A 72,089-nucleotide genomic window follows, 5' to 3' on the forward strand; every position below is an offset into this window, starting at 1 on the left:
GGAGCTGCTAGATGACCAACGGTCCCAGTGTATCTGGGGCCAGGAGGCTTTTCCAGACGCAGAACTTCCAGTGCTATAACTAGAACCATACTGGGCAGGCTGGTCTGGTTGGTCACCCTAGTGGGCTGGTGGGCTTTTTGGGATAGCAGCAAACACCGCATGGAGCCAGTTTGTGGTAACCCAAAGAAAGCGCCTTTCCTGCACCACCTCTCCTGTGCTGGGTTTGTTGAATTCCCTTTATAGAAGATGCATATTACTTCTCTGGTTTTTGAAGTCCTACTGGTTCTTCCAGGTCTGGCTAAAACATCACCTCCTTTGTGAAACCTCCGTCAATTCAATTCTCCAATTCAAATAGACTAGTTCTGTACTGCTGGAACAGGCCCATGGTTCCTGCTGTACTTATGAAATCCAAAAAGCTCCGACAATGAAAAGCTCTTATGTAAGTTTCTTGGCTGTAGAATCTTACCTTACTGACCTGGGGTTTTGATAGCCTTTATTTGTCTCACTGATATGAATATTCATACATTTTTGCTGCATAAATATATTAATGTGTTTGATAACAGAGGGACACTCCAGGCTCTGATGTGGGTGTTAGCTAATATATGATACATACAGTACATTATCACTCCAGAGTCTGAAAAAGCCCTTCGTTCATGTGGTCCCAACGTTTCAGATAAAGGACAGTGGACCTGTACCTTTACAAGGGCACTGTTTCACTTGGCCTGTTTATAATTAATTATTGCATATCTCTGCGCCTCAACTTCCTCATCTATAAAATGAGACAATAACATCTGTTCTGACATATAAAATGAAAAGTGTTGCAAACAAGTAAAAGGCATTATTACTGTTACTTCTCTCGTCACCCTTTTCCTAACGTGCTTTCTATTCTATTTATTTTTGAGTCTTTGCCAAGAACCATCTTTTTCATAGCTGGTGCTCAATAAACATTGTGAGACTTGGGTGTAGACACGTGCGCAAAATGGCAAGTCAGGAGTGATTTTCTCAGTGTCACGTCTGGTAAGCCAAATTTCACATCAAACTGATCTACAACTTGGAGTAGGGGTGGGTTGGGAAAAAAATTGATCTACACTGAATTTCCAGAAAGTAGCCAGAATGTAGTCATTAAAATGTTGCCTCTGCCCTGTTGACTACACGCAGAACCTAGGTCATAATATATGGAAGCAGCTTCTCACGGGGGCATTCTTAAACTTGAGTAAAGGAGAATTTAATAGCCCCTTTAGAACACAGCGCAGTAATGTATAACATATCTGAGGCCAGTGACACCACAGAAGGTGAGCCTGTTTGGCATTCAGCGTTTAGAAATGAGGTGACTCATTCAGAGCAAAGCAGCGTTCTCTGTAATTCAAATGCAATCTACTGCAGTCTAAATCATGGGACACTTTCTGACTGGTTCAACACAAACGCCAAGATGAAAGAAACTTGGAACAAAAATCTCTGTTTTCCAATATTGAGATACCTGATATCAGGAAGGCATCGTTCTTACTCCTGAGCAACCTAAAAAAATAATTGTCACCCTTTTAAAGCCTGGTTTTTCATATATGATCAGCAAACACCAGTAGTGTCTTTTTTCAACTATAAAGGCGTAGTATAGTAATTAGAGCTCAAACGGGCCATGGAAGCTCCTAACTCATGCAGAAATTCCTTCCTTAGGGTCCTTCCCAAAGGGTCAGCCACCTTCTACTTGGCTTTGTTTGGGATGAAGGATCATTGACTCCAGGGGCAATCTTGTTTTCCAGCAATTCTAGTTGTTAGAAAATGAGTTCTGACACTGATCCAAAATCTTCCTTGTAATTTCCACTCTGTAGTTTCAGTTTTGCCTTCTAGAATGTCTGAAGACCAAATGTGTTTTTCCTCTCATAATGACAGGATCAGCTTGGAGTGTTTAGCTACAGTGAACAGAATACCTAACTCCCGTGGTTAAACAAATACAAGCTTGTCTTCCTCACAAAGCAAAATGTCTGGAGATTGACAGTCCAGCTGGTAGAGCTTTTAAGGATACAGGTGCTGTCCATCTTCTTAGCCCTTCGTAGTGCGTTTTCTACTATATCCTCCGGTGGGAAGAAAGAAAGAACTAGGCAGTGACAGGCATGCCAGTTGACTCTTTTCTTCTGAAAAGGTAAGCAGAAACTTTCCTGAAAGCCTGATTCATTGGACTTCTCCTTAGCCAGAATGGGTTCACGGTCACCCCTAGGCTGGCTGTGGGAGATGATATTACCATGGCTGGTTTAGACCCACCGTGTTTCTACTTCCAGGAGCTGGGTGGCGCCTCTTCTCTGTGAGATCAAGACGGTAACCTAAACAGATCCGTTTGGTTAGCGGGGTAGAAGGAGGTAGGGTGGAGAGAATGGATGGTGCAAGGGCCGTGAGAACAGAACCTGCCAGAATCACACTTCAAATATTCAAAGATTGCTTTTACATCTCTCTGTAGTTTTCTCTCTTTGAGGTTAAAACGCATTGGTCCCCCCCTACCCCAGCAACTCCTCCATTTTCCTACCTATTTTTGTTGGCCTCCTGTGTATGGCGCTAGTGTGGCCTGGAGCTCAGCCCAGTCTTCCTGATGTGCCTGGCACCAGTGCACAGTGCGGTAGGACTATCACTCGTGGTCCGACTCTGCACTTTCCATCCACATTGTTGGCTTTTGTGGCAGTCATTTCGTGGGCTGGCTCTTACAGTTTGCTGTCAATTCTTCAGTTTCATAGGAACTGCCAGCAAGTCAGATCATATCCAGTATCCGTGTAATTGATTAAAAAAAAATACCTAAATGAGGCATACAAAGTGCTGATTTGGGGAACCAATGTATTAAAATACAGCAAGGATTTATTTTGGTTAACCTTAAACAGCTGTTCACTAATAAAATATGTTCAGAAGACTAAGACATGAATTTTATAGAGCTTTTTAAAATTTTCTAAAAAATCCATAGGTAGCATTGATATATTTATTACTGCATATGGATTTAAAAGAAAAGCTGTCACCTCTTTAGGTTTCTTTTTGCTTTCCCTAAAACACTTTCTTCTGGGACATTATTGTGTGCAACGACCAGGCCACACCAAATCAATTTGATTTATGCTGTAACAGACTGGAAAATAGAAAGTAAGGCACAATGACTTTAGTATGTTCAATAATAAGTATGTAATAGAGAACTAATACTTTTGGAAATATTTTATTTCATGAAATTTTAGGAAATATGGAATTCTCATTCTAGCTGCTTTTTGGTCTAAAGCATTTTTATCCAATATAGGATTAGTATGTCTTGAAAAGCAGGAGTGTTAACAGTTATACTGTAACCATCGTATTTGGTTTTGTGATACTCAGCATGTATCCAGCCATCTCTAGGTTTGTCATAAAATAGTGATTATCAATGTCAATGATTTCAATTCACTTTAATTATATATAGATGAATAGATACAGATAAATCTACTAAATAGATGACATGTAGAATTTGTGTGTAGATTGGGGATGTTATGAAAGTCTTTATCCAGAATAGAGTACCAAACATCCAAACCATTATAAATCACAGTTACATATTGTAATGTGGCTTTATAACTATTGCAATTACTCACTACCATAATAAGTGTGGGTCTTAAGGCCTGTCAAGAATCTGTTCTGAACACTAGAATTTCATCACAATCTGTAAGAGATTATTCTTACTGAATCTATAAGAGGCCACAGAGACAGTGACAAGAATATTTATTTCACAAAGCTTATGCAAGCTTTCTAAGCAACCTGGAAAGAACAAAGTTGGCTTCCAAACCCACATACAAAATTGAAAGAATCATGTGTTTGCAGACTTTTAAAAGTACACTGTTGTTGGAGTAATATGAACATGATGGTATTCTGTGAGTTATGCCAATGTGTTGAAATGAATATATAAAATAACATGCTAAAAAATGCAGAATTCAACACAATGTGTACATACTACTTACAATCGTGTAAAATAGATGTATAACATTAAAAAAGTTAGGGAACGTATAGAGATATAATTAACAGCTTAATGTTTAATAGGTTCTTTCTATATTTTTCAAAACTAAGTTACTCGCTCACTCTGGCTATGGCTGAGTGAGGAGAGTGGCAAATTTTGTCCCTGAAAAACAATTATGAACATGGACAAAGTGAGAAAACAAACAAACAAGAACCTATGCAGCACGCTAGAAACCAATTAATGGTTATAATAATCTGAGAAGCATTTATTCTTGAAACACTGCTACACGTTGGTTAAGGAATGTGGTAATCTGTGGCTGTCTGGCCTACAGAGGCTCCCGTTTCTCTCTCACTGCAGTACCCACAAATCCAGTCCACACAGGGGTTCTGCCAAGGCCAGGTTTTGCCAGGTGAGTACTGGCAGCTTCTCTACCACAGTCAAAAGGGGCTCACTTGATTTGGTGGTGTTGATCTAGAGATTTGGTGGTGTTAGATCTGAGATCTAACGACCTCAGAGGCAGGTGAATGATCCTGCCAGTGGCTTCGGTCTGAGCTAGCAGTAGTGGCTGGGACAAACATATTCCTGCCCTAGGCTGCCTAAATATGTGGCAAGACAGGAAAGAGCTCAAGTCAGCCAGAGTCCTGACCAACCCTGAGCCAATGCACATACACAGAGGAGACGCAAAAAGGCACAGTGGAAAGTAATAACTAGGAAGACTCAAAAATGATTTGATCTTTGAATTTTCTGCTCTACCCACATTCAGATCCATTGATGTAGGACAGAAGGCTTACTGGCTTGAGGTGGTTGAGTATGATCTCTCTGTGGTCATTGGATGACCATTATGCTGTGCAAACATAGGAAGTCAGGCTTAAAAATAATAAAGAAAATCAATGATTTTCTAAGAAAATCTCTTTTCTTTGAAAAGAGAAAAATAAAAAAAGACAAAGACAAACTTTTAGTTACACTGACCAGAAAAACAGAAAGAAGACACAAATTTCCAAAATCACGAATGAAAGAGGGGACGTCGCTACTAACCCTATAGAAATTTTAAAAATTATAAGAAAATATTATGAACAAGTTTATGGCAACAAATTAAAAATCTTAGATGAGTGAGCTTTGGAAGTTTGTGTCTTTCAAGGAATTGGTTCCCTTAACCAAACATTTAAGGAAGAAACAATACCATTTATATGCACTGTCTTCCAGAAAATACAAGAGAAGGATCATGTTATAAGACCAGCATTACCCTGATATCAAAACTAGACAAAATAAAGAAGCAACTCACACAAAATTTTTGTGTATCGGGTAGGCTCTACTAAAGATTTTCAGCATATCGGGAGGGGGGAAGAGTTTACATTGTAGCAACACAAATAAAACAGAATATTAGATAGTCCTCTAATACACTGGTTCTCAATTAAAAAGTGAATTTTCCCCCCAGGGAATATTTGACAATGAGTAGAGATCTTTTTGGTTGTCCCCACATTTTTGGTTGTCACAAGCACTTCTAACAACTAAGTGAGTAAAGACCAGGGATGTTGATAAACATAATGTTCAGGATGGCCCTCCCCCTCAGAGTGAAATATCCAGCCCCAGATTTCAATAGTGTCTTTGTTGAGAAATACTGCTTTAAGATATCTGAGAGTACTTGGACCATATTCAATGGTGCTTGACAATTTCCTTTGATTCCTTTTTACTGTTCCGTCTTCCTTGTTCTCTATTATCCCAAATTCGTATTTATTTCTAATGTATAACCCTTCAGCTATTCCCTTTTTTTCTCTTCCACAGTGGATTATGTTTTCAGGCTCATACCTCCATCTCAAGAGATTTAATAAGGTATCTTTCTAAGCAAATACAATATATTCTCTTAGAAGAATTTTATTGCCGTTGTTAAGATAACAATCATTTTCAACTTGTTGTACACCCACACCCACAGAGTTTTATACTTGGGATACTACAGTGGATGTGTTTTTGTCATACACTTTTTTCACTTAATAGAGTATCATGAATATTTTCCCATCGCTTACCTAAAAGGATGCTGTTTGCCAAATGTTCCTGGTTCTCCCTTCTTTAAGGATATAATAGGATCCCACCTCCTGGCACTTTGCAATGGATGGGGTGATGTGTCTAGCTTTGTTAAATGAGTTGAGAATGGAATTGACACAATTTCCAGGCCAGAGCATTAAATTTGCTTATTTGATAACTTTCAGAGATCTTTATTTCCTTATGGTAAGTTGACTAGCAATGTTTGAGGTCACAGTTTTTCCATCAGCCTGGATATCTGAGGGATGATGATGAAAAGAGTCCTTCACTGATGTGAAGTACACGTGGCATGAGAAAGAAATAGACTTCTGTTATGCAAATTTTTTAATGTTTATTTATTTTTGAGACCGAGAGATAAAGCATGAGTAGGGGAGGGACAGAGAGAGAGGTAACACAGGATCCAAAGCAAGCTCCAGGCTCTGAGCTGTCAGCACGGAGCCCAACTCAGGGCTTGAATCCATGGACTGTGAGATCATGACCTGAGCCAAAGTTGGACACTTAACCGACTGAGCCACCCAGGTGCCCGGACTTCTGTTATTTTAAATCATTGGGACTTTTGTGATGTTTATTTCTGTAGTATGACCTAGCCTATCCTGATTGATACATCTGATACCCATTCATCATTCTGGTTAGAGGCTTACTTCTCACCATCAGATCTGTATCCAAGACCAAGAGGGTTCGTCTTCTTTGGTCTACCCGAATAATTGCCATCCTATTCTTCTTTCCAGTGGTTAGTTTAGGGGTAGGCTTATGACTTTCCAGTGGTTAGTTTAGGGGTAGGCATAATGGGAGGTCTGCTGGGGATTCCTAAGAGAAGTTTCCCTGATTCTAGATGTGGGACTATGAAGAGATAGTCCTTTGGGTTTCTGGACATTGCTGTATTTGGATGTGGTGTCTGGGACCTTGTAGCCATCTTTAAATAGTGAAGGAGAATCCCCTAAAGCAAATCTGACCCACTAAGGATGGCAGAGCAGAGTGATGGAAAGAACGTGGTTCTTGATAACATTATTGAGGTCAGGGATCAATCAACCTGAAACTTGTCCTACCTCTGGGCTTCCTGATAGGTGCCATAATAAAAGTACTTATTTTAAAGTCAGTTTCATCCAGTTTTATGTTACTTGAAGCTGAAAACATCGTAAGTGATATATCATGAAGTTGACTTCTGTAATGTTAATTTAATTGTCTGTAAAGCATGTCTAGACTGTAGTATATTTAATTAACTTCCTGTGACTTAACGTTTAGGTAGTTTTACATTTTTCGCCACTATAATAAAAAGAGGGTCCCTTTCTGCAAATAGTGCCAAATAAAAGTTACCAGCATTTTTCTGCTTCCTAGGAGTGGGAGGCTTGCCTCCCTTTGAACCAGACCTTCATTCATTTACTCACTCACTTATATTTATGTTTATATTTACATTTACCACTGCTGGAGTCTTGAGATAGAACAGTAATTTAGAACTAACAAGATCCAGGTCCTCTTTGCAGTTCATAAGAGCTTGTGTTCTTTTGATTTGGTGAAACCAACCCATGGTGCTTTAGTGATGTCAATGTGAAACTAATTCCCACCCTTTGATTCTTGGAGAAAAGATGGCAGCCTAGACTGAGAGATGAAGTATTTTGATTAGAGATATAAAGTAAACATATATTTTAGCATAAAAAGTTTTGGCTCCAGACCTTGTAACTTCTTAAGGAAATCCACAGTTGCCCATGTAGGAATTTAAATTACCTATTCCTTCAAATTATTCCTTTGTTTTTAAAACCACTTAACTGAGGCACAATTGACTTACAGACACACAACTTGATGTGTTTGGAGATAAGTATACATCTATGAAACCATCATTACAATCAGTGCCATAAACTAATGCACGACCTCTAAAAGTTTCTTCCCACCCCTAGAAAACAAAACACAATGAATTATCACCATACACCTGTTAGGATGGATTATGCATATATATGTATATATAAAAGGGTTTCCTCATACACGTAACAAGTATTGGCAAGGATATAGAGGAAAGGGAATCCTTTAACCCTGTTGGTGGGAATACAAAAGGGTGCAGCCACTATGGAAAACAATATGGAGGTTCTTCAAAAATTAAAAAAAAAAAATTACTATTTGATCAAGCAATCCCACTTCTGGGTATATTTCCAAAGGAATTGAAATCTGGATCTTGAAGAGATATCTGCACTCTCGTGCTCATTGCAACATTATTTGTAATAGCCAAGACATGGAAACAACCTAAATGCCCATCAACAGATGAATGGATAAAGAAAATGTGAGACCAATATATATAATAGAAAATTATTCGGCCTTGCAGAAGAAGGAAATCCTGCCATTTGCAAGACACGGATGGACCTGGAGGACCTTATGTTAAATGAAAAATGCCAGAGGGAAAAAACCCAAATGTTGTGTACTCTCATTTATCTGTGGAATATACAATAGTCAAACTTGTGGAAGCAGAAACTAAAATGATGGCGGGGGAAGGGGAAAACAGGGACATACTGGTCAAAGGGTACAAAGTTTTGGTCATGCAGGATGAATAAGTTCTTTTTTATTTTTATTATTTTATTTTTTTATTCTCGCGTCAGACAACATACAATGTAGTCTTAGAGTAGAATCCAGTGATTCACACTTACGTACAACACCCAGTGCTCATCCCAACAACTGCCCTCCTTGATGCCCATCACCCACTTTCCCCACCCCCATCAACCCTCAGTTTGTTCTCTGTATTTAAGAGTCTCTTATGGTTTGCCTCCCTTTCTATTTGTATCTTATTTTTCCTTCCCCTCCCCTGTGATCATCTGTTAAGTTTCTCAAATTCCACATGTGAGTGAAATCATATGATACCTGTCTTTCTCTGACTGACTTATTTCACTTAGCATGATACGCTCCAGTTTCATCCACATTGCTCCAAATGGCAAGATTTCATTCTTTTTTTTTTTTTTTTTTTTTAATCACAGAGTAGTATTCCTTGTATATATGGACCACATCTTCTTAATCCATAGGATGAATAAGTTCTGGAGAACTACGACCGTTTGATGTAAGGCCTGTGATTAATAGTGCTGTATTGTACACCTAAAAATTTGATAACGGAGTAGATTTTATGTTAAGTACTCTTGCCACAGAAGGAAAAAAACAAAATAAAGCATAACAAAAAAAAAAAGATAGGTTGTCATTTTTTTAAATATTGTATGTTCTTAATGCATATCATCTAGGAAAAGTTGAGGGCTAGACCAGTAGACACAGTACATGTGGCCTGAGTATATAGGTATAGAGGGAGAATACTATGAAAATAAGAATTGATTCCTCAAAAGATTGAGATTAAAAAAAAAAAGCTGTCTCCACAAACTTTTCCCCCCTCATTCTATAAAGATTTATCATTTCCAAATACAGTGAAAGGAACTTCAGTAATTTACCCATTTTGTTTTCTATTATGTGCCTTAGAGATGCCTCACTAAAAACTGGGATCTGACACAACGGAATATCATTCGCAGCACTAAGGTTGATTGTTACAGACATATTAAACTCTTCGAGTATTAAATGGTTACATCCTATTTATTTATCTCATTCGATGTTCTGAGATAAAAGGGTTAACCATTGGGGTGCCCAGGTGGCTCAGTCGGTTAAGTGTCTGAATCCTGATTTTGGCTCAGGTCATGATCTCACCGTTTGTGAGTTGGAGCCCCGCAATGAGTTCTGAGCCGACAGCATGGAGCCTGCTTGGGATTCTCTCTTCCTCTCTCTCTCTCTCTGCCCTTCCCCTGCTTGCTCTCTCTCTCTCTCTCTCTCTCGGTGATAAATAAACTTAAAAAAAAAAGGGTTAACCATTAATTGCATTATTTTCTGCAGATAAGTCCTTTTTCTCACACTGAAATCTGACGGTAATTAAATTCTGATGTTTCTCCAAGCTACTGTATGAAGAGGAGGCTGAAGGCCAGAACTATATGGCACACTGCGGCATAAGGACCCTGTCTTCCGTTCACCAATTCTGGCACATTTCTAAAAGGTACCCAACAATCCAGTTTTATTTCTGTCCAGGGGCCTGGGTGCCAAGGATCAGATATAAGCACAGGTTCATTTAAGCAGCAAGATTAGTCAACAGACTCTGAACATTGAAAATGGCAGACTAGCGAGGCCAGTGAAGCCCCAGCCCCACCCCTTCTGGGTCCAGGACCGAGCAGGCATCTCCACAAACTTAACGATGGATTAGTCTCAGCTGCCAGGTCACAGAAATTACAGAACACGTGGTACCTGGATATCCAGGAATGGTTCGCAGTTCTGCTTCCTGCTTGCTGTGCAACGTTGGACAAGACAATATACCACTCTGCATCCCAAGTGTAGAGATAAAAATGAAAGCGTTTACTTCATTGGGTTATTTTGAAACAAACAAACAAACAAACAAACAAAAAAACCCACAAAAAACCATCATAATGTATGTGAACAAGCATTATTAACTGGCAGAGATATTGCTTTTAGTTATTGTTTGTTTTGGGGGGCCAGTTAAACGAAAAATACTTTGAAGGTTGAATTTGCAGACACTTGCTGCAAAAAAATATGTTTCTAATTTTTATTATACAATAATACACAATGATCATTGGAAAATAAAAACGCCAAACATATGCATGCCCTCACCCTTCCAACGTCAGAGTGTCTGTCTGATGTCTCACTGACAGTGTCCTCCCCCCTGGCTTCCAGGCAAAGGAAAGCAGTGACACAGTGACACTGCACATCCCTTCTTGATGTGGAGCATAATCTGTCAGCATTGCCCTTCCGCCTTCTTTCCTTGCAATCCTTCTTAGGAAGCCCTTCGCTCAGGTTGTATCTGTATTTTATTCTAGAAGTCTGAGCATTTCTTTTACAAATATTTAAATTATTAGTCCATCTGGAATTAATCTGACATAGGGTGGGAGAGATGTGTCATATTTTTGCAAATGCTAAGCCATTTACAAAATAGATATTTTTGCAAATGGCACTCAGCACCATTTATTGAATGACCCAGCCTTTCGTCACTGATAGGAGTTGCAAACTTTTCCATATACTAAGTTACTAAATATATACGAGAAGGTTTCTGGATGAAACATTCCACTGAATTGTTCTTGGCCCCGTCACTACCACATATTTTAATTAACTTTATAGAAGCTTTCCTGTCTAATGAGTGAAGACTTCGACCTTGCTTTTCCAACATCCATTGGCTTTCCGGCATGCTTATTCTTTCGGAAGGTCTTTAGAATTTTTTTATTTTCACATTCTACACATCCAGGAAAATACAGGAAAATCTCCAAACTCTCAACAATATGATAATTAAGGTGACAGACAATATAATACCAGAAGCAGGATTAAGATTTCTGAATCACAAGGAAGATGGAGCTGTATTTAGAAAACCTCCCAGCCACTTGGAAGATCCCGTAGCTTTGCTGCTCTGAATATACACACCTCTATTACTGCAGTTAGTTTGCATTTTATTTTTTAAACGTTGGCTTCCCCATCGGAGTCTGAGCTCATTTAGGGCAGGGGCTATCTCTTAAATATCTTTTGTACCATTGCACAGTGATAGGGACATAGTAGATGCTCGAAAAACATTTAGTGAATTAATTCACAGTACACAAAATTTCCATTCGGCAGTTCCACGGCTGTATTTTCCCTCTGTCTTTGCTGGAGGGCAGGGTCCCGGAGTACCTGAGTCTCGCCCCGCTGGAAGATGCTTTCCTCCCCAACCTGGCACACAGTAGGTACTCAGAAAATGTTGCCTTCTTCCATTTCCATAGCCTCTGTTTAGCTCTCCTCTCCCAGGGGCAGGGGAGGAAAAACAAGGCCTCACGTGTAGTCCACTAACATTTTCAAAAGAAAATCCGGATGTCTGCTGGAAGGACATGACAAGTTAAAAGGAAAACATGGTTCCCAACTGCGGCAGCTTCCACGCCCGGGGGGAGACTGACACCCTGAAATGCCCTCCTGGAGGCCAGTGTACCCAGCCTTACTTTTGTTAAAGAGTGAAGAAACGGGACCCTTCGGTTTGACTTTGAAGTTTGAAGTCTCTGGAGGACATGGGGAAGAAGGAGGTGCTAGCTGATGTCCGTGGGTGAGGACGCCGGGAACAGCACATTATTCTTTTGAAGTCGCTCTCCCTGGGGTTCGCTTTAAAATGTCCCGGGCAGCTTTCCTTTTACAGCTTCTGGGTACCCTGCGTATGTTAAATAAAGAACCAAGGTTTTCTCTTGCACCACAGGATTAACTGGTCACGGACGCCTTTCTGATCGCGGACAGCTGCGGGGATGCACTGGTGGAAAATAACGTACCAGCCCATGCTGATGCCCACTTCCCCTTTGTGGCCGGTTGAAACTTTGGGAATGCCTCATTTAAAGGAGGAAAGAAAACAAAATTGAGTGACTGAGCTCTCTCTTTACTGTCCTTTCTCATGTGTTCATAGCAGTTTTGGGGGGCTTAGAGTTGATCAGAAGAGAGTTTCCTAAAACCCACCAGAAGTCAACCTGAGGCTCGAGACAGTTTGGGGGGCTTCTCATGCTTCCGCCAAGGATATCTTCCTTGGTCTAGAGGCAGCCAAAAGCTCTCCTGGGGATCTCTAGGACAGAACTCACATGTCCTGGGCACGGGAATTCCCACCCTTCCTTCAGGTTTTCCTCCCCAAAGTGCTTCCAAACATTCCCCGTTCCACCTTAGATGAAGAGGCCATACCCAGACCCAGCGGGACCGTCACCTGCCCAGAGTGACCAGGAGCCTGGGCCCAATCCAGCTTCCTGCTTTGCTAGTTTGCTTGATGTTTGCAAAGGAAGCCTTGATTGTTCAGCTCGTGGGAGAGAATATTCTCTCAGGCTCTTCTGGCCTGTTTCTTCTGTTGAACAAGGACAGGCTCAGTACAATGCTTCCTTCTCTAGCATAGAAAGCAAGGTTTGAGGGACTTCTTTTGGATTAGGGGCAGGTACAGAGAGCTCATGGGCCTGGGGGCAGCAAGAGGAGTGACTGTGCTGCCCTCTATTTAGGTGTTGAGCTCGGACCTTGGGTCTTAGGAGGGTGTGCCTTATGGTTTGAAGAAGGGCCCTTCCTCAGTGTGGGCAGGTCAGCTTTTTTTTTTTTTTTTTTTTTTTAATTTAATGTTTATTTATTTTTGAGAGAGAGAGAGGGAGACACAGAATCCGGAGCAGGCTCCACGCTCTGAGCTGTCAGCCTAGATCCCATCGCGAAGCTCAAACCCACGAAGTGTAAGATCATGACCTGAGCTGAAGTCAGATGCTTAAAGTCAGGTGCTCCTAAGGGGCAGGTCAGCTTTGCCTAAACCGGCAGCCTGTGCTGGTTATGCCAAATGAATTCTGACAACCAATGCGGTGATGTGTTGTGGCTCTAGGTCTCTCTCTCCCACACAAAAACAGACAACAGTTGAACATTATATGAACGACTGTGGCTGCCTCTTGTGGCCCTGGAGCTGAGTTGGCAACAAATGTCTGAGAACTTTGCGCGATTCCCTCTTTGGGTCCCACTCTGCTCCTGTTCTCCCCAGTGGAAAATGACGGACACTCACGCAGTGCCCACGTGCTCTTGGTCTCAGATATTACCTCGTGTCAATCTTACAAACCCTGCTGTCTTGCAGAACTTACAACATTGTAACCTGGGTAGCACCAGCACTCATTTTCCTTTTCCTTTTTGTTATATTTTCCACTGAAGAAACTGAGGTTCAGAGAGGCCAGTGACTTGTCCCATGGTCACAGAGAACTTGAATCACGTCACAGGCTTAGAAGGAGGTCTGTAAATGCTTGCGGGTGGTGAAATTTAATTTAAACAAAAGTAAAAGGCAAGTGATTTTGTGGTTTCTTTTCGTCCATCATTTATTTGTTACTACCTCTCGGGAGCAGAGCATTAAGTTTTAGCCTCGCGCTAATTCACCATTCCTTGTAAGAGCTGTGTCTGTTTTCGTTTTTGGTTTCTCTCCTTCATCTCCCATCCCCATTTCTTTCTCCCCTAGAGGTACCACACTACTCTGTTTGGTACGTATCCTTGGGTATGTGTCCTTGAAAATATATGTGTAGCATTATTTTATATAGAAATGTGTGCTAGATTGTATATGTGGCATTGCACTCTCTGTTTTATTCTATTTCTTATTTTTTACTTAAAGATTTTGAGTTCTCTATATGTCGCTTTATGTCCATTTAGCTCATTGCTTCTGAGTGCTATGTTCTATTCCATAGGATACACCTACATTCCCCCGATGCTGGGTACCCTGGACACTTCCACCTCTAGCTCTCTGCTGCACACATATTGGTGTAGAGCATCCTTGAACGCGTGAGAGCTTCTCGGGGGCAAGTATCAAGTCTCTGTACTTTCTGTGGCGGGTCAAAGCCTGAAAGGAGAGCTGGACAGCTGGAGATGGTGGAATATTTATTTTAAATGCAACCAATAGGAACCAGAGGGCATCCCCCATTAAAGGGACCGCTCTGCTCTACAAAGAGAACCATTAAAATGAATGTAAATCACAGTAGCCTCAGGGACTGTTTAATAACAATCTGACTTTTTATTGGGTGAGCAGGAGATGTGCCAGCTTTCTCCTTACAGAGTCTTCTGGATCTTTTACAGAGAGAGAGAGAGAGAGATCCTATCTGAACTGCTATGGAGATTATCGAGGGCAGAGGGCTGCTCAGGGAGTAATGGCCGTAAATCCAATTAGTAACTCACTTTCTCTTTTGCCACAGGCTCCATTTCCCCCAAATACATGGAAGATAATTCTACACTCTGGAACCGGTCTATCCCGAGGGCTCCATGATACCATGCCACCAAGACACAAAAGTTTCTTGCATGGGAAAAGGACTGGGATGATCCACACTAAACCAGTGACAGCAGAAACCACGATTGTTCCGGAGTGGCATGGGAGCCTTGCCACACTCATGTATCACTTCCAGCAAAAAACATGTTCCTGTCTCATTTGTGAAATAAGGAAATGGAAGAAAAACTTCAGGGATTTTCCAGAGAAATTTAAGCAAAACTTGAGATCACAGGAACCCCACTTATTTCTGGGTGGGGAAACTAAGGCAGCAGGAGCACCAAGTCGGTTAAGGGATCCTGCTCCCAATGAGGAGGGCAGACACAGGGGCCGGGGCTTCTATGTCTCCTGACTCTCCCACTCCAGTCCTGGGTCAGCCGGTGAGATCAGTCCGCAGAACCACCAGGGGCCCGAGTGCTGAGCCAAAGAAGGGTCTGGGATCCCAGGCCACTACTTGTTTGGGAACTTGCATACTTAAAAGACCAGATTCTTTAATGACAAATCTTTATGATCCAAAACAAAGAATCGAGATGCCTGGGGTAAAAATAAAATAGGTACCAGCTTAATTTTGTTGTTTAAAAAAAAATACTGCATGACTGCTTCACTTCTTTTTCCTCTGAGATTAAAAACAAAACAGAAAAACCAAAGCAACAACAACAACAAAAAAACACGTTGAGAACAGCTCATCTAGAGGATGCACACAGGCATACCAGGTTCTTTCTTTCTCTTGTTGCACATACACTTGTTACAAACATGCTTCTTTGGGGTTTGTAGTTTTGTCAAAATTATGATTGAAATCAATATATGACGGACACATTAGCATGAGTTGATAGAAAAAACATAAAGAATTTGAAAAAATTAATTTTTTACTTATTTTTGAGAGAGAGAGAGAGAACACAGTGAGGGAGGGGCAGAGAGAGAGGGAGACATAGAATCTGAAGCAGGATCCAGGCTCCGAGCTGTCAGCACAGAGCCCAACGCAGGGCTCGAACCCACGAACTATGAGATCATGGCCCAAGCTGAAGTCAGCTTAAAGAACTGAGCCACCCAGGTGTCCCAACAAAGGATTCGGATTTGAATCCCTGACTTGTCATTTACTAGTAACCTTTAATAAGTGATCTAACCCTCTTAAGCTTTAGTTTATTACCATAAAAATAATATGAATAATATGTAATTCATAAGATTCTTGTGAGGATTAAATAAGATACTGTAAGGAGAGCTTTCAGTACAATGGCTGGCACATAGTAAGCTCTCAATAATGATACCTATAGTATTTAACAGGATCATATTTATTACTGTTACTTTCCCTTGTATGATTCCAGGGATCAATGAGGTGTTTGTTAGGTAAACTAATATCTTGAATTCTTCAAAAGCAGAGCCTGAGACAATGATTTGTGTGCAGGATGTTTATTCAGAAGGTGATCTCAGAAGTAGAGTGAGGAAGTGAGCCGAGAAAGAGAAGAAAGCCTGTAAACGTACCTCTGTAGGCAACTGGACTCAATCCTCTAGACCTCCTGTGGGACTGTGTGAAATATACTTTAAACAGCATAGGATGGGCACCAATAGTGCCTCCTGCAACTATATAAATTAAGTCTCCAATTAGGTTTTGAGTATGTATCACCTTTGTGTTTAAAATTTTTGTTGTTGTTGGGGCACCTGGGTGGCTCTGTTGGTTAAGGGTTCGACAGCTCAGATCATGATGTCACGGTCTGTGAGTTCGAGCCCCGCACGGGGCTCTGTTCTAATAGCTCGGAGCCTGGAGCTTGCTTTAGATTGTCTCCCTCTCTGTCTGCCCCTCCCTCGCTCGCACTCTGTCTCTCTCTCTCTAAAGAATAAACATTAAAAATAATTTTAAGGGGCGCCTGGGTGGCTCAGTCAGTTGAGTGTCTGACTTCGGCTCAGGTCATGATCTCACAGTTTGTGAGTTCAAGCCCCGCATCAGGCTCTGTGCTGACCAGTCAGAGCCTGGAGCCTGCTTCAGATTCTGTGTCTCCCTCTCTCTCTGCCCCTCCCCCACTCATGCTCTGTCTCAGAAATAAAACATTAAAAAAAATAATAATTAAAAAAAATAAATTTGTGTGTGTGTGTGTGTGTGTGGTTGTAAATCAGACAATTGTCTCCATTAGCTGACTTTCTCCTTGTTTGGACGAAGCCGCTCTACTACTGTAATCTGTTTGCTAACTCCTTCTCCACCAGGTGATATAAGGCCTGGTTTATGTTGCAAAATGTTTCAGCATGGTAAATACATCTGTCACACTAAGCTTAAATTCACATGTTTACCATTCCATTTAAAGTTGAGGTAGCTTATCTCTTAGACCCTAGTTCTCAAAACTTAGGTGAAGGAGGAGCTTCTGGAAATCACGGAGCTCTTTATAGAGAGCACCACACTAATGGCAGAATACCACATAATTCTGATATATTTAAAATTTTTTTTTTTAACGTTTATTTATTTTGGGGACAGAGAGAGACAGAACATGAATGGGGGAGGGGCAGAGAGAGAGGGAGACACAGAATTGGAAACAGGCTCCAGGCTCTGAGCCATCAGGCCAGAGCCTGACGCGGGGCTCGAACTCACGGACCGCGAGATCGTGACCTGGCTGAAGTCGGACGCTTAACCGACTGCGCCACCCAGGCGCCCCTTAATTCTGATATATTTAATTCCAAAATGTAAGTAGAAAAAATGATTGTAAGAAATATGTCCATATTACAAAATTTTAACATGGACATGCAGACACAGATATCAGTTCAGTGTAAATGGTTCTTTGAGTTTACACTAATACTTGTTTGATAACTAATCATTAACTTGTTATCCTCTGGAATTTGCTAGCAGATAAGCAATAGTAGGCACTGTAGGTATCAGAAAAACATGTAAAGAGAAACATTAAACATGGACAAAATTTTACCCACTTTTACATTAATCTGAGACAGAATCCATGACCGTCCAATTTATAAAACACTGGCATTTGAGAACCCACTTAAAAGGCCAATTAAATCACTGAACTGCCAGTTTGGGACAATGTTCACCAATCAAAATGAGGGATGTACCATGATTCCAGGCTACTTGGAAGTTTCCAAAGGAGGAAGAGCACATAGAAGCTATGTCATAGCCACTGTGGAAGCAAAAGGTGAACTTCTGACCAATACATAATATGTTGCTCTTTTGGGGAAGTTTTTTTTATTTTAATATTTTGCTCTAAATTAAGCAACAGACGACTGAATATAATGGAAATAGCTGCCTCCTTTGCTTACACTATTCCTTACTTCTAGACACTCATTTCCCAAAACTGGAATGCCCTCTACCATCTTTACTTAAGGCTTACCTCGAATCTCTTGTCCCGACAAAACCGAATCTCAGCCACCTGCAATCAGGCCCTCTCTGGAATTCTTATGATAGTTTCTGTCCTGCTCACTCCATACTCAGTGCCACCCTATACTGGTGGTGATCTCTCTCTCTCTCTCTCTCTCTCACACACACACACACATCCCATACACTCTTCCTAGCTTCCCTAACTAGACATAGCTTACATTCTATCACTGTTCGTGCCCAGCAAGTGCCCTGTACACAGTGGGCACATGCCAATATATTAGAATCATACAATCAGGCATTACCCCAACATTATTTACACTACACTCTAACAAACATCAGTGTTTCTCAGGATCAAATCCCATAGAGATCCCATAAAGAAAAAGAAATTTGCACACCTTTAGTGTTGGCTTAAAACTTTTAAGTATTAAATGTACTCAAGTATAAAATAAAGTATGAACTCCATGTGCTTTTATCTCTAATACAACCCTGAAACTAAAACAGTTTACAGCTAAATGCAAATAAACCCAGTACATTCAAATGAACATTAATACGACAGATGATGCTGTTTAGCTGAAACTAAATTGCTGTTCAGGATGTAAATTCGATGTTGACTGCTGTAACGCAGGCTCTTTACAACTCAGCGTGCCTGTTCTGAGGTTTGCTCTGTCACCACTCCATTTTCCCACCCCGGACCACTTTGAAACCACCATTTGTACAATAAAACATCATGTCATTTGCGCTTTCCTTGGCACGAATGCATCCGTTTTGTATTAATTCCAACCTCTCTTCCTTTCTTATTTACTTGTGGCAATGCACGTGCTTCTTGGCATCAACGTGGCCTTAAATGCAGATACTGCAAAATTGTGTGGTGATACTTCGTTGTACGGTGATCGTCCAAATGACAATGATGATAATAATATTAATAGCTGATATTTACAGATGACTTACTACATGTCAAGCACCTTTCTCTATCTAGACTATCCCACTGAATGCCTTTATTTACTGCTTGAGAAAGATGCTATTGTGATCACGATTTTATAGATGAGCAAACTGGGGCTCAGAGAACTTCAATAGCATTTTCAAATCCATGCCATGTATATAGAATTTAAGCCCATAAAGTCTGACTCCAGATCCTGAACACAATACTTCTATTAATTTGTTTCATTTATCGTTAAAATGAACACAAAATTAGAACAAATGTTGTACAGAATAACACATTCCAATGTTCGATATTTCTATACACTTACAATTCATCACAGGCTCAGTAATCATGCCGGTCAATTTGTTTTGAACCACTAGGTGCATGTGTCCTTAGAGCTGACCAAAACATGAAAGAACTCAGCTTCACGTCCACAATCAATAAAGTGCTTTACTGATAAAAATACATAACTTAATTGTAGTTCTCAATAAATGTAATATATTCAAAAGAGCAGAACATTATGCGTTTCATGCTCATCTATTATACTTGTCAGACAATGTCTTCATTCAGAAGTCCATTGATGTCCCCAGTGATCAGCTTGGTGCGAGCTGTCAAGGACAGCAGAGAGCAGAAGACCCACAAGGCAGAAGAATCTATGAATCCATAGTTTAACACGCAGAAGCCAAGTTCTTCTGAAATTGGAGTTTGAACTTTTCTTTCAGCTTATTGATTCAAGCTCTCCAGAAGTCAGTGTGTCCTCACCCAACGTGGGAAATATACAGACTGCTTTATTCCTTCTAATTGCCAAAATAAACAAAATAAACTCTTAAAATATGACTTATTACCAGAGTCCTTCCTTGTTCAATTGACTGGTTCAGTCAGAAAAACATTTGGACAAGCAAAGGATGTACCCTTGGTTGCACTCTTCCCCTAGCCCCACCCCAGATTCAGCAACACAGTACTGTACATGTTTGGTCAAATCTCTTGCCATTCTTTAAAAAAATAATAATAGTGTGATTAATTTATTGGCTTCCCAAGTAAATAGGCAGCTTAGGAATGAGGAAAGAGCTTGTGCATTTTACACCTGCAAGGAACAATGATCAATTTCCTCCCAATACTGCAAAAGATGTTGATTTTCTCTGATTTGTCATCTGTTGCATGCGCAGTACCTTGCACTCACCAAGGGGAGACCCAATGAAGTACAAGCTAAGTTCTCTAAGCTTACGAACATTACCAGCTTATTGTTATATTTGGAGTCATGCACATAGCTACATTCAGAATTGGACTACCATTCCTTCCATCTTAAAAACAACTTGGTTAGGTAAACTTTGAGTTATTGTGCTCATGTAGACAAGGCTATTAGGGCACAGGAGGTGAAATCTAAGGTCATACAACTAATTAGTGACTGGGCCAAATTCCGAAGTTAGGTTTCTTTGCCTTCAGTTTCTCCCACTAGATCAAATTGCTTCTTCAGAGCAATGCAGAAACAGCATTCGAGAAGGCATTTAGATTTATTTCTAAAGTTGATCTGGCTCCATCATGAATATTAAAAAAAAAAAAACAAAACAACCCACCTGATTTGTAATTGGAGCCTGGAGAATCACCCATGGCCTGAGTTGATGATTTGGTTACCAGCTGCTGGAACACTTCAATGGGAAGATGTGAAATTCCTGCAGGAAATGACTCCAGGCAGCTCTGAATTAGTAAGGAAATTAAATGACTAACTTCAATATTTCCTGGCTTTTGTCTATCTTAATTAACAATTTATTTTGGTAAAGGAAAAATTGAACAACTTTCTAATAGTCAACACGTAAAACTTAATATTTGTTTATAGTAAAAACACGATTCCCATGTCTGTTTTTATTTAAAGAAAGGAAAAACATTTTTGAACAATTTGCAGTAACCATACTTATTAAATCATTCTTAAAAAAAAAAGAATCCAACAATTACAGCATATGTGTGTGGGAAATATCAATTTCCTTTTCATAGTTCCCAAAGGTGCACTTGAGAAAAATGTGTTGATTATTAACAGGGCTAATATTTTTGTGGTAATGTTATTACTGAACATCTACAATAACTGGAGTTTGGGATTGACAGAGGTATTTTAGCCAGCATTTATTATTGATTTCCATGTCACATTGAATATAGCATGGACCTAGATGTATGTCATTATGACTTTTGATACATATTTTGATATGACTCTTATTTTGCCTTCATTCATTTATTCAACAATATTTACTGAATGCGTGCTATGTGCCAGTCATTCTTCTAGGTGCTGAAAATACACGATAAATTAAAGCTCTTGCTCCCATGGACTTCACGTTCTAGTTGAAGGGAGGTGGATGATGCCAAAAGGCAGGGAAATACATCAGGTAAATGGTAATGAGATGAGAATGCGGTGGGGGGGCGGGTGCTTCCTTAGATGGGGTGGAATCAGGGAAACAGAAATGTCCTGCGTCAGACTCTTTGAAGAAACTTGATGATGTTAACGCTTAATTCATCATGGACAAGTATCATGTCACCTGTCCTGTCCTGGACTCCACAAATGTTTAGGATAAACTTCTGAATTCAAGGATAATGGAAAGCAATTTCAAGAAAGCTGCTTTTTTTTTTTTTTATAACTGTGTGAATTTTCTTTCTTTCTAGCTTTCTTTACTATATAACATCTCTTAGGAATGAGGAGAATGAGGCAAAATTAAGATTGCCATCACAGAGCTAGTCAGCTATATTGCCAAACAAACTTGTATGTGAACTTCTATTACTAGTTAGATTTGGAGATACCAACTTTATTTTCACTAAAATTGAATAAAGGCAAATTCTATTTTATGTCTTCAGCATGCCTATGAACAGCAACAACAGGTGGTACCTTTCATTGAACGATATAATATGCCAAGTACAGAACTTCTCATACATTTTTTTTCTTATTCTCACAAGAGCTCTGCATATAGTATGATTGTTCCCATCTTATAGGTAAGGAAATTGGGACTCAGGTATGTTACATATGTTCCCTGAGGTTCCAGAACTAATAAGGCCACACATAATTGGAGTGCTATGTCACTTCTGCTGGACCCCACATCGCTGGGAGGAATGAAGGAGGTTGTCGGATTTAACATCATTTTACATACAGGCAAATGGAGACAGCCCTTGTGACCTGCCCAAAGTCACAGAGTCAGTGAGTTGGTGGCAGAGTTGGGATTAGCTCCAGCTGACACAGGCTGCCTCCCCATGAAAGCTGTGAAAGCCAGACCCTGTAACTCACTGCCTTTCCAACAAATGTCCAGGGCAGTGGATACTCATTTGGGACAAGGGTGAATCTTGACCCCTCTCCCATAACATACTTAAAAAAAAATCAATTCCAGGTGGATCAGTGATCTAAACATGAGAGATAAACAACAAAGTTTTTAAAAGAAAAAATAGGGGAATACCTTCATGACCTCAGGGTAGGCAAAGAAGTGCTGACAAACATGATGGTTAAAAATAAGTACATTGAATTACATTAAAATTGAGGATTTCTGTTCATCAAAGGGTACTATTAAAAAATTAAAAATGTGAAAAGGGGGGTGCCTGGGTGTCTCAGTCTGTTAAGTGTCTGACTTTGGCTCAGGTCATGATCTCATGGTTCATGAGTTCTAGCCCCACGTCGGGCTCTGTGCTGACAGCTCAGAGCCTGGAGCCTGCTTTGGATTCTGGGTCTCCCTCTGTCTCTGTCCCTCCCCCGCTCACACTCACTCTCTCTCTCTCAAAAATAATTAAACATTAAAAAAATTAAAAACAAAAACAAAAAACAAAAACAAAACAAAAAATGTGAAAGGGAAAATCACAAAATAAGACCAAGATATATATGGGGCGCTTGCATAGTTCAGTCAGTTAAGCATCTGACTCTTGACTTTGGCTCAAGTCATGTTCTCATGGTTATGAGATAGAGCCCTGTGTCAGGCTCTGCTCTGACAGCATGGAGCCTGCTTGGGATTCTCTCTCTCCCTCTGCCCCCAATCCCCTCTTGCACACATGCTCTGTCTCTCAAAATAAATAAATAAACATGAAAAAAAAAAGACAAGATATCTGCAATACACATATCTAGCAAAGGGGTCATATCAGTGTGTGCATGTGTGTGCACTCATTTCTACTAATAATGGCGAAAGGTGGTTAATCCAATAGAAAAATGGACAAAAATCTTGAACAGGTATTTCACAAAAGAGGATATACCACCAGCATGCTAACAGACGAAAGGGTGTTTGATATACTTAGTTATTAGGAAAATTCAAATTCAACCTACGATTTGATACTGTTACACACTCCCAAGAATGATTAAAACAAAAAAAAAAATCAAATATTCAGTTGGACCATATGAAATTGCAATTTTTTGCAGGTCAGAAATAAGCACGTATCAACACTTTCATATAGTTTAATCTATACCAAGTATTGAGGAAGGTGTGGGGACCCCAGAGCTTCAGACACTATTAAAGTGTGAGCTGGCACCATGCTTTGCAAATCATAACTGAGAATATGGCAGTTAGCTATTGCTCTGTAACCAACTACACTAAAGCTTAGTGACTTAAAAAACAAACAAACAAACATGTATTAATTTATGCAAGTTCTATCAGCCAGGTGGGCAGCTCTGCTGGTCTGGGTTAGGTTCAGTTAATCTCACCTGGGCTTGTTCATGCATCTGTGGTCAGCTGGCAGGATGGCTGGGGGCTGGCTAGTAGGATGGTCTTGTCCAGGATTACTATGCCCCTCTCCTCATGGCTCCCACATCTTGGACTTGTCATCACAGGGAAGCAAGGAGAGAGCAAAAACACAGAAGTGCTTTTATGAGCTTTACTTATATCAACTTTTCTACTGTCCCATTGGCCAAAACAAGTCACTGACCAAGCTCAGAGTTGGCATGGGAGGGCAATATGGTGGCATGAATGAAGAGATGCATGAAAAATTGGGCTAGGATTTATTCAAACTGGATAAATATGTGTATACCCTATGACCCAGCAATTTCCCTCGTAAGTATGTACTCAACAGAAAGGACTACATGTGCTTACGAAGAGACATGTACAAGAATATTCACAGAAGCACTATTTATAACAGCTTCAAGCTTAAAACAACTCAAATATCCATCCATGTAGAGTGGATAAGCAAGCATGCTGTGCTATATTCATGCAGTGGAACAGTACACAGCAATGAGAATGAATGGGCTACAATAACATGTAGATACATAAGTAGGTAGGTAGATGATAGATGATAGATTTTACATATATATATATTATACATATGGATGTATATATGTACATATATACATCCATATGTATAATATATATATTATAATATATATTATAATATATATTATATATTATATTATACATATATATGTATATATATACAATAATATATATATTATACATATGGATGTATATATGTACATATATACATCCATATGTATAATATGGATGTATATATGTGTATATATATCCATATGTATAATATATATATAATATATATATATGTATATATTCCTGGGATTTTAAATATCTTAACTATTTTCTTGTCCACCTGTCCCCTTTGTGATTATTCAGTCACACAAAGCATTCTTAGCAACTCCATCTACCTTTGTTGTTTGTGTTAACTGCTAGTTTCCCTCTAACGTCATCACATCTCTTTTGTTATTAGTTGTCTACATAAAAAATTCAGAGCATACTGGGTAATCTCACAAGACCTATACAATGACTGTCAATTCCCTCTATTTCTATGACATGGAACACCTTCATAAGCATCTTGTTAGAGTTTTGGCGGCTTGCCTTCTCAAGATCTGTCATGGATTCTTACAGTGCACTGTTTGCTGTCACTTCAGGGGTTTGTAGGTGTACGTGAGAGGGTGTTTATCACTCCCTAATGTCAACTCATCTACCAAATATTAGTATTTCAGATAATAGCTGCCATCCTTTTTCTGGCTCGCTCCTTTCATGGACCATACTTCATTTGTCATGTGGATGTTTAGAGGAGGGTTTTGTTGATGTCAGAGAGACCAGTAAGTGAGGTGTCATCTGAAAAAGCCATCAGCTTACAGTGATACCTTCTTCAGACTCATCAGCACAGTTATTTCATTAATAGCAGTAACAAGGCACATGACATTTTTCCAAAGCTTGATGAAAAGGAAAATAATTCTTTACATTTAGTTTTCCACTCAGGTTTCTCTCCATGTGACAAGGATATTTATTTTTCTTTTCTTCTTTCTTTCTTTCTTTCTTTCTTTCTTTCTTTCTTTCTTTCTTTCTTTCTTTCTTTTATTTTATTGTGGGAAGAACACTTACCATGAGGTCTATACTGTTAGATTTATAAGTGTGGAATACAGTCTTGTTATCTCCAGGCACAATGTTGTACAACAGATCTCTAGAACTTAGTCATCTTGAATAACTGAGATTTTACAGCCATTGATTAGCAATTCCCCATTTCCCTTGTCAGTCACTGGAGACCTATTTCTTTGTTTCTATAAGTTTGGCTATTTTAGGTACCTCATAGAAGTAGACCCATATACTATTTTGTCCTTTTGTGACTTGCTTATTTAGCACAGTGTTCTCAAAGTTCATCCATGTTGTCATACATTATAGGAATTCATTATTTTTAAAGGCTAAATAATATAATAATACAGATGTATGTATTACTTTTTTTTTTATCTATCTGTCAGATATTTCCATTGTTTCCACATCTTGACTACTGTGAATAGTGTTGCACTGAATATGGGAGGGCTAATAACTTGTTGATATCTTGATTTTTCAATTCTTTGGATAAATGCTCAGAAGTGGGATTGTTGAATCATATGGTACTTCTATTTTAATTTTTTGAGGACTTCAATATTTGTTTCCATAGCAGGTGCACCATTTTACAATCCCACCAACACTGTTAGTGTGACCACTCACCTGAGCCCTGGACTCCATTTTCCCCAGGTCCTCAAGCATCCCCTCTGTATCTTGCATGTTCCGTCTCCCTTGCCTGCAAAAACCTCTGCTCTGCTCACAAACATGCAACTAAGGGATGTTACCGTGGATATAAACCGTGCTATTTTCTTAGGCTCCTTGAAAACATGAGTGTCTTCCTCAGTGATGAGTCCTTCATCATGAAATCACTTCCCATCTGCCTCCTTCCCCATTCCCAAATCAGTGTTTGTGCATAAGTATCAAATAAGGGGGGGGGGGGGGAGGCCAGAAGCTGCCAGTCTCTCACCTTTTCTTTATCCCTCAGCCCATGGCCCCTGTTTCCCTATCTTTCCTTCTGGCCTCTCCTGAACTCTGGCTCTCAGGTGGGGTTGCTCTCCTTGAGGGTGCCATCCCTACGCGGGCCTCAAAAGGTATCGTGCCCTCTCCAACACCCCAGTCTGGATGAGGTCAGAAAACACCTTTAGTGATTCCCTGAAGAACAACTAAGACCATCCAGAAACATTTCAACAAGACAGGACTGAAGATTTGGGGTGAATAAGGGAATAACCCGAAGCCAAATTATCTGCCCAGCAAAGTAGGCTAGGCTTCCTCATAGACCTTCAGCCCGAGGATGCCTCCCTGCTAGTTCCCTGTGGCAAGGAGCATCTTTCTTCTATCTAGGAGCTTCTTCAAGTCCTTCTCAAACTCCTCTTGAAGTCCAGACTTAAGAAAGTGAGACCCAGAGATAGCTAACGATCCTCTCTCCTGCTTGCTTTCAAGTTTCATTGTCCTTGCTGAATTACCACCTTTCCTGATGCCCAAATGTCTACCCTGCTCATGGTACGTGGGTCAAGCCTTGGCCTGTGGCCTGAATAGGCCAAACCCTTCCAGATACAACATAATAAATGCAACCTCTATAGGAGACACAGGCATGGCCAGGCAAGTATAATTTTGTTATAGAATCACCATTTAAGACTATCATTGACCCCTCAATTACTAAATTCACTGGCCTCCTCTTGGTTTTCCTTCTCTTCTCTTCTCACTGAGGCACTGGACCCCACTGCTCCCATTTGATACTCTTTCCTGTCTTGGCTTCTGTGACACTGTTTTATTCTGGTTTTCTCTAAACTCTTTCTCTCTGTTTTCACTGTGTATACTTCCTCCTCTTACACATTGGCATTGCCCAAAATTGGGTTCTTGGCTGTCTTCTCTTTCTCTTTCTCCTTCCAATCACTCAACTGAATAGGTGTTTGTTCCAGAACACCCTAAATGGTGTTGGAACATTGGAATGACTCTTCTCTGTACAGACACAGCTCCTTTCTCCCCAACACATCTTCCTCTTTATCCCTAGGACATCTGAAACACCACCCTGAAAAAAAATTCTATTCTTTCCTTATCCACCTTCGCCTGCTCTAATGTCACTTCTTCCTTTGAATGCATGATGCATTTAAACATTTTATTATGTGAAAGGCACCTTTCCAAGGTGTTACATCCTCACAACACCTATTGACTGGATATTATTATCTCTACTTTTGAATGGAGACCAGGCTTTGCTGAGGCCCAGCAACCTGCCTAGTGTCACCACCTAATGTCACACGATTAGTAAGTGGTGGACCTGGGACTCTGAATATAAAATAGCCATACAGCCTTATTTGTGCCCTCTTGGGGCACCTCTCTTACTCTGCCTTCTTCTTTTTTTTTTTTTTTTTTCAATGTTTTATTTTTGAGAGAGAGAGGAAGAGATGAGTGGAGGACAGAGAGAGAGGGGACAGAAGGTCCTAAGTGGGCTCTGTGCTGACAGCAGTGAGCCCGATGTGGGGCTCGAACTCACCAACCATGAGATCATGACCTGAGCTGAGGTCAGATGCTCAACAGACTGAGCCACCCAGGCATCCTTCTTACTCTGGATTCTATACTTATTTTTGTAATTATTTAATTCCTTTGCATGCAAACTCTTGAGGACTTTCTTATTTTTCTTTTCAGCTCCTGGCATCAAGTTTATAATTTAGAATTTTGGAAGACAGTCTCAATTTCAAATATTTTATCTCACCATACAAATAAGTAGTTTTGACCCAATTTGGGGCTTGAAACTGTGGTCAGTGTATACAAATGCCTGGAGCATTGCAGGAAATCAATAAATATCTATAAAATTGAATTGAATAATTTGGGCAAACAAGCTGGGCTTATTTCAGATTTGAGTGAGAGAGATAAAAAGAGAGAGAGTAAATGATCCCAATCCAAATATAATGCTTTATTAAAACAACAAGCATAAATTTGAAGTGGTCACTGATTACTAGCACCTGTGTATGCTTTGCAAGACTGATGCAATACAGAGTAAGAAAGAACAGCTTTCTGCATCATTTCACTTCTAACATCAGAACAGAAGCGGGGGGAGAAGTCTGACCATGGTCTAATTCCTCCGTGACTGGTCTGCGACTATCTGTTCTAACCATAAAATTCTTGTTCTTGTCCAATTTCTCCTCTGTTTAATTATTCTTTAATCTCAGGGTGATTACATCCACCAATTTGTTTAAAAAAATGCTAGTATTTTCTATGTCAACACTCAAGTATAGTCTTCTCAATCCACTCCTTATGGGAAGTAGGCCTTTTTCTAGACATTTCTAGAAATTTAAAATTAGAGGTATGAACTTATTTCCTCGCTCAATTAGCACCAATTCCCTGAGATTGTACAGAGAGGCCTCCTGTTCTCATCTATACCATTTCCCAAATCAATGGCTTGGATGGCCAAGGGTTAATCTTCTTGGTACAATGTGAATTCTTACTAATTGGAGACAGACCAGGGTGTACTATCTTTATCATGACCTTTTCTCCTAGACCTTGGGCCTATTTCACTTCAGGGTTCAGAGTTCAGCTTCTGCTCTTAAATCTTAACACGGAGTTATTTTCTTCAAACGCCAAACTACAAGTGACTGTTGCCCTGGAAGGATATCTGCCATGTATTTGTAAATAATTGTAGGGTTTTCTTCTTACCCTCTACTCTACCCGCCTCTTACCTTCCTATCATTCTATATCCCTCCCCCGCCTTTGAAGTAAGATCAGTTTTTGTCTTAATAGATGAACCCGAGAACAGTTCTCAGAAGGTCTGACAACACAGCAATGGATAAAATAAATCGCACTACATGTTGTCATTCAGCAAAGCCGTTTACAGACAGAGCTATTTTGAAGCCATTAAAAAATGCTATTCATCTCGAACTTGCCATCTGCCTTCTGTTTCTGGACTCGTCTATTGCGTTAGCTAAGAGATTAGTCTCAGCGGCCAACTTCCCTCTAGCTCTCCCGTGACACTCGGGGAGACTCTTATGGGAAGAAGGCAATTTATTTTCACCGAACGAACACATGGCTAACTATACACGGCAATTATACAAAGCAAATGTATCAACTTCTGCCACTGGAGGCAGGGGTTCCCTTTCTGGTCATTAATAATGAATGCTCTTCAGTAAGTAGGGAAACATTTACCAAATAAAATGGCCTGTTATAGATGATCCCCCAGGCAGCTGAGAAACCGCATGACCATTGAGGAAAGAGGGAAACCGACAAGACTGAGCTGCCTCACGACCGCGCTTGGTTGTCCTGGAAGCATCTCCAAACCGGCAGAAGATGTGACTCATTGGCTCTTTGTGCAGAAAATGTCTAGTCCGAAAAGAAGTGGCCTGGTCTTTCTATATTGCTATTCCATTGCTTCCTTTCCTGGCAGCTGCGTAATTGGGAATGCCGTGAAATCAAAACGAGGAGCAAGTAAATTAGAGCCGGGAAGTGTCAAGTTGATCTACTGTGGCTTTGTGGGGCAGGAGTGCCTGGCAAATTCAGATTTCTCTCCGAGCCCCCTCTCACCACTTCACCCACCACTTAAAATGCTTATTCCTTGTGCTCCTGGATCTCTCTGGAGCCTCCCGTTTGCTCTAATGCTTAGGCTATGACTTGGTCCACAGTCACTCATTCAGTGTACTCCTTTGCAGGCATTTTAATGAACAAAATCCCTGAAAAGGTGCTGACATTTTAATGCCTCCTACTGATACTTTATATTGAGGCAACAAGCTTTGTACTGCCTTCAAAGCCCTTGCAAATCCAAATGCTCTGGGGTCTTAGCTACCTTGCTCACACAGGGGGTGTAATTAAAAGAGACATGGAACATATGCACTTACACCCCGTTTTCATATTGAAGACAGCTGACCATTGCCTAATTAATTTTCAACACCCTTACGAGGTGGGTGTATATTGCCCTTCCTTTACAGATGGAGGACTTCAGGCAGCGGAATGGTAAAATCCAAAGCCTCAGGACAGAAACTGCGCCTTTGATGAATTCTGCAAAGGGCCTAACGGTGATTGGTTAAAAACAACACCAACAACATTAATAATAGTGTGATGAAACCTGTGGCTTCTCAGCTGGCCCAAAATGTGAACTAGCTCTAGGGGTTTTTAAACTCCATGAAAATTTTGGTCTACTTGATCATAGTTTTGTCAACTGAAGGCATATATGCATCTCTTCTGATAAGCCACAAAGGATGGATGGGATGATGAGAACCAACCTGGCAAGTCTACACTGGCCTTGAATTTCAAGGCACTTTAAAAACTTTTGAAATGTTACTAAATTCTTAAAAAATTAGTCATGAGACACATATTCACAGAGGAGCAATTATGTGCAAAGCACTGAGCGAGGTGTTTAGTCTCTTTCTTATTGGATGTACTGTCCGATGGGAGATAAGACATAGGTGATCGCTCTGCAAAGTAATTGCACATAAGGGCAAACCCAGCCTGTTTTGGGAGTGGACTCCTATGAGGAACACCTAATCGAGGCTTGGGGAGTAGGAAAGGTTTCCCAGAGAAAACCATATCAAACCATATCTGATAGCTTACGGACTGGTAGAAGTCAACCAGGGAAAGGAATGGGACTTTGGTAGCGGCATATTGGGCCCGCGGGCAGTCATTTTAAAACTGCAGAGGAGACAATGAAAATGCAACATTAGTAAAGGCTGCTCAGTTGGGTTAGGCTAAGTGTATCCTGTTAAAAAACAACCCTCTTGCCTTTAGAAGTGAGGTCTCCTTCTAAAGGAGATGGTCCAAGCAACTGATTTCAGAAATACAACTGATGAGGGGCGCCTAGGTGACTCAGTCAGTTAAGCATCCAAACTTCAGCTCATGATCTCACAGTTTGTGAGTTTGAGCCCCGCGTCGGGCTCTGTGCTGATAGCTCAGAGCCTGGAGCCTGCTTTCGATTCTGTGTCTCCCTCTCTCTCTGCCCCTCCCCCACTTGCACTCTGTCTCTCTGTCTCTCAAAAATAAATAAAACATTAAAAAAGAAAAAAGAAATACAACTGATGAGAACATGGGGCTTCTCTATATGCTCTCAGGAAAGAAGAAGTATAAAAGGCAATTAGTGTTAAAATTGTGTGAAGAAATAAGTTCATACCTGCAATTTTAAATTTCTAGAAATGTCTGGAAAAAGATATACCTCCCACCAGAAGCAGTTTTAGAGGAACATACCAGAGAGATGCAGATTTCCCTTGGAAGCTAATGGGAAACTTAAATGATCATAAAGAGAGGAGGGAAAAAGAAAGAAAAGAAGGAAAGAAAATACAGGATTGGCAACCCAGTTCATATGTAATGTGAGTAATCAATGTGGTAAGAGAATTTGAGAAAAACCTTCTGAAAGAAGCAAATAAAAGTTGACCCTTAAAATGGATTTCATACTGGTTCATTATTCATTATTTCAACTATTTTCTCAGCTTATGAGAGCATAATTCATAGAAAAAAAACTTAGTAGTAGTCATTCAACAGAACCAAGCATTTCTTTCTCTTTGTTACAGACAAGCAATGTCAGACACAAGGAATTAAAAGGGCATTTTAAATTTCATTCAGGAGACTTCTGGGGAAAGTTGGAAAAATAGATACAAGATTATAATACCTCTCGGAGCGCCTGGGTGGCTCAGTCGTTTGAGCTTCCAACTTCGGCTCAGGTCATGATCTCACGGTCTGTGAGTTCGAGCCCTGCATTGGGGTCTGTGCTGACAGCTCAGAGCCTGGAGCCTGCTTCAGATTCTGTGTCTCCCTCTCTCTCTGACCCTCCCCCTTTCATGCTCTGTCTCTCTCTGTCTCAAAACTAAATAAACATTGAAAAAAAATAATACCTCTCTCATCCCAAACTTAATGAAATGGAATGGACAATAAATAAATAAACCCAATAAATGGTATAGGAGCATTGTTTTAACTTTGGAAAGTGTCTAGAAACAGAAGACTCTGGAAATTGATGCCTGCCTCAATATAAAATCCCTCCAGAAAGAATTCTGTGGAGATGATGCACAGACAAAAGTCTCCTTAATTGTGCCCTCTCCCATTCTACCACCATTTTGGAAATGGGATATGCCACCCAGGGGTGAAAATGAACCATGCCTTTCCAGGGAGTTCTTCCTTGGCACCCTAGATAAATAGTACTCAGGTGTGAAGGAAGAAACCAGTATGGCTCCCCATTTCTTTTTCTCTGACTGGAAGGAAAGCCCCAAGGATGGAATGAAGGTACATCATATCCAAAACCTTTACTTTCATTATTTCACTCAAACTGGGAGTGAAGAGGCATTCACAGCTGGGGAGAAGCATGTAAATCAGGAGATCTTTTTTTTTTTTTATGTTTATTTATTTATTTTGAGAGAAAGAGAGAGGCAGAGAGAGAGGGAGAAACAGAATCCCAAGCAGGCTCCCCGCTGTTAGCACAGAGCCTGACGCGGGGCTCAAACTCATGAACCATGAGGTGATGACCTGAGCCGAAATCAAGAGTCAGATGCTTAACCTAATAAAGCACCCAGGTGCCCTGCCAGGGGAATTTTTTAAAACTAGAGCAGATTGTCTCCAACAGAAACAATGATTTGGTGGCTAAGCTTGAATTGGGGTAATACTTCAAAATATGAGGGCATCTCTCAGGAGAACAAGATGCACTAGAACTTTTAACAGAATTCCAGGGAACAGGACTGAACCAGAGATTAAATTCACCAACTGTAATTAAATATAATCCTGGATACAATTCTTCTTGCTCCAGCAAGAGGAAAAGAGAAAGTAGAACACAAGCTATTAGAACACAGACAGAGAGGGGCGCCTGGGTGGCTCAGCTGGTTGAGCATCTGACTCTTGATTTCAGCTCGGGTCATGATCCCAGGGTCGTGGGATCGAGCCTTGAGTTGGGCTCTCTCTCATTCCCTCTGTCCCTCTGCCTGTCTCCCCTACTCACACACGCACATGCTCTCTAAAAACAAAACAAAACAAAACAAAACAAAACAAAACAAAACAAAACAACACTGACAAAGGTAAGAGATGGAGAAGACATCAGAGAAAAATATGTAATAATTGGGCAATTAAAATATCTGGATAGAGCTGTCCCCATCAAATAAGAATAAAATAAAAAGAAATGACACTACAATTATGTAGTGATACTCTAGCAAAAAAGGGAAGAAGCTTTGAAAGACCTATGAAGAAATCATTCTTCAGGAAGACAACAGAACAGGAATACTTTCTGTTACCAATCCTCTATATCCTCAAAGTACCGAGAAAAAGGATACGAAATCTATAAAACAAAAGTTCCAAACTAGATGTGGAAATTTCTTGGTTTAGAGTGAAACAGTTTTTAATAGTTACGTAGTATCCCATCATCCCATTGATACATACTGATGTAGTTCCCATATTTTTTGTTATTTAATGACTGCACTAAAATTTAAAGGTCTCTGTATGACAAAAGAGCTACAAAGATTAAAAAAGTAGAAACTAAAAATAGAACTACCCTACAATCCAGCAGTTGCACTATTAGGAATTTGCCCAAAGGATACAAACACACAATTTTGAAGGGGGTACATGCAATCCAATGTTTACAGCAGCATTATCAACAAGAGACAAAGTATGGGGAAAGCTCAAATGTGCACCGACTGATGAATGGATAAAGAAGTTGTAGTTATATGTACAATGGAATATTACTCAGCCATCAAAAAGAATGAAATCTTGCCATTTGCAATGACACGGAGCTAGAATGTATTATGTTAAGTGAAATAAGTCATTCAGAGAAAGACAAATAACATCATTTAGCTCATATGTGGAATTTAAGAAACAAAACACATGAACATAGGGAAAGGGGGGAAGAGAAGAGAGGAAAACAAACAAGAGATTTTTTTTTTAAGTTTATTTATTTATTTTTGAGAGAGAAAGAGCAAGTGAGCACAAGCTGGGAAGGGGCAGAGAGAGAGAGGAAGAGAGAGAATCCCAAGCAGGCTCCACATCATCAGCAGCAGAGCCCGATGTGAGGCTCCAGCCCATAAACCACGAGATCATGACCTGAGCCAAAACAAACCAAGTCTGAAGCTCAACCGACTGAGCCACTCAGGCGCCCCAAGAAACTCTTTTTTTTCTTTTTTACTTTTTAAAAAATGTTTATTTATTTATTTATTTAAGAGAGAGAGAGAGCACAAGCAGGGGAGGGACAGAGAGAGAGAGAGAGATAGAGAGAGAGAGAATCTGAAACAGGCTCCAGGCTCTGAGCTGTCAGCATAGAGCCTGATACGGGGTTTGAATTCATGAACCGTGAGGCCATGACCTGAGCCAAAGTCAGATGCTTAACCAACTGAGCCACACAGGCACCCCTAAGAGACTCTTAGAGATAGAGAACAAACTGGAAAATAGTGTGGCAGTTTCTCAAAAAATTGAAACCTTACCCTATGAGCCATCAATTGCACTCTGCATTTATGTCAGAGAAGTGAAAAGTTGTGTCCACACAAAAACCAGTACATGTTTATGGCAGCTTTATTTACAATAGCCCAAAACTGGAAACAACTTAAAGGTCCTACAGCAAATAAATTGAATTAAAAAAATTTTTTTTAAACATTTTTATTTATTTTTGAGAGACAGAGCAGGAGCGGGGAAGGGGCAGAGAGAGAGGGAGACTTAGAATCCAAAGCAGCTCTAGGCTCTGAGCTGTCAGCACAGAGCCCCACTTGGGCTTGGACCCACGAACTGTGAGATCATGACCTGAGCCAAAGTCAAACGCTTAACCGACTGAGCCACCTAGGCGCCCCCTTATGGCAAGTAAATTATTAAACACAGTTCAGTAATCTATACTATGGGATACTACTCAGCAATAAAAAGGAACAAATGATTGATAAAAGCAACAACTTGGTTGGATCTCAAGGGTATTCTGCTGAGTAAAAAAAGCCCATCTCCAAAGGTCATCTACTGCATGGTTATATTTATATAATATTTTCAAAATGACACATAATTATAGAATGGAGAACAGAAGTAGCAGTCAAGGGTTAGGGATGGTAGGGGTGGCAGGTGTGACCGTAAGGGACCGAGGAGGGAGATCTTTGTGCTGATAGAATAGTTCTGTATCTTGACTGTGGCATGGTGGATGAATCTCTATGTGCTATAAATGACATGGACTATACACACTTTATCTCAAGGTCAATTTCTGATGTTGATATGGTACTCTACTCACGTAAGCTACAACCATTGGGACAAACTGACTGAAAGGTACACAGACCTCTCTGTACTATCTTTGAAACTTGCTGTAAATATGTAATTATTTACATATTATTGAATTATTATTGAAATACAAAGAACAAAAACCCCAACAGAGTATGATTTGTTTAACCCATCAGATCGGAAAACACTTTAAAATTTGATAAAAGTAACTGTTGGTGAAGTGCCAGAGAAGAGGTACAGTCATTCCAAAGGGTAATTGATAGTGTCTATTACAGATAAATATAGGACCCTTCTAGCAGATCTCAGGCGTTTCAAAGAAACACCCATGTACAAAGGAGAGGGACACACCAGGATTCCCCACAGCTTTGCTTATAAGGATGAGAAATTAGGACAACCTAAATGTCCATCAAAATTGGACTATTAAGAAAATTATGGCGTGTTCATATAATTAAACATAGAAGTTCAAAGGAATTAATTGTATTCGTATGTAGCAGTATGAGAAGATTTCAAAAATACAATGCTGCTTTAAAAAAGCCAATTACAGAATGGCATATATGGGGTAACACCATTTTTAGAGCAAATGTATAAAACGATGTACTACATTTTCTTTAGGTAAATATATATGAATTAAAGATGCTAAAGTCAAAGGTATAAAATACCTCACACAAAAATCCTAACTGTGCTCACATTTGTTAAGGAGAAGAGGGGAACATGAGAATATATTCATCAGGCATCACTTGGGTACTTGAAACTAAGATGACTCTAGAGTTATTTTTTATGTTTATTTTAGTTTTGGGTTGTAGAAGCAGTTCACCCCAAAACAGAGACTATTGATATGTTGTGTTTTTCCTTTCGACTGTTTTCCTGCGCATATTTTAACTAGTTTTGAAAATGTGTGTGTGTGTGTGTGTGTGTGTGCGTGTGTGTGTGTGTGTGTGGTGTGTTTGATTTTGAATGCAGCATTTGTAGAAACTTAACAAAAGCCTTATTCCATGGTATAAATACTGCAAAGACATTATAACAATACTTATTATTAATTGAGCACCTATTATTTACAAAGTTACTATCCTATGTGATGCACACATTATTTCTAAATGTCACCACAATCCTATAAATTGCTGTTCTTTTCATTTTCTTGTGGACAAACTGAAGATGATACTGAAGCCAGAAGAGCTTAAGCAATTTGCGCAAGGTTGTAAATTTGGCCAGAGCAAAGAGCCTGGACTTCTCTCCAAATGAGGTGCCTTCAAGCTCATGCTAGGGCTTTAAGTGAGTTTAGCAGTCTTGGTCCCCTGTAGATAGTTTGGCAACATTAAAGCTGAAACACTTCCTCAAAGCCAACTGTGCAAATTCCCATGATTCCCTGCCAATTAGATGGACCAAGGAGGGAAACAGATTGCCTCTCCTCAGATGGGAAAAAGGGAATGTCACAACAAGACTGTCCCTTGAGGGGCCAAACCTTGATAAAAATCATTCTTCTTAAGCACCCACTTCACCACCACTTTCCTCAGGAGACAGCTGAAGGAAATAGTAGGTGCCTCCTGAAAACAGCCAATAAAATATCCAAGAGAGAATACGGAATAGTCTCCATTGACAAACACCCCCAAGAGGGGATGTCTTTTTATTTAAAAAATTTTTTTTTTACATTTATTTATTTTTTGAGGAGGGGGAGGGGCAGAGAGAGGGAGACAGAGGGTCCAAAGTAGGTTTGCGCTGTGAGTGCAGAGCCTGATGTGGGGCTTGAACTCACAAACTGTGAGATCATGACCTGAGCAAAAATCAGGAGTCAGATGCTTAACCAACTGAGCCACCCAGGCGCCCCTTGAGATGCTTGATAATAGGTTTACATCGTCTTCCAGGTCCTTGGCCTAACAAGGACAGCGGCGACAAAAGAAATGACAACAAGAGCTAGTACTTACATGTGCACACGTGGCAAGCAGTGTTCCAAGCAATATTAATAGGGGCACATGACACGATAACATCACGCATAGTACAGTACTGTCAGAAGCAAGAACTTGTTATCCATTATTGGCATACTTTTAAAAAATCGGTCAAATTACTAGCACATAGGCTCTGCTCAAAAGGCCCTACACAGCTGTCAGTCACCCACACACCTATGGGGAGAAATGATGACACTGCGGCTCTGACGTGTGACTGCAATGACATGATCCACCTGTGCCGAGAGGGTGCTGTGCAAAGTGTCCATCTGTGCAGGCTCAGGGGCAGCCATGATGTTAGTATCCATTGCCCCATTTAGCATTTGCAGCCTGGATGGCGATTCTGAATGATCTTTCCCTAAGACACAGATAAAATTGCTGCTTTCCAGGCAGGAGTTAGTCCTGTGGGTGCATGTGAAACGTCCACTACTCAGGGTGGGAAACCAGCCAATCTCACATTGTGCTTATCTATTGTGCTTATGGTTTAATTTCATACAGGTGCTGACTGTTAGCAGTACAATCCTTTCCCCGAAGAAATAATTATGCAAAAAGCAAGAGGAGGAGCAAGCAAATGTGCTCATTCAGTACCACCTGTCTTCTTGGAGGAAATAGGAATGTATCTTTTCTCCCTTCTTGAGGGGGATCTTCTGAGAAACGAAAACTCTTCTTTTTTTCCAAATAGTAGTTGACCCGTAATTAGCCCCATTTATCCTTTGGAGATGTTAAATATCGTGTTTTCTCCACTTAACAAATGAGAGAATTAGTAGCTTGTCTTTTCTTACACAATCAAAAGTCAGCTCTAGGAAGTCTTTGACCTTGAGACCAAGCCATTCAGTTAAAGTGGAAGGTTGAGCAATGATCTAGCTCACTTGAGTAAGTATGTAGACAGTCCGTGTAGGTCACTGGGACCAGAATTCCAACAGGACCAGAATTCCTTCGGAATCTCAATTCATAGATCTCTCTCCAAATGTTCTAGCAGAGTGATTCACACCCCAGAAGAGGATTCCCCCCAGCCCCCAGAAAGCATATCAGAAATTCAGGGAAGGAGGAAAGTTTGAAAATGCAAGTCAATTTCATGTATGAAAAAGGAAAGAAGATGCCTATTGATTTTATACAGGAAGATGAGTAATCAAAATCAGTCTCTTTGAGGATAGCAAGACATTTTATTTTTTTCCAGAAGTGGGCGTTGGCTTAGATATATTGCTCTAAAGTTTAAATGTTCAAGTCTAGATTGACACTTGATGTGTAGGAAGCTCAGAGATTAGACAAGCAGGCTTTGGAGCCAGACTGTCTGGGTTCAAATCCTGGTTCTACTGTCTGAGATAAGTTGCCTTAAACTTTCAAAACCTCCATTTCCTCACCTGAAAGTGAAGATGTAGTAATAAGGTGTCTTGGGAATTAAATGGTATGGTGTATTTTAAGCATATAGAAGTGTTGCACACATAGGGAATATTCAATGATTATAGCCATTATTACTAAACCATTACTTGATTAATAAAGCATTATTATTAAACCTTGATTATTAAATCATTCTTTGATTTCCTGTTTTGCCCTTGTCCTATTAAGTCTTTCCAGGACCTTCAAGTTCTTGTTGAATGTTCAGGGCTATTCAAAATATATTTTCTCTAGTTCTTTTTTTAAAAATTTTTTTTTAACATTTATTTATTTTTGAGACAGAGAGAGACAGAGCATGAACGGGGGAGGGTCAGAGAGAGGGAGACGCAGAATCTGAAACAGGCTCCAGGATCTGAGCTGTCAGCACAGAGCCTGACGCGGGGCTCGAACTCACAGACCGTGAGATCATGACCTGAGCTGAAGTCGGCCACTTAACCGACTGAGCCACCCAGGGGCCCATATTTTCTCTAGTTCTAAGAAACACATAGGGATAGAGAAGTTCATCAGACATAGTTCTGGTGATACAATAATATACTTTGTGTTCTCTGTACTTCTCCCTATTTGTAATGAATACATTTTTGAACCCCCTAATTTTTCCTTTTACCCACCATGGTTCAGACACTATTATTTGTCTACCCAACATTCACTCTCCAATCCTTACATCCTTGTTAATGGAGCCACTGGGCATCTTCCCACTGCCATTTACCCCAGGGGAAATTGGGCCTTATCCCCAGCTATAGAGGATGGATCCTGGGTAGTTAAAGCTAACCATGATAGTTCCATTTCCCATTCTGAATCTCAGATGATGTGAGAGAAAAACTCGAGTCTCTTCATTAGCCATCAGCCCCAGACAACTATTGCTCATGGGAAGATATATGTGAGCAATACCACAGCAAACACCACACAGATCGAAGCCACTTCTTTTAAATTTCTAATCTTTTTCTTCCTCTACCTCCACCCCCAAATTACTCTCTTTTTTTCTGTAGCTCATTTCCATTTGGATAAACACATAATTGTTTTCCATGAGGCAAAAATAAAATAAAATTAGAAAGATGTGTAACATGCTGAGAAGTCATTGGGATCTTCTACGTTCTTTACTTCTAAGAAAAATACACAGAAAGGGATGCCATTTCATCCCCTTGTCATTGTCTTGGTCTTGCTTGTATGTGACACCTGGAACTACTGTTGCCATCTTAAAACCAGGAAGATAGGCCAGGTGAAGGCAAAGTTGACAGCCTGAAGGTGGCATAATGGAAGGATGTTAAGAACCTGGGACCTTGATGACATGCTCAACCACTGAACCAACCAACCAACCAACGTGAAACCCTTAACTGCCGTTGGTCTTATTCTTAGGTAATGCATTTCCTTGTATTTAACCCAGACTGAGTTAGTGTTTTCTATCATTTGTATGTTAAAGCGTACTAACACATGGCATATGAAATCCACATTAAAATGTCTTAAAATAAACTAGAAGTCAAAAGTGTCTCTCTTAGGGTCTTAACATTGCTCTTGATTTCTTGCAATACCCCCTTCTGTGCACATCAACTGTAATCCTACCAGTAGGGAGCCTCGGTGGCTCAGTCAGTTGAGCATCTGGCTCTTGGTTTCAGTTCAGGTCGTAATCCCAGGGTCATGGAATCGAGCTCCACATGGGGCTCCGCAAGGAATGTGGAGCCTGCTTGGGATTCTCTCTCTTACTCCCTCTTCCACTCTCCCTCATGCATATGTGTGCTCTCTCTGTCTCTAAAATAAAGAAAAAAATTTTAAGTAATCCTCACAGCAATCTTCCAAAACATGTTAGAATCCAGACATTTGTCCTCAGCTCCACTGCTGTCATTCTAGTCCAGGACACTGTCATCCCTCTCCTGTACTACAGCAATAGCCTCATAGCCAAGCCACCTGCTTCCATGCTTGTCCCCATTCCTATAATCTATTATTTTCAAGATCGAGATAAAATTCCCATAACATAAAACTTACCATTTTAACAATTTTAAGGTATACAATTCAGTGGGTTTTAGTATAGTACCAGTGTAGTGCAACCAATCACAACTATCTAATACTAGAACATTAATATCACTCCCCCCCCCAAAAAAAAATCCCATGCCTCATTAACAGTCACTCCCCATTTCCTTCTCTGCCCAGCCCCTGGCTGGCACTAATATGCTCTATTCTTAGCACAGCAGCTGGAGGGATGTTTTTCAAAGATAAATCAGATCATGCCATTTCCCTGCTTAAAACTCTCCCAAAAACTCTGAGCAAGTTTCAGATCCTTAGCTTGACCTAGAAGACCATTCATGGTCTGTCTACCTCTCCAATGTCATCTTGCTCCATTTGCTTGCTAGGTTCTGGCCATGCAAGCCCTCTATGTGTTTCTTGAACACACCAGCTGATTCCTACTTCAGGGCCTTTTTTTCACTTGCTCCCATTCCTCAGATGAACTTTCCCACTTTGTGGATGGGTGCCTTCTCATTGTTCGGGTCACACTTGGACTGTTCCCTCCTCAGAGAAGCCTCCCTGACCCTACTGCTCTTCGACATTCCTCCTTTTAATTTTCCTCATTTTTTGGTAATATGAAGTCCATAGTTGATATAAATTTCTTTAGTTTTTGGGGTGGCTGGCTGTCTTGGTTGATAGTGCATGTGACTCTTGATCTTGGAGTTATGATTTCGAGCCCAATGTTGGGTGTAGAGGTTACTTTAAAAAAAAAGAGGCAAATCTCCTTAGATTTTGCCTCATGTCCTTTATCTTCTAGGACCCCGTCCAGGATTTCACATTACATTTAGCTATCATGTGTCCTTAGGTTTCTCTTGGCTGTAACAGTTTCTCAGACTCCATTTTTGATGACCTTGACAGTTTTGAGGAGAACTGGTCAAGTATCTGTAGGATGCCCCTCTAGTGGAATTTGGTGTTTTTCTCATGATTAGACTGGGGCTGTGGGTTTCTGGGAGATATGGCCCAGAGGGAAGGTGGCATTTCATTACATCATGTCAAGGGTTCACATTCATTTTTATTAGCTGTCGCTCCCACTGTTAGAATGTTAAGTTCCACAAAAGTAGAGACTATTTTGCTCATAGTTTTATTTCTAGAACCTTGAATAGCATGTAGTACATAGTAAACCTCTTTAATTATTAGTTGATGGGATTAATGAATAAATTAGAGAAAAATGACCAATATACTGCCTACTGCTTTTGCATGTGAAATGAAATATGGGTCAAGAAGATTCGTTGAGCATAGGTCAAAGGCACTAAAACCCTTTCAAATAATATGGCATATCCGTGAGATAAATCTAAACCTTCATGCGAATAAATAATTAACCCGAGGCCAATAGTACACTCAAAATCATTAATGAATATTGATTTTCCTTCTCTGTAGGGCTGCTTCTCTCTGCTGCACCACAATGCCATTTACAGAGCCAGCCATGATTCATTGTGTTTTATTTCATTTCTACCCAGGGTCTTCTTTCTCTTGAATGATGCTAGCCTCTGCGAATTAAAAAATGTATATCTATTTGGCTGAGTTGGCCTATACATGAGAAGGGTGATTTCATGTAGGTGAGTTTTGAGCGGCAGAACAATGAGCTCATGCATGATGGGAAGCTTGGCTTGCCCGGGAGAGAATTCAGGAAGAGGATTACTGAGCCCCTGTAGCTGCATCAAGGGCTCAGCCAACTGACTTCATGGATGTACAGGAGCAGGAGGAGGAGTCTGTTGGCAGCCAGCTAAATGTCTTTCCAGGAACACGGTGGAAACTGATTAAATATATATACCATCATATGAATTGATAGAGGGAACCCGGGGGATGTCTCCGGCCATTAGAACACCAAACACCAGTGGGGGCTCCCTGGTGATCATGAAGGAAGTTTGTTTTCTGGCATGAGCTCTCAGAGAATAAAATCCCTGAAAGGAAGAACTATTTGTATTCCATTCAGATTTCATTTAACCTTTTCTTTTGGAAGCCCCAGTAAGAAAGGCACATTTGTCAAGGCTTCAGGATGAATGGGGAAAGCTTTTGTGCATTAAACTTGCAGATATCTAGAAGGACTTACTGGAAAGGCAGCCCTGGGCTGGGAGTAGGAAGACATCCACTCTAGCTGGCCAGGCAGTGGGGGTTCTCAGCTATTATCACCTCCATTGAGTCAATTTCCTGACCGAGCATAATCCCCCAACCAATTGATTTGAACGTGAATTCCCTAGGTAATTAACAGCATTGGGTATGGCTGGTCAGAATATTTGTTTTTCCCAGCATCCCTCAGAGTATGTGACTTAAAGATCAAATACTAGAGAGTTATCGAAGAAGTTTAACACATTTCGCTTAACTCATACTATTATGACATATTTTGTGTTTGCGTGACTCTAAGATGCCATTGGTGGTGGCTCTAGGGATTTAATACACAGCCTTTGGGGGAAAACAATCACAACAAGACACATTCCAGTTTCATAAATGTTAGTATGAGGGAAATCTATGATATAGAGCTGAAATTTGGGACGTCAGACAGCAACAGAGTGCTTGCGGTGCTCCCTGGGACCTCAGTCTGCAGGGCTCATACATCTCACAGGCAACCACAGTGCTTCCTGGGTGCCGACATTAATGCTTAGTGTTCCAGGTTTTCCAGGATTCCTCAAATTTAGCTGGTCTTGGAGGCTGCCTGGAAAACCATCTTGGTGCCATCTCCCCTCTGGCTACTCTGCTTGCTCAAGCTGGATAGTAGTGGTGGTCTGCTAGGCCTCTCTGTTCCTAAACCCTTCTCTAGAAGGTACAAGAATTCAATCCTGCTGTCACTGCTGGCCACTTTCTGTTTCTCACCTATCTGGTTTCTTGTGTCGACCAACATCAGTCTCTACCTTCAGTGAATTCTCTAAGGTTCCCTCTGTCTATTCAGTCTTCAATCCCCACCATTCTCTATATTGTATCCTTTACTGCATTCCCAATACATTTCCATTTTTACCCAACATAGGCATTCTTTCTCTTCTCTTAAAAAAAAAAAGAAGAATTCTGGGCTTTTCCATATTTGCTATAACATACTAAAGCTCCACTAACACTACCACACCAACAACTAGCATTTATTGAGCACTTACTGTGTACTAGACACTGCGTTATGTGTATATGGCCTCATAATTCACTGTAATTCTGAGGCAGATTCTATTATTATCTTCTCTTACACACAAGGAAAATGAAGCATGGTGTGTAGATCACTTGCCCACATTGATACAGCTAGAAAAGGAAGGGCCAAGATTCCACCAGGTCTGCCTGGTTGCATGGAACAACCTTATAACCAGCACTCTGCAAGACTTCTCCCTCTGCTAGAGGTCTGCAGCTGTTGTACAAATAGCCTCTGTGAGTGGGCTCCTTGGCTGGATGGAGAGGTGAAGGGGAGAGAGGATTTGAAGATAAAGCCCAGGTTCCCAGCTTGAATAACTGAGTAGATAGTGATACCTTTCATCCATGTCACAAATTCAGAAAGAGGTTCGCGAGGACTTTGGCATATACCTTCTCCACTGTGAATCCCATCATCTTCTTGAAGAATTTCAAGTCCAACTCACAGTCTGACCTCACACTTCGGCCAATCACGTTCTTGACCTCTTTGTCCGGTGACCTTTGGGTGGACTCCATGTCAGCCATGTGCCTTCTTGGCTGTGCTTGTTCCTTGTCTTCCTCAGAACTTTCCTCATAAGAAATCTCACGTTTGAACAGGGAATGTACCCTTCCTGTGTCCTGCCAGCACCCTCACTGTAGCTACTCACGCCACACATTCTTCTGCCTCAGTAAGACCACCAGGACTTCAGCCTATCTTTTTTCTCCGCATGTGTAAACTCTGTCCTGTCTTACTCTTTTTCCAAACCAGCCAAACCCCATGGATGGTGATTCCTACTTACTTCTGCAGCCTCTGCTTTTGCCATGGCCTTGTCTCTCTTTGTCTCCTTATTCTGGGTAAAACAAGAAGGAAAACAGAATTGTTTTCTGTTGTAGAGGGATTATGTAGAGGGATTATGACACTTTCAGTTCTAAAGCTTCTCACAGTCTCTTTGGTCCCCATTACTCTTCACATGCTGCTCCCTCTGTCTGAAATAGAAACAGAAATAAAAGGGTAAATGATCTAGTCTATCCTTTTAACAACAATATAACACGGATATTATTATCTCCATCTTATATGAGTATGTAACTAAAATAAGTTTTAGAAACTTGAATTTCTTTTCTCTCTTAAGGTTACATAGGTAATTAGGAGAATCAAGTCTCAAACATAGGCTTTCTAACTTCAATTCCTATTTGCCTTTCATTCGGCCTCAACATAGCCTGATTCATTAATCCCTACTGGTCCTCTAAGCCTCCCTTATAGTACCTGACATGAGAAGCCCTTACTGACTGCCTTTTCCAGATACAGGGTTGACTCAGTGCCCTCTTCTGGGCTTCCTTAGCACCTGTGCATTCCTCAGACTTAGCCCTTTCTGCACCCTTTGGAATGACAGGATATAGTGGTCAAGATCATATGTATTTGTATCTTTAAGACCACCTTGGGCTTAGTACATGGTAGACATTCAAACTCGGTTTCCCTTCCCCAAAGCCATGTAAAGGCCCCACTGGGCACTGCAACTCCGTTTCATCTTCTTGGGGCCATCTGAACTGCAAGAACCACACAGACGTTACTGTTCCTTTCAAGACCTTCAAAAGCTCCCAAGCCTATGTTTTCAGGAAGCCTTCAACATTCACCTTAGAAAATTCTAATCAATATTGCAAATTAAATGTATGCTTTTCTGGCCAAGCTACACTGCAAATGGAGGTTTTCACATGACACCTGAAAAACCTGTTAGCTGGGGAGGTTAATGACTGTCTCAGTTGTTCGGTGTTTGGCCCTGGCTTTTTAAAAAGCCCACAAGTGAATTTTACTGGTACGAGTAAAGGCTTGATGATAGCATAGTCTCCAGGGTAGAAGTGGTGATAGGGGCAATGGAGCAAAAGAACTCTTTCCATGTATTGCTTTCCTTAAAAGTACTGGCCTGGCCAAAGCCCTGCTTAGATGACTCATTGATCTCCGCCTTTGGCTCATGCCAGAGCCTCGCCTGCTGGGTTTTCTGAGTTTCTGGTGAAGCCTTCAGTGCGCCATGCAGGAAGTGAGGTCATGATTGTTTTGGCAGTTTGGGCGGCGTTTGTCCCCTGGTAGCAGCTGAAGTTTATCAGTAGGTTTAGCCTTTGCACTTTGAGAAACCAACTATTATCTCACCCACAATTTAGAATAATAAAAAAGTCCACGGCAGCAAAACGTGCAGTAAGTAAAGATAAAGAACAAACGAGGGAGAATCTGGTGTCCCTGTTGACATCAGCCCCCAGAGCACACATCCTATCCATGGTCTGATAGAATCAGCAAGAAAGCTCCTCCTGCATTCTCTTTCTTTCTGGAATAAGCTTCAGATGAATAAAATTTTTAGAGGGCATCTGAGAGCAGAGAAAATCATGTGACAACTTTAGTTAATAATTTAGATGCAGTTGCTTCCTGAAGTGACCTGTCATAGAGACACTAGTTTTAGGGATACTACTATTCTTCATGCTGGAGGCTTGTCTCCTCCCTGGGCATTGTCAGCAGAGCAGCTAAAAGATGGAGTAGGGCCCCTACAGTAGTTGCTAGAACTGGCTGGAAGAACCTGGGGGCTGTGGGTCGGGAATCCTGCATGGACTGTTCCTGCACCAGGAGGGACACTAACTGGATTTCCGAGTTGGTTCTAAGAGTGAGATTCTATAAGTCTGTGTGTTATACCAGGATTCTCTTTGTAACATTTTGCCCTATAGGAACGGCCAAGACTACAAAGTAACTAAAAAAATTTATTAAAGTCATTTCAAATCTTACTTTAACTATCCAAAGCAATGGAAAAGTAACATTATATTGCCATCGAAATTGTCTAAGATTGGTTAAATAGCTGAGACACTACACTCTTGTTAACTGGAGAACAAACACATAGATAAAAGCTGTTGAATAATTTATGATAATTCATCAAGCAAGTGGGGACTCTTTATGCAAATACAGTGATTCTGGCTTGACTTCTTCAAGTGCCTTTGTTTAGTTTTAAAATCTGGAATATATTGTGGGCCTTTGAACATGTAGTTATAAACCCAACACACACACATATATATATGGATTTATAGTTTAGGGGGGTCTAAAAGTTATTGTAGAAATGATTGGAGGTTCATCATGTTGGAAGATAAAAGAGAAGCTTGATACAAAGTGTGGACCTTACAAATCACCCTATGAACTTACTCATTCTGTAAACACCCTCACCTTCAAATCTCTTTTCCTTCTCTTTCTCCATTGTCCTGGCTTGGAAAACCCCAACCCGAGATGAACCCATCAAGCCACTGTTCAGGGCTTCGCCCTCATTCTCTCACCTAATGGGTTGGAGAAATCACTTACACAACCTTCATGCTTTTCCACCCTCATCCTTTCCAGCTGCCAGAACCGTGGACCCAATGACTGCTCCCTTCTTCTTGACTTCTTACCACTGTTTAAAAATATACTTTAAAGTTTTTTTGCCTCATTGTTTCAATGAAAACTAAGGCTTTTTCCCCCTTTTCACAGGGCTAAGATAACGCTTTTCACAGAAGCAGAACACAGTGATTTTACTGATGAACAAACCACTCAGAGAATGGACGCTCTTCCAAATTTTGGAGAGAGCCCTTCTGATACTGTCTCAAACAGAAGACCTATATTGCCACTATAAATGCTAGTGTCTTCAAACTGTGGTTCTTGAGTACCTAAAGAAATTCAGGGGGTGAGGTCAGCAGGCCCTGTAACACTCTGGGTCAGCCTTGGCGTTGACCATCAGCTGACTCCTCTTCATCACTCCTCAGAGGTTGAGACTTGAGGAGACAAGTGGGTTCATTTCATGAGTGAATCACAGGGCCTCAGAGAGAGATTTATAAATACCTGTGTGGTTTCCACTAAGATCTAAGTAGGTGTGGGTGGGACAGGGGAATGCCCGGTGTCTAGGGTGTCGACTGACAGGGAGCAGACATGATTCATGGGCCTAGTCTCTCTGGGAGGGAAACCCAATAGCTACCACACTTCCACAAATGCTTATCCCATGAACCTTCTGCCTGCAAATGCCTGCATTCATTTGCAGAGTTACTTTTTTACAGTAGCTTTTACAGCAATTGTTAACTTCCAGCTCTAGAAAAGAGTATGAGGGAGTTCAAGTCACTGCCAGTACCCCTGCAGGAAAAAGAACCAGCCCTCAAAACTGAGTTACTCACAATGTGAATTCATTGAGTAAATAAAGGCTGAATGATAATGGGAAGAGTTACTCATATACGGTAACAGACACTCACTGCCATCTGGCCTCTTCATACCCACATTGTTCCTTCCTCTAAATGAGGTTAATGGGAATTAATACATATGTATTAGGGAAAGGAAGAGTTCCTTGGGGACGTGAGCTAAATATCAGCACAGTGCTCTTCACTAGGTAGACATCAAGGGTGCTTGGGGAAGCACTGAGTCACGGTTGAAAGATAAATTACGTATAGATTAGTCAATATCTTGCCAATTACTCTATTCCTAAATAGGACATTTCTGAGAAAAATCCTGGCATCCAGCAGTTCAAACAGTGGCATTTTGTTATGCTATTTTACAGGGCAATTTCCTTCCATGTGGACTTGCACACAAATAGACAGCAGACACTTTTTTTTTTACATACAAGTAAAATACTTCAAAATTGTATCTGCAGTAATAGCAGTCATTGAGTAGGGAAATCAGTCATCACACGAGACATTGCTTGGTGAAGAATGTCCCTAAAATGTGTGATATTCTCGGCCAAGTGGTGCATTTCTGTCCTACCCAGTAAGAGCAGAGCATTTGAGCAGATCTTCTTGCATGTAATCTCTCTGATTTATATCAATGCCTTCTCAAGCCCATGCTGTTAATTATTTATACAATGCTCATATTGTGAAATATGTATCATGCATTATGAGCATTGGACAGGGCTTCTCTATGGCTTATATCATAGTGCTCTATCAACCCACTATATAAACAACCTCTCTCAGACATAGGCTTGCATGATTACCCTGATGAATTGATCTTGTTCAGACCCCGTGTACATATTAGAGCAATGTTTTATCAGTATATAGAGATATACACACACTCAATATTCACTGGTGTTAAGATAAATATTGTGACTTTGTGGTGAGGAAGGCCTCATTGCATCAGATGGTCCTTATCAGCCATGCAGATAGGAGTGAGTCAGCTTGTAGCTTGGTTGTCTTATTGTTTGGGGTGCTTCCCTTTCTCATCTAACCCAGAAAAGGGTTCTGTTCTTCATCAGATCAAACTCCTGTGGGATGGTCTAAGCCTGTGTCTACTGGAGAAATCTGAAAGCATTCAATCAGTCTAATTTGACTAAAGTCTCTACTCTGTTGACTTGCATTTATCGACCACTTAGCGGTGTATCTTGAGCACTGTGGGAGATATTAAAGAACAATAATCCTTTAACGAATGTAAGCATGAATTGTTCAAGATTGAAATTGTTTTTTAATAGCTTGATTGTGATATAATTCATATATCGTCCAATTTATCCATTTAAAATTTACAATTCAATGGTTTTTTAGTGTACTGAGAGCTTTGTAACCATCACCACAGCCAACTTCAAAATACCTTAGTACCCATAAAGATAGACTGTGTACTGATGAGCAGTCACTCCTCAACCCACTCCTCCCAAATCTCCTAGCCCCAGGCAAAAACGAATCTACTTTTTGACTGTGGTTTATCTGTTCTGGACATTTTCTACAAATAGAATCATACAATATGTGTTCTTTGTGAGCGGCTTTTTTCACTGGGCATAATGTTTCCAAGGTTCATCCATGTTGTAGCATGTATCAGTGCTTCATTCCTTTTCATTTTATTCCTTTTTAAATTTTTTATTCCTTTTTTTACAGTGGAAATAATATTCCATAATGTGGATATACCACACTCTACTTATCTATTCATAAATCAGTAGATATTTATATACTTTCCATGTTTTTTGCTATGAACATTTGCGTACAAGTTTTTGTCCTTACGTACAGTTTCATTTGTCTTGGATATATTGCTAAAAGTAGAATTCCTGGGTCATATGGTAATTCTATGTTTACTATTTTGAGGAATTTCCAGAATGCTTTCCAAAGTTACCGCACCATTTTTCATCACCATTTGCAGTACATAAGGGTTTCAATTTCTCTGTCCTTTTCAACACTTGTTATTATCTGTCTTTTTGATTACAGCCATCCCTATGGGAATGAAGTGTTATCTCATTGTGGTTTTGATTTGTGTCTCCCTAATATCTGCACTATTAATGTTGATCATCTATTCATGTGCTTATTGGTCATTGTATATCTTCCTTGAAGAAATGTCTACTCATATCCAGTATGCCCATTTAAAAATTGGGTCATTTTTCTTATAATTGAGTTGTAAGGGTACTTTTTGTATTCTAGATACAAGTCCCTTATCAGACATATGATTTTCAAATACGTTTTCCTGTTTTATGGGTTGTCTTTTCACTTTCTCAATGGATTTCACGGAGGCACAAAATTTTAAATTTTTGTAAAATCAAATTTACCTAGTTTTCCTTTTGTCACTTGTGTTTTTGGGGTCATGTATAAGAAAGCTCTACCTAACCTCAGGTCATGAAGGTTTACACCTATGTGAAAGTCCTTGTTGATCTTCTTCCTAGTTGTTCTATCTATTATTGAAAATTAGGTATAGATGTCTTCAACTATTACTTTTGAATTGTCTATTTCTCTTTTCAATTCTGTCAGCTTTTGCTTCATGCATTTTGGGTCTCTGTTGTTATGTGCATATATACTTATAGTTGTTATACTTTCCTGATGAATTGACATTTCTGTTATAAAACATTCTTCATCCCTAATAACAATTTTTGTTTTAAAGTCTATTTTGCCTGGTATTAGAATAGTCACTCCAACCTTTCTTATGCTTTCTGTTTGCGTGCTATATCTTTTTTCATTCTTTTAGTTTGCATTCTGAATATATAAAGAACTCTTATAAAACAATAAGAAAATGGCAAACAACCTACATGATTCCCTATGACACAGCAATTGCTCTCCTAAATATATACTCAACAGAAATAAGTGCATATATTCAAAAATCAATGAGCCCCAGACTGTTTGCAGAAGCAGTATTTACAAGTTTCAAACTGAAAATAACCCAAATGCCCATCACCAGCAGAATGGATAAGCAAGCTTTGGTATATACATACAATGAAATGCTATATTTCAATGAGAATGAACGGTATATAACCACACACGATAATATGGCTAGATTGCACAAACATAATAGTGAGTGAAAGAAGACTAATAAAAAAGAGTGCATTTGTATGAATCCATTTAAGTAAGATGTAAACACAAATAAAATTAGTCTATGCTGTTGAAAGTTAGGATAGTGGTTACCCTGAGACAGAAAGGAGAGTTACTCTCACACTCTAAGGCTAAGGTACTAGAAGGAAAAGTGAGGGGGAGATTTTGGGGTACTTATGTTGGTGTATCTCAATCTGGGTGCTGGTTACTCAAGTATGGTTACTTTTGAAAATTAATTGATATATGTACTTTTCTATATATATACTTCAATAGCTTTTTTTTCTAAAAAAGAGGACTATAACTTGAATGAAATATGGAATACTTTGCATTTTCTATTAAAAAAAACTAGCATATACTGAAACCTGACAAAGATGGCACAATTTTTTTTTTTTTACTAAGCTCACTTATGGATAGATACAAAACATTTAATTAAAGTACTGGCAAATCGAATCTAGCATCATATTGAAGGAATAACTCTCTAGGAAACTGAATGATTTCATATTAGGAAATCTAAAAATAGCATTGGTCACAACAATGAAACTTTAAGTTCATCTTGACAAATGTCAAAAGGCATTTAACAATATTCAATATTCATTTGTGGTAAAAAGTTAAATAAATTGCATATAGAATATCCCTCAAGGGTGCCCGGGTGGTTCAGTTGGCTGAAGTTCCAACTCTTGATTTTGGCTCCGGTCATGATCCCAGGATCATGAGATTGAGCCCTGTGTCAGGCTCCACACTGAGCATAGAGCCTTCTTGGGATTCTCCCTCCCTCCCTCTCTCTCTCTTTCTCTGTCTCTGTCTCTACCTCTACCCCTTTCCCCTACCTGAGTGTGTTCCCTCTCTAAAACAAAGCAAAACAAAACAAAACAAAACAGAAAAAAAAAAAAGAATACTCCCTCAACATGATTAAAAAGTTATCTCAAGCCAAGGAGCTTACATCATACTTAAAAGCAAAACAATGGAGCAGTGCTTTCCAAATTTATTTTGTCAAGGAACATGATTTAAACCATAATATATTGAAGCACTACCAGTAGGAGTCCATGACATATATACAACACTATGTTAAAATGGGACTTTTCTTGTTGACTCAGAGTTTCAGTTGAGGTCTCAAAATTTGAGAACAAATACAATTGTTGTTTAATATCTCCATATCCCGCATCCCTAGGAAGATGCTAGACTGTCTATGCAGGCAAAGGCTAAGAAATTGTGAAATCATCTGCCAGCATTAGCCTGTCATTACCTCTAGGCTATAAAAGAGAAGACAAATGAGTCGTTGTAATTGAAGGTGCCTGTGTTGACTATTTTTTTGGAATCGTTAGTAGGCCATGTATTTCTCCTGTGGAGGAGGAGAGGAGGGTCCTCAAGTCAAGAAGAAGGGCTTCAAGAGACTCATTTGAAAACTTTGACATGGGTCCCCTGGCTAGAGACTGGAGCTGGTGTCTGATTGATGCCTGAACAGTTTAAAGGGAAGAGGCTGTGACTAGTCAGGAGGCTCAAGATAGTGAAGCCAAGGGAAGCTGTTGTATTGGAAATAGTCTAACTTCCTGAGCTGAGCAAGGCAAAGAATGTGTGAATTCCCATGGGCCAAATGGAATGGAGCTGGATTGTATCATCTTGAAAGGGACTCTGGCCAGTGTGATTCCAAAGGAAATCATTGTACTGGTCATTAGCAGTTGGAGGAAGGGAGCTGTTGATGAGAGATCCTAACAACAGTCATGGTGAGTTGCAGAAGAGGGAGCCTGAAGAACTCACAGAAGGACATCAAGAATCAGTGTGTCATCAAAGGAGTCTACCATATGGAGAGGGCATCTACTCCAGGTTCCAACTGCACCAGCCAAGCAAGACCCTTCTGTCCCTTTGTTGTCCTTCCTTGTTCTATCTTCCTCCAAACTCCCAGCCCATGCCCAACCTGAGAAGGGTTGAAATAGCAGCTTGCAAGTAGATGAGGTGGTAATGCCAGATATGGGAAAAGAAGTCAGCCAAAGCTCCCACTCCCGCTCCCTGCTCCCACAGCAAGATTCCAAGCTACAGAAAAAGGGGAGACATTTTTCCTCAGATGACAAACTGGAGATAGGCAATTATGATACTGGACTGAACTTTCATTATCTGAAAAAGACCAGATAAGCTATGGACAAGGTTGTGATTTAAGCAAGGAGGGGGAAGAACAATTGAAAGAACAGCTCTGAAAGGCCTGTGGTGAGAAAGAATAAGCTTGCCTTTTCTTAACTCCCTATGTATGCTAGCTCATTTTGAAAATTCAGTACACATACATGCACATATTGGTGCATTTACAAATACATATTTTTATAAGAAATTATTAAAAAGTTGACTTATATACATTTTGAAACTTTGGAACAGGACTGAACTCAGCAATAAGAGGAAATAATTTTTAGTTGTTAATAAGCACAAAATATATCAAAAATAAAGACATCTTTTATTTTACATTTTGTGCTATCCAATAAGACCCAAGTGATTCAAATAGGAAAACATTGTTTTTGTGTCTGTTCAGCTCACGTTCAATTACTACAAAGACTAGGGCTGCGAATTGCATCCTCACATAAAATACCGTATTGCTGAGACACCTGGGTGGCTCAGTTGGTTAAGCATCCAACTCTTGGTTTCAGCTCAGGTCATGGTCTCACACTTTCATGAGTTCGAGCCTGCTGCGATTCTCTGTCTCCCTCTCCTTCTCTGCCCCTCTCCCACTCACACTGTGTCTGTCTCTCTCAAAATAAATCAATACACTTAAAAAAAATACTGCATTGACTCTACCTCTGTATTTTTTCATTGCAGCATTACACAAAAATCCCATTTTTCACAGGTACCACAAGTAGTACAGAGAAGAAAATCATTAACATCAACATTGTCTTCCAAAGTCTCTGGAGGCTTAGTGGGGTGTAATGGAGAATGTTCTGTCCCACAATATGCACTGAGCATGAAGTACCTCTCTATTTACAGCGGATAGAAATCCTGAGGACAAATAACTTTTATTGTCCTTACTGCCTGATATTTATTTGTTCACGTTGGGTATTGTTTCTTCTTGGAGAATTTTCATCTGTGTTTCTAGAAACTACAGGATGACATAGATAAGCTTGTCTTTGAAGTGTTCTGACTTTGGGCCTGTTTGATTAAGATGGTTTGAAACTCCTAATACTGATTTTCTTTTATATAGCAGGCTTCCTTCTTTGACTTGTGCTGAACTTCATTGTATAAAGAGAATAATACTTATTCATTGTTAAGTATCAAATACTGGCTAAATCTCTTATAATTAGGATTTAATTGAATGCTTAGACCTATGGTAGACACCATTATTTGCCATGGATGAGGAAGCAGAGGACAGAGAAAGTAATTGTCTAGCCAAACTCCACTACTGCCCTATACGGTCTTCAATAAAAAACCAAAAAAAAACACAAAGAAAAAATTTTTAAAGTGTATTTAATAAACAATAATATTTAAATAATAAGACACATAAATGTTTATAACATGATCAATCATAATTAGGCAAAAATAGGATAGTAAATGAGGCTTGTGTAACAAATATAAAGATTAAAGATCATTCATTTCTTTATTTAGCCATTTGATGCCCTCCCCTGCAACTTTCTAGTGTTCTCAAATATCCACAGAGATTTTTGTACTACAAATTAATTTATACTTTAATTTAATTTTGGTAGTAACAATGTGGGATTTACACATTTAAAAGGCTTTAAGGTGTACAATACAGTATTATCTATAGGTGCAAGGTTGTACAGCAAGTCTCTAGAATTTATTCATTTTGCATAACTGAAACTTTATACCCATTGAACAGCAACTTCTCATTTCCCTCTCCCCTCAGCCTCTGGCAGCGGCCACTCCATTCTTTGCTTCTATGAGTTTGACTACTTGAGACACCTCATGTAACACATGGAATCCTGTAGTATTTGTCCTTCTGTGACTGGCTTATTTCCCTTAGCATAATGTCCTCAAAGTTCATTCATGTTGTCACATATTTGTAAGTCTGATAACATTCCAGGGTGTGTATATACCACATTTTAAAAATCCATTCATCTCCATGGACACTTAGGCTGTTTCTATATCTTGGTTATTGTGAATAGTGCTGCAGTGAATACAGGAGTGCTATTATCTCTTAAAGATCCTGATTTCAATTCTCCTGGATAAATGCCCAGAAGTGAGATTGCTGGAGCATGTGATTGTTCTATTTATAATTTTTTGAGAAACCACCACACTATTTTCCATAGCAGCTAGACCATTTTGCATTCCCATCAACAGTGTACGAGGGTTCCAATTTCTCCACATCCCTGCCAACACTTGCTGCGTTTTGTTATTTTAATAATAACCATCCTGACAGGTGTGAGGTGATATCTTACTGTGGTTTTGATTTGCATTTTCCTGACAATGAGTGATGTTGGGCATCTTTTTATATACCTATTGACCATTTGTGTGTCTTTGGAGAAATGTCTATTCAACTCCTTAGCTCGTTTTTCAGTTGGGTTAGTTTCTTCACTCTTGAGTTGTAGGAGTTCCTTATTTTGGAAATTAACTCCTTATCAGATGTATGGTTTGAAAATATTTTCTTTCATTCTATAGGTTTCCTTTTTACCCTATTAGTTTTTCCCTTTGTTGTATAGAAACTTTTTTAGTTTGATATAGCCCCATTTGTTTATTTTTGCTTTTGGTGTCATATCCAAGAAGTTTTCAAGATAAATGTTATGAAGATTTTTCTTTTTCCCATGTGTTTTCTTCCAGGACCTTTACAGTTTCAGGTTTTATGTTTAAGTCTTTAGTCCACTCTAAGTTAATTTCGTTTATAGTGTAAGATAAGTGTCCAACTTCAATTTCATTCTTTGGCCTGTGGGTATCAGTTTTCCTGGCACCATTTGTTGAAGAGACTCTCCTTTCCCCCATTGTGTGTTCTTGGCACTCTTGTGAATGGATTTATGGATTTATTTCTGGCCTTTCTATTCTGTTCCATTGGTCTATATGTCTATCTTTATGCCATGCCATACTGTTTTGATTACTGTACCTTTGTAATATACTTTGAAGTCAGGAAGTGTGATGCCTCTAGCCTTGTTCTTCTTTGTCAGAATTGATTTGGCTATTTGCAGTTCCATATGACTTTTTTCCATTCCTGTAAAATTGTCATAGGGATTTTGACAGGGATTGCATTAAGTTTGTAGATTGTTTTAGGTAGAATGGACATTTTAATAATATTAAGTCTTCCAATGCATGAGCATGGGATGTCTTTCCATTTGTTGATGTCTTTAATTTCTTTGAGTGATATTTTGTAGTTTTCAGTGTACAAGACTTTCACTTCCTTAGTTAAGTTTATTCCTAACTATTTTATTCCTTTTGATATTTCTTTAAACGGGACTGTTTTCCTAATTCTTTTTCAGAATGTTTGCTATTAGCATATAGAAAAATAACCGATTTTATATGTTGATTTTGTGTCCTGCAACTTTACTGAATTCATTTTTTTGTCCTAGCTGGCATGTGTGTGTGCGTGTGTGTGTGTGCATATGTGTGTGTGCATGTTGTCTTTACAGCTTTCTATATATGATATCATGTCATCTGTAAACAGGGACAATTTTACTTTCCACAGAGTTTACTGAAGGCAGATCACTGCATAATAAAGTTGGTATCATAAATCACTGAGGAAAGAATAGTTTATTCAATAAATTGTGTTGGGATATTTGGCTATCCATTTGTCAGGAAATGTTTCTTCGAACCATACATCAAAATAAGTACCAGATGATTTAGCATTTAACTCAAAATAGTGAGCCATAAAAATTCTAGAAGAAAATATAAATGTACACAAAAGGCAGAAGCCACACATTTAAAAAATGACAATATAAAAATTAATGCATTTCAAAACCACTATACACCAAAAATGAAAGGTTAACAAAAAAACTCAAGGATAACCATAACTTTCATGGTAGGATAAGATCAGTATCTTTTATAAAAAATAAATTTATGATTATTACAGTAGACAAGTTTCCAAGAGTAAATTGGGCAAAGGACATGAACACATATCATAGGAGGAAGATCAACAGAGGTGATAAAAATGTTCCATTCTACTAGCAGTTAGAAAAATACAAATAAGAACAACACCAACAGATAGATTCTTCCCAACTGTGAGGACGAGGACATGGAGAAAATGGCAGGTCAGCTGGGACCTGGGAGATACAAAAGTCAGGAGGTTGGAGATAGAAGTAGGGACTGCCTCCAGGGAGACGTAACTACAGAGCAAAGGCAAATCAAGCCAGGCTCCTCTGGGACTATAGCAAACCTAGATATTTGGGTGGTAGAAGAGACCAGAAAGATACACAGGAAGTTTTCAATGGTGTGTTTTGTTATTTTCTTGAAATGACTTACTGATTTTCAGGGGTTGGCCAAAAACAAACAAAAACTAATACATCAGCATATAGTGAAAAATAAAAATAAAAACAAGCCAATCAAAACATGCAGTTTCCAGGGGTTTTGTTTTTCTAGAGATTTTAGCTAAAACATGAAAAATCTCATTCTCTTTAAGAAATAGTTTTGAACCCAAAAGGCAGTGGGTGGATCAGACCAACCCCCAAGTTGTATGGGTTCTGCTCCTGGAGTACCTGGTGCCATGATCCTCAATCATGGCTCTCCAAGAGCAGGGAATCTTCAGACCCTTCTATCCAGGGGGTCATTTTCTTTTATAGTAGTGTTTGGGTGCCATAATGGAGCTCAAAAGCACAAATGCCATTCATGAAAGAATGAATGATCTTCAGAGTTCTTTAAAAGTTCATTTTCAACATATTAGCTTTGTCAAAGGACCATTTTATATTTGCAGTACTTCAAGAAGAAGCCAGCAACTTCTAAAAGTTTTCTGAAGATGAGAAATACGGGGAAGAGAGAGAGAGATGATGCGAATGAATAAAATAACTAAGAACAACTGCATAAATGTTGGTCCTGGGGAATTTCTCTTCCAGATCGGCATTGCAGGAGTCTGCTGCACTTTTCAGACCCCACGGTCTGAGATGCAGTCCATTTTTGAGGCTGATTTCTGTGTGTGGCCACTGACAATCCTGCGTAGCTGTGGCCTAATCGATTTCCTTTCCAGTAGTAGATATTTTCTGCTTTTCCCTGTCTTTTCAAGGTGTTTTACAATAACTTAGGTTAATTAATCTTCTAGGTGTTCATTCATGTCGCCAAAAGAGGAATCTCGTCCAACTCTCCTACAAGGATTCTTTCAAAATTCCTCAAAATTTGGATGTCCCTCATTCCTTAACAGCAGTTTTCCATGTTCACAGTTCTGTCTCATCTTGGAAATTAAATTCAGCCTTGCAAAGAGGTATTCCCTCCTTTCAGTAAGGGGCATGTAACATGGGCACCAACCTGTTTATATTGATAGTTCAAAGCCAAATTGGCCCCAAAATTTACAAATGATTCTTAGCTAGTAGTTTATTAAGAATGTTTTGGTGAACAATAAGCTACCCACTCTGACCTCTATACCAAAGGTTTATAGAGAAATTTTAACAGGATTCTGTCACTCCAGACCCAGCATGGCCATATTGAATGATGGCTGAAAGACCAATTTTTACTTTTTAATTTCAAAAGCATAGGTTTTTAAAAAAAATGTATTTATTTGGGGGGGCACAAGTGGGGGAGGGGCAGAGAGTGAGGGGGACAGAGGATCTGAAGCAGTCTCTGTGCTGACAAGCTGACAGCAGTAAGCTGGATGTGGGGCTCGAACTCACAAACTGCAAGATCATGACCTGAGCTGAAGTCGGATGCTCAACTGACTGAGCCACTCAGGTGCCCCTCAAAATCACAGTTTTGTGGAAGTATTCTCCCTATGTCCATAGAGCCCTCATAACTATCTCAAAGATTAGAAATAAATCTTGTTCTCTGTGACTTTTCTGTAGCCAACTGTGACAAAAATATATTAAGCATGCAATAAACATTTGTTATAGATTGAACCTGTGGGAGCAATAATCACTTTTCTTGAGTACCTGCATATTTCAGGCCAAGTGAAATCCTGGATTTATCCACTCTCTTCCAAAAGAAACAATCATTGTGGTAAGATATTTGGATTAATAACATCATTTCATGTTTTAGTTTGCATAGTACTCTTCCACGCCATCAATGTGCTGTGCAACAAGGCCTCCTTATAATGTTTTCCAGAAGGCCAAACTTTCTCAAACCTGAGGAATTAAAGTCTGGCAGATTGTAAGCTACTCCTCAAAAGTTAGTTAGAACTTTGTGAAATTTCTTTGTTGAATAGCACTGAATTCATTCTCAATCAGCTTGAAAATGCATCACCGCCCTCTGAACAGCCAGTAACAGATTACTCATTAGGTCTGAAATAATCTAATAAGATAGGACATGGAAGGTAAGTATTAAAAAAGAAAGAAAGAAAGAAAGAAAGAAAGAAAGAAAGAAAGAAAGAAAGAAAGAAAGAAAAAACCGGCCAACTGAAAAATGCTTATTTTGTGAAATTTTAGGTTTCAGTGACTTAAAATGTTACCTATATACAAAGATTGGCATCTGAAGGTTTTTTTCTCCACTGTAAAAAGCTATGAAGACAGCAAACATACTGTTTTGATCAATAAAGCAACAAGGCTCAGGAAGGCCAGAGGTTTAGGGTGACCAGCTGGGCTGAAGTGTTTTCTGAGAAGCAGAACTTTGGTGCTAAAACTGAAAAGGTCCCTGGAAAACCAGGCCGATTGGTCACCCTAGCACGAGTACTAACTGAGAATCCTTACCCTTAGATTCTAGTCCCAGCCCTACCTGTAGGTTGGCCCTGCCCTGGGCGAGATATGCAATCCTATTTCCTTACCTATAGAATGAATAATCAAATGGTAACTGATGCTTCTATCAGCTTTGAAGTGAATAGTGTTCAATATTCCACGAAATATATATATATATATACATATATATATATATATATATATACGTATATATATATATATATGTCTTTAAAATATATATTTGATCTTTGTCCACATTCCTGGCACAAAGCTCCTAAAACCCTTGGGATTTCCTAAATGAGAAGTGGGAAAGTCTTTTTTTATGTTAATGAGGTGACTTTTGAAAAGACCCTGGGTAACCTAAGGATGGGGACTGGTTACCAGAAGAACTAATCTTGTAATTAGAGATTGGAACTTTTAGTTCCACCCTCTCTGACTTCTGAGGTGGAAAGTTTAGAGAGTGAGTTCAATCACCAATGGCCAATAACTTCGCTAATCATGCCTATGCAATGAAGCCTCCATAAAAACCAGGAAAAGGACAGGGTTCGGAACACTTCCAGGTTGGTGAATGAGTGCAGTGCTCCAAGAGCATGGCAGCCCCAAGCTTTCCCCACACCTGGCCCTCTGCATCTCCTCCATCCGACTGGTCCTCACATATATTCTTTTATAATAAACTGGTAAACATAAGTAACGTTTCTCTGAGTTCTGTGAGCCGCTCTAGCAAATTAATTGAGCCCCAGAAGGAGGGACCTTCCTATCTCTAGCCCGCGGGTTAGAAGCACAGGTGGGTGACAATCTGGATTTGGGATTGGCATCTGAAGTAGGAGGGGGGCAGTCTCATGGGGCTGAACCCTTAACCTGAGGGACCTGACACTACCTCCGGGTAGACAGTGTCAGATTTGAGTTCAATAGCAGGTCACCCGGCTAGTGTTGGAGGATTGCTTGGTGGTGTGAAAACACACACACACACACACACACACACACACACACACACACACTGGACTTGGTGTCAGAATTGGAATGATATTCTCAGGACTCCCATCTTCTATGAGAATATGAAGGGGAAAAAAAGGTTAAGTAAAGCTTGCTTGCGGGGTGGGGGGTGGTCACTCAATTACAGCAGTGAGCTGATGGACCATATCTGTCCCACCCTTGGCTAGTCTTTCCTAAGAATCCCGGGGGCTCCTTAAGAGAGGGCTGGGAGAGAGCAGAAGCCAAATCGGCTACGGGTCCCCTCGGTATTGACTGACCACACTTGCGTCCTCACAAAGCAGTGAGGAGCTCCTCACTGGGTCTCAAATAAGAAAAGGCCCAGGCCCTGCCTGTTTAAGGGTGTGCATCCCAGTGTGTGCCCTGCAAAAAGTTGAAATGCAAAAGAAATTTTAATATGATCAGCTTTTTCACACAGATCTTGGACACTTTCAACCCAGACTGTGACTTCACCACAGCCATGGCCCAAAACCTCTCAGAATGAGGAGGGCAGGAGTGATCACAATTTAACAGGCTGGGGAGCCAGTGCTCAGAACACCCCCCACCCCCGTGGAGGGGAAGACTACCCCCCAGGAAAATGTAGAGCAGGAGAGGGAAGCCCAAAGGAGGAAAGGAACAAAGGTTGGTTCTGCTGGCAGGGAGAAGATAAAGTTGGGAGTGGAGAAGGAGAAAGGTAGTGTCAGCCAAAGGCAATAAACAGGCCTTCCACAAGTGCCTCAGAGCAGCACTGGGGAGGCGAAGGAAATTAGCCCATTAATAAAGGAGAAGGGAAGGAAATGACTGCTTCAAGAATGTCTGGGGCACTCAACTATTTAAAAATATTTTTAGTAAGAAATCTAAAGAGGCCCTGCATAAAGAGCAGGCGATCGGCGTCAACCTGACAGTCCTAAGAGGTAATAATGCTAAGTGAGGACAGCTGAGAAAGCCAAGTAGCCAGGAGCCTGTTTGTCAGACAGGTGGGGTAAAGAAAGCTGTCATCTTAAGGAAGAAATCCGTCAAGCTGGTTATTTTCTTCTGGGGAGAACACTGTAGTAGCAAGAGGATGGGCCTTCCATGGGCTTAGATACTCCAGGTCTGAATCCTCTCTCTAATGCTGAGACCTTGGGCCATGTTCCTAGACTTTCCACTTCAAAGTTTCCTCATCCGTAACATGGAGCCGTGAACAGTTCCCTCCCATGCAGGTGCATATCGGGATCCCAGGAGACCATGCGAGGGCGCCAGAAACGGCAGCTATTTGCCTTAACAAGCCTACAACCTCTTCTTCGTGAAACCCCAAATCCAAAAACTTCAAAACCAAAAGGGTTTTGATAACACATTTGGCAACAACAACCTCATCTAGAATTACTTTGACAGTCCAAACTAACCCAAATTGATTATTTATGTTTTCTACTTACATTATTTATTATTTTAATATTTATCTCTATATTATTTTAAATATTTATGTTTACATTATTTGTTATATTATATTGTTTATATTGTGATAATATCAGACTATTTATATTTTACATGTATCCCACTTAAAGTGAAAATTTATATATTTAGCTACGGAAACATTAATGTGTTTGATTAGGGGGTGCTGCCTCAGACCCCTGTGGGAGATGTTACGTAATGTGCAGCAAATGCACATATCTTCCCTGAAGTCTAAACAATTCTGAGTCACAGCGGTTCAAAGAGTTTTGGAGAAGGGCATATGGACTTACACCTTGGCGAGTCTCGGATCCACCCCCTCATTAAGAATGGCACAGCTCCAGCGTGGAATCCTGACCTTATAGCCCAAGTGGAGGATCAGACCCAGAGTAAGTTCCTCCCAAATTCCGTGAGGACTTGACTCCGCCAGCCCTGCTCAAGAAAATGGCAGGGGGGAGCCTAATTTATTAGCTGTTAATGTTGTTACGCAACAAACTCGATCTCCAAGTTGCAAAAACCCAGTTGGAAGAGGTAAAAATGTAAAGTGATCATAACGACCAGAGTGTTAAGCTCAGAAGATATATGAGTTTCATGGGAAGAAGTTTCCAGAAGTCAGAATGACACTGAAGCTCATGAATTTGTTTTTTTAAAGTACTACTTCTATTCAGCATTAATTTCCTTTTCTGTTGTGGTTTAATTTCAGTCTTAACAAATTCAGCCAGGATTTTGGGCATGAGGATAGGATAAGTAAGCTGAAAATTTGGATATGCAGATAATGGAAAGGAATCTGCTCCAACTGGGCAGTCAGAACTTGGCAGGGTGGCGGGGGGGGGGGGGTGAAGATGGCAAAAGGGCAGTAAGAATGTGTTAAGCAAGGAATCGGGCAAGGTGAAATTGGTGTAGAAAAAAGAGGTGTGTGTGAAGAGAGGCAGAACCACCCCTACCAACTTGCCTGGGGCTTCTTGTGAACTGGTGCGTGGGTGTGTATGGACACGTCTGTGTGCTATGCACACACCTTACTGGTCCACATTCCATCCCTCACCAAGTCTCTCTCCTCTTCCCCACGAACATACTGTAATCTCCACATCTCCACCCACCATGCCCGAGCGGAAAATGCACTTTCGACAGCCCTGTATTTCAGGCCTGGGACAAGGCACGTGTAGCTATCATCGAAGTTCACCTAACACGGCGCTGCATCCTCTTTCCCAGTTGCTAAGGTCCCCCTGCAGGAGGCGGGATGGCGCAGTGGTTAGGAGTGTGGCCCTATGCTGGAGTGTGAATCCTAACCCTGTATGAGTTTGGTGGTCACTTAATATCCCTGCATTCAGTTTCCCCTTCTGTAAAATGGGACAACAGCCACAGTGCTTTACTCACGGGGCTTTTTGAGGCTTAAATGAGGCAGTTCTTGTACAGCTGACCACAGGGCCTGGCTCAGCGATTTCTCCGTCCAGGGGCTTTGTGCCCTGTGCTTACGGCAGCTCCAGGGCTCCCAACTATGCCAAGTAGCCTGTCTTGCAGAGACATCTCCAACCCCTGCTTAGACAATTGAACCTAAAATAAAAACAGTATTTTATGGTGAGGTCTCTCCGGCTAACAGCTGTTAATTTGGGGGTTCATTATTTTCTTAATCATATTAAGCCCTCAGTCTCCAAATCTCTCAGCTAAATTGCCCCGCCACTTCCTGCTTTCCCACAAGCAAACTTACTCCTGGCTCCTTTGTCTGTTCTTGGCCCTCTTGTCAGTTGTGGTGGTGTGCAGGGTAATCCTAGTTGTGCAGATTTGGTTCCATGGGACAAACAGGGTGGGACCCGGGCCGAATCTACAGGCAACACGGCAGCCTCACGTCTAAGTTGCTTGCCCTGTTGGTGTTGTTGCAAAACTTCCAAGTTTTATTGGCAGAAAGGATTCCAAGAATCTTTTTTCAACTTCAGATAAGAAATTCTGGAAGAGAGACCATTCAAATGATATCCCTTAGAATTTGAAAAATGTTCACTGGCCTGTCTCCTACTATTATTTATGTACTTATTTATGTTGAGAGTTGATCCTTTGATTGTTGGAACGCTGTCCTTTATTTCACGTATCTAGTGCAGTCTTATCGTCAAAAACCAGGAACAGTGGTAATATAAGAGGACTCCGAATACAGCGCGGGGCAGGGCTCCTGGAACGCCCGGGTCTCTGCCACTGCCCCCCTCTGAAGCTGGTCAAGATACAACAAAGGCATCACTTAACATGGCCTTTATCCCCTCTGGGGATTGTGAAGCTCTGAATCCTCTGCTGAAAGGAGAACTGAAATTACTTCAGTAAAATGAACATAAAGGATTAAAAAACAATGGGTAAGAAGTAGGAGAGGTGAGAGAACAGATCTGTGGAATACATACTTTAGCCAAAATATGAAATTTCTTCACTTCAACACTTACTAGGATGCCATTCAGAGATAATTACACCATTTATTAAGCACTCCCTGTGGTGGGCAGAGCGGCAAGCCCTTGGGACATTAATCTATTGTGAATCCTAAATCCTGCAAGGTGAACGTTATGGCTGTTTGAACGGCCTCATACAGAAGAGAAAACTGAGGCTCAGAGGGGTTTAGGAGGCCAGTAGACCATGGGGCCAGGATTCAAGGTAAAGACCGTTCATCTCCAAAACCGGCAATTTGCCACATGCCACCACACCTTTTTAGGACTGGTTTCAGTCATAATACAACATCAGCAGTGAATGTGGAAATGTGACCAGATTTTCTTCCTTGTTTTTAAATTTTACCATCTCCTATGTCCTGATGATTCCCTTTTGCAATTTCTATTCATTTATTCACTTATGTATTCATTCACTCACTTATTTGACATGTTCTCTCTCTCTCTCTCTCTCTCTCTCTCTCTCTCTCTCTCCTCTCTCTCCTCTCTCTCTCTCTCTCTCTCTGTCACACACACACACAACACACACACACACACACACACACACACAGAGGAATTACTATTATAATCACTGTCCTTGAAGAACTTGCAGTGGAATCAGAGTCTGCTGTAGTGAAATTTGCTACAAAGTATAGATTTATGCATTTTACCAGAAGATAAAGCCAAAAGAAATAGAGGTAGGAAAACAGTTTGCAGACAAAAGTTAAAGAAGACATCTTAGCAGCATACAAGGCGGCTTAAACTAAATGTTATTTATGCTTTATGATTGCTGTTTGACAATCTCCCCATTGTTTATCAGCGGCACTACAAATTACTATGAAGAAAAGCTTCTCTGTGCACGGGGTAAGACAAATCACTTTCTGTTTCTGTTGACAAGGGAATCAGAATCTGTTTGGTGCCATCTAAGGTCTTCCAAAACAACATGAACACTGTTCATGTGCATTTTCTGGGAGAAGGCAGAAGGGGTTAGCATGTTTCTGGACTGAGGGCCATGATAACTGTCTACCAATATTTAAAGGGTGTAAATGAAGACCTGATTGCTTTAAGACATGTTGGTACTAACTTAGTTTACTAAAGATGCAGAAGAGCCGGGTGAGGCATGACTGAACTCCAGACCCCCCCCAAAACTTTGTACTGGGGGCCTACCAGATATAACCCAGCAGGGAGTGAGCCTTGGGCTCTGAGAGGAGAGAGCCCTTACAGATTGTATCAGCGAGGAGGTGACAAAGATAACGGTCTATCTGGTAGCCTCCAGAAAGACTTTATGAGGGAAGATGATTGCAATTTAATGGCATTCCAGGAGAAGGAAACTATTCATGGACCCGCCACTGAGGAGAGAAAAAAAACAGAAGTACCTCCAGCTTTAAGAAGAGTGTAAAGGGCAGACTCAAGCTCAGGGAAGTGGATGGTTGATTGTACAGTTTGTAATCACCAGCCCTCACTTCGTTTCATTCTCCTCTGACTCTCCACCTTTCCTCTGCATCTCTTTGGAACTTTTCATGGAAGCGTGGGATGGGAACAGAGTAAAGGCTCTCAAAGTAGTTAAATTGTATTCTTTTTTGGCAACTCTAGGGAAAGGCTCTTTAGATTAATTTAGAGCTATTAATTATTAAGAAGTTATTAAGGTTAAAGTTTCTTGGAACACTTATGGATATCATTTATCCAGATAACAGGTCCCAAGTTTATGTGGGTAATTGGATTTTGGAGCTACATACTCTAATTTGGGGGTGAGAGGAGGGTATTGTTGCACAACAGGATGGAACCATGTAGAAAGAGATCATGTTAAATGTTTTCATCCACAATGAAGGCTAACTCTACAGAATTTAGATTTTTTTAATGACCTATAAATGCCTTCAAAAAGACAATGAATTGATGAAGTCTTTTGATAGGTGTAAGTCACAAAATTAAGAGACTGTTTGTAACAGACGCAACCAACGACAGGGCACTCAGAGCAGACAGAAAAACAAAAACAAAAACAAACAAAACAAAACAAAACAAAACAAAAGCAAAAACAAAAACCTTCTCTAGAGCAGAGGGCATGAAGATGAAAAGAACTTCCCTTCTGCCTTATGTAAGAAGTGGCTGATGATTTCTTTACAAATACTGAATAGTATAAGTCCTAAATAAGAGGCAAAATGTCTCAGTTCCATCCAAATGCTATAAATGTAGTTAAATGGGAACATACGGTTATTTAACATTTCTATAGGACTGTCTGTTTGCCAAAAGATTTATAATCACTGTTCCTGAATATTCACGACATCTCTCTAAAGCACAATTTCCCATACAGGGACTATGAGGCCGTGGGGATGGTGGAAGAATTCCAAAAGAGTCATGGGGATTGGAACTGTAGTATTTCAAACAGCTGTCTGGTGGTGATGCAAAATTGGGGGCTAGAGGAGGGAGGTACAGAGATCCCAGCACCCTGCGTTCCCTGGGCAAGTCTCCCCCTGGACCCCCGGCCCTTTCTCAGGACCAGGCCTGACCCCCTGCAGCGTCCTGGGCTCCGCCCACTCTCCTGTCCTCTGGAGCACCAGGGGCACCTGAACCCCTTGGGAGCATAGTATAGAAGGGGCTTTCGGAATCTATTTGAATCCCAGCTTCCGTCCTTGCTTGCTGGCTGGCTCTGGCTGGCACATTTCTTACCCATTCTGAGCTTTGAGTACTACATCTGCAAAATGTTAGCTATTCATAATGCTGTGCAGGGTTGTGATAAAGAATGAGTAGGAGGAATCACGCAGGCTTATTTCACTTAGCATAATGCCCTCAAGGTCCCCCATGCTGTTGCACATTGCAGAACTTCCTTCTTTCTTGAAGGCTGTATAGTATTCCACTATGTAAACACCACATCTTCTTTATCCATTCATCTGTCGATGGACATGTAGGTTATTTCCATACCTGGACTCTCGCAGATAGTACTGCAATGAACACAGGAGTGCAAATATCTACTCAAGATCCTGAATTCAATTCTTCTAGAAAAATACACAGAAGTGGGATTGCTGGGTCATATGGCAGTTCTATTCTTAATTTTTTGAGGAGCCTCCATACTGTTTTCCATAGTGGATGTACCAGTTTGCATTCCCACCAACAGTGTACAAGGATTTCCAGTTTCTCCACACGTGTTGCCTTATGTTTTCTTTGAAAACAGCTATGCTGACAGGTGTGAGGTTATATCACACTGTGGTTTCAATTTACATTTCCCTGGTGATTAGTACTTACAGTTACCAATAATGTGCGGTACACTTAAAAATTTGTTAAGAGGGTAGATTTCATGGTAAGTGTTGTTATAACAATAAAATAAAATTAAAAATAAAGTAAAAAATGTTTACACAGATAAAAATAAAATATAAATTAATTTCAATGTATAAACTACCTATGACATACTTAACACATTGTAGGAGCCCAGGGATTAGTAGTAACTCTGTTCCCATAATCTCTCCAGGTGCTTCTTTGACGTTTCAGGGAAGCAAAGACTTTTTCATTTGGAGAGCTGAACTCTGAATATCTCTGACTAAAACAAATAGGAAATGCATACATACATATCTATAAAAATAAATAGATAATATTGCAAATACTTAAATATCTAGTATATAGATATAATAAAGCTTGATAAAACTTAAGTGTTCTCCCAGTCATGATCTTTGGTTTATTCCTTCTGACTATCTTGCTGGGATAGTGCACTGGAAATCCCATTTGACCCGTGCCCCTACTTTTATTCCCCAAAGCCCCAGCTATAGCAGAGTCTGGTGACTTTATTTTCTAGGATGGGCTATCTTCCTGGAGGATATAACTGAAATATGATGAGACTTTTTTCAAGAACAATAGGTAACTTCTTATCTCAAATAGAAAATTTAATCTTTAGGTATTTGGTGGCCATTCTATCAGGACCTTGCCCTTAACAGAAGTTATACTATTCTGGAAATTTCTTCACCTTTCACATGTTCCATGTCCTAGTCTTTTAAGTGGATTGAAGAAGGAGGCTGAAGCTACAAGTACAGTGATGATGAGGGTGGCACCTGAAGATCAAGTGTAGTCCTTTTTTTGGAGGATCATTATCCCAAGGGTAAGTGTTATGTGATCACAGTTCCAGAAAACAAAGCAATTTGATGACTCAGATATTCTAATAGTGAAAAAGTTCATTATTTAGTCTATTGGCCAGTCAGGGGAAGTAGGGAGATTTCCTCGTGTGCAGCCTGGTGACTGCCAATCACTGCAGGAGGAGAGGCTACAAGTTGACAACGAAAAGTTGTCTCTCACCATCCCAGCCTCATGTTCAAGGTGAATTCCTTTTAGCTCAGAATATGGCCCTGGGCTCTCTCCTCACATACATTTCTTGCAAATAGCTGATTCAGGAAGCCTCACCTCACTTAAAGATGAATAACCAGAAAGGAACCAGCACAGTACCTATACATGAGAAAGGCTGAAACAAATGAGAAAAACAAATGAAGAAGATCTGAAAAAGATTCAGTAGAAAAATATTCTCACAAAACAGATGAAATTTGGGTCCCAAAAGACTGTCATGAATTTAAAAAGAAAAAAAAAAACCCAACAACTTAGTGAAGCAATCATCTTCAAAAAAACAGGAGCTCAAAACAAAACAAAACAAAACAAAACAAAAACCCAGAGCCCAGATAGACAATAGTTCAGGAAATATTGAGCAAGAGAAAAGGAGGTGAGACAAGAACTGGCAGAAAAAGGTGACTGAGAAATAAAAACTACAATGGTGGCCACAGAAGGGAGGTAGATTCTGCTGGATGCATGCCAGGTATTCACAGGATGGGAGGGAGGAAAGGAACGAAATGGAAATGAACAAAGGTTTGTTAAGGATTAGCAGGAAAGCAAACAGTAGATAAAATAGACCTGAAAAAGAAAACAGAAAGTGTGCAACAGGAATAATGTTTTAATATATAAAATGTTAACCCTTTCATATATAAAAGACTGGACTATTCAGATTGAAAGGGGTTACTCCATTGCAGGAAAAATTAATGCAAAACCATCAACATCAAGTCAAATCCTAGAAACATTTTTGGATTGTAAGGATACATAGGAATCCTTTGAACTTATTCATTGCAAGACCAAGTCACCTATAAAGAGACTTGAAATAACTCAGGCTGGCCTTAGGTTTCACCATAGCAACACTTAGAAGAGCTAAAAGACATTTAAACAACGCCCACAACATATGACCAAAGAATTTTATACCCAACCAAACCACTTTCAAGACAGAAAGCAGAAGACAAATATTTTGGGTATACAAAACTGATAAAATGTTAAGTTTCATGTAAGAGACTTTAGTTCCCTTTTGTTATGCCTTTTAGTGCAAATCAACAAAAAATGTAATTAATAAAGTAAATTTAATTGATATACACAGCTTTCTATACTATGAGAATATACTTTTCCAAGTACTCTTGGAATAGTCAAAAAATTGACTGTATAGACAGGGGCACAAAGAAAACTTCAATGAATTACAAAATTTAGAATGAGCATAGAAAACTTCTCTGATCACAAAGCAATTAATTTAGAAATTAATAATAAAATTAGGGGAGAAAAAAATCCTTCCACTTGGAAATGCTAAAATACTCTTTCGTGTACAATACTACTATCAGGGATGGGTTTAAATAATGAAATAAAAATAATTAAGTTAGCATATATCAGAACCTATAAAATAGAGCAGAACTCTGAGGAAAATTTCTACATTCAATATTCACATTTATATAAGAGAAAGAAAGCATGTAGGTATAAATTTAAGCAAAAACTGAAAATTTAACAAAAACATATAAGCTCTGTAGAAGGTGACATCTTTAAAATGCTGTTAAGAAGCAAAAGACTTGGGGGCACCCGGGTGACTCAGTCAATTAAACATCTGACTTTTGATTTTGGCTCAGGTGATGATCTCATGGTTCCTGAGATAAAACCCCATGTCAGGCTCTTTGCTGAGTATGGAGCCTGCTTAGGATTCTCTCTCTCTCCTTCTGTCTCTCTCTCCCGTCCCCTGCTCATGCTTGCTCTCTCTCTCTCTCTCTCTCTCTCTGTCTCAAAATAAATAAATAAATAAATAAACATTAAGAAAAAAGAAACAAGATTTGAAGAAATTGAAAGGTATACCATATTCTTAAACAAGAAGACTTTAAGCAAAAGCCTCAACTCTCTAAAAAAAATCTATAAATGTGTAGCAAATAAATATATAGGATTTTAAAAACTAGAAAAACTGTTTTTAAAGCTTATAAGAAAAATCAACAGGCATAATTCCATTTCTGGTAATAGTGGGCTTGGTTATTTAGATTAACCCTTCCACTGAAAAAAAATGAAAAAATGAATAAAATATTAAATAAAATTGTTCTTAAAAGTATTGAAAAGTTGGGGCACCTAGGTGGCTCAGTTGGTTAAGCATCTGACTCTTGAGCTTCAGCTCAAGGTCAAGATCTTGAGGTTTGTGAATTAGAGTCTCATGTCAGGCTCTGCACTGACAGTGAGAAGCCTGCTTGGGATTCTGTCTCCCTCTCTCTCTGTCCTTCCTGCTCTCTCTCTCTCTCTCTCTCAAAATAAATAATTTTTTCTTTAAAAGCATTGGAAAGATGACAAATAACAAGAACCTACTGAATGATCAGCATCTGACATCAGTGACTTTGTTGATCAGGTTAAATTGAATTGGCTCTGATTTTTAATGGAGCCTCAGGATGAAAAAGACAGAACTCAAAGGCCAGGATGCACCCAAGGTCAGAGGAAGGGTCTCATAACAGACTCTTGCCCCACATTAGCTGGGACTCCCAAAGGTGAACCAGAGATAAACCTGTTCCCCTTGCCTCTACCTCAGGGACCTTAGGGAGAGTTGCCTGTCCACTAAGCAAAGTAGGGAAAAGAAAACAACCACCACCACAACAAAAAACACAGGTCTCTGTTAGATGTCACTATTAAACCATTGGCCAGCATTCGCACTTATTTACCACCCAAAGGCATATCACTGGAGTGGCCCAAGAATCTTCAGGCTATGAATTTGGTTTAAAGTGATACCAAACCATAGTGCTTCCAAGCACAGGGCGGAAGCAAACGCTAATCATCTCTGGGAGCAGATGCTTTCATCCTAGGCCTCGGGGATTTTGTACAAATGATTTTTCATAGGCAGTAAGCATTGCAGTTGAAGACTAGTAAACACACTAGAAAGCAAGGCACCATTAGTTAATGCCAGCACAAATAAAGAGACAGAAGAGGTGATTCACACAACTTTGGCTCTTTAAACACAGAGCATAAACAGCTATGCCAATTTTATTTAAATAAATGGAAGAGAAGCTTTAAATATCTGCAAGGAATAGGAAACAATAAAACGTGACATGGTGGGTTGGAAAACCAAATAGAACTTCTAGAAATGAAGAATAGAGCAACAGAAAAATACAGTAAAAAAAAAAAATCAATGAATGGGTATGGCATTAGATTAGACACAGTAGAAGAATTAGAAAACTGAAGATAGTAAGAATAAACTATTCGGAATTGTAGTGCAAAGAGGCAAAAAAAGAAAATATGAGAGAATAAGAGACACCAAAGATAGAGAAGTTCTCTCTTCTCAAAGAAAGTCT

General features: G+C 40.1%; 1 pseudogene; it reads right to left on the reverse strand.

Annotated features, from left to right (window-relative positions):
* Nucleotides 1-9,879: 9,879 nt before the first annotated feature.
* LOC122469994 lies at nt 9,880-44,291 on the reverse strand (annotated as a pseudogene).
* Nucleotides 44,292-72,089: the final 27,798 nt, after the last annotated feature.

The sequence above is a fragment of the Prionailurus bengalensis genome, chromosome D3 (assembly GCF_016509475.1).
Source record: "Prionailurus bengalensis isolate Pbe53 chromosome D3, Fcat_Pben_1.1_paternal_pri, whole genome shotgun sequence".
Lineage (NCBI taxonomy): Eukaryota > Metazoa > Chordata > Mammalia > Carnivora > Felidae > Prionailurus > Prionailurus bengalensis.